The sequence below is a fragment of the Hipposideros armiger genome, unplaced genomic scaffold (assembly GCF_001890085.2).
Source record: "Hipposideros armiger isolate ML-2016 unplaced genomic scaffold, ASM189008v1 scaffold_37, whole genome shotgun sequence".
NCBI classification, from domain to species: Eukaryota; Metazoa; Chordata; class Mammalia; order Chiroptera; family Hipposideridae; genus Hipposideros; species Hipposideros armiger.
The window spans coordinates 3,821,837-3,893,596 of NW_017731387.1; the positions used below are offsets into that span (position 1 = coordinate 3,821,837).

The 71,760-nt window shown below is 49.3% G+C and overlaps 2 protein-coding genes across 3 annotated transcripts in view; both read right to left on the bottom strand.

Moving 5' to 3' along the window:
* Positions 1–23,747: 23,747 nt before the first annotated feature.
* On the bottom strand, positions 23,748–39,970 carry LOC109380469 (uncharacterized). The gene is made up of 10 exons (XM_019638043.1): positions 37,413–39,970; positions 36,900–36,974; positions 30,046–30,170; positions 28,810–28,906; positions 28,590–28,653; positions 28,043–28,097; positions 27,916–27,940; positions 27,698–27,818; positions 27,418–27,603; positions 23,748–27,224 (listed from the first exon to the last, which is right to left on the bottom strand). The coding sequence occupies exons 2-10, from the start codon at positions 36,962–36,964 to the stop codon at positions 26,958–26,960; spliced, it is 1,005 nt and encodes a 334-aa protein (XP_019493588.1). The 5' UTR covers positions 36,965–36,974; positions 37,413–39,970; the 3' UTR covers positions 23,748–26,957.
* Positions 39,971–68,909: 28,939 nt separating this feature from the next.
* Positions 68,910–71,760, bottom strand: part of ZNF281 (zinc finger protein 281) — a 4,305-nt gene continuing 1,454 nt past the window's right edge. For both annotated transcript variants that reach the window (XM_019638038.1, XM_019638037.1), the window contains exon 2: positions 68,910–71,760. This exon is cut by the window's right edge. In XM_019638038.1, the coding sequence (XP_019493583.1) occupies positions 70,073–71,760 (1,688 nt within the window). In that variant the 3' untranslated portion in view covers positions 68,910–70,072.

Sequence of the window (71,760 nt, forward strand, 5' to 3'; positions counted from 1 at the left end):
CCCCTAGGCTATAATAGCCTTTCTTTTCTTACCTCCCTGCACCCGGCAGGTGATCCCTGCTCACAGAATGGCAGGGCCTCTCCCCACGTCTCCAGGCCTTTCAATCCCTTGAACCAGTGGGCACACACCTGTGTGTGCACGCACATGTGTGTGCGTGTGATCCAGTTTAAGGAACCAGACTCGTATTCATATCTCTGCATCTGGTTTTCTCTGTTGAGAACATGTCATGGTACTCTTTCCAGGTTGGCAGGTGAGGCTATAATGCTTTCTTTGTAACCATGTGTAATATTCCACGGTACGAATACTCGACAGGTCATTACCCTTTCCCCTACTGGTGGTCATTAGGTCGTGCTCCGTTTCTGCAACTACAAACAAAGCACATAAATATATGTGCGCGTAAATCCATATGTACAGGTGATTTTATTTCTGTAGGACAGGTTCCTGTGAACATGTATGTACTTTTTACGCACGTTAACAGCATTAGATTACAGGCCACACTCCGCTTCTCACCCTTTCACTGCGTGCTATGTTTTTGGGTCTATCAGTGCTGTCACTCAGGGGCCTAACCTGTTGGTTCTAAGGGCAGCGTGACGCTCATGAGCCGAACTCTCCAGTCACCCGTCACTCTCCAGCTGACTTCACATGGTAACAGCACAACGTTCACGGCCCTTTTTAAATACTACTGAAAAGCTACTGAACTGGGGGGGGGGGAGCACCAAATAGAAAAAAAATTCCAGCTTTTTCCAAACTCTCAACAAAGCCGATTTTGGAAAATTGCTACAACCAACCAGGACCCAGCTGGCTGAGCCATCTCCCATGTGCCAGGCACTTGACAATAATAACCAATAGTCCAGCCAGTCAGCTGCTCCCAGGCACGTGTGCCAGGCAGCAGGAAGCACAAAAAGATGTGGCGTGAGTCAACTCAGGGCGGCCACGCAAGGCCCGGTGGCAGTTTGCCTCGCTGTCTACCCGGGCTCCAAGATCAAAGGGGGCTCTGAGGTCACTCAGGCTGCTCACAGTGGACTGAGACCCAGCCCCGTCTCAGCCGATTTCTGTGTCAGCCTCCTGGGGACACGCAGGCCCAGGTGAGCTGCCTGGCTGCCATCCACAGCGCCGAGCAGGCAGGCACAGCAGAGTGAGCTCCCGAGGACAATGAGAGCAGGAGAGAAAGCAGAGGATCCCAGGGGAGGGAGGCCCCCAAAATTCAAGTCACTGGACACGCATGGGAGAAGCCCCTTCCTAGAGAGCTGGCTCTGCCTCGCGGAGGGCGCGGCATCTGCGGGGGCCTGGAAGGGAAGAAGGCCAGACAACAGACACCTAACAGCCACGGCCGACGACAGGCGTGGCCAGGGCTGATCTTACAGCTCTGGGAGAAGCATCTCATTGACTCTTCACAATCATCTTATGCTTGTGCAGGAAATCTACATTTTACGAGTTACGCGTGAAAAGGTGAGGTTAACTTACTGTAAGCCACAAGTACGGAGTCGAACAGGAAATTGAATCCAGGTCTTTTTTACTCTGAAAATCCTGGGTCCCTCTACTTGCCTGTGTTCAGCACCCCCTCTAATTTCCCCACAAAAAAAGGGGCTGAGGAGCGAAGGCTCAGAGAGATAGATGGCCTTACCAAGGCCTCGGCCCCAGATCCCAGATGGTGGAGCAGACACACGCTGCGCCTGCCTCACCTGTGAACACGTTAAACTTACAACTAAATTATAGAACAATCAGCCTGGAGAACCATCTGAAGCCTGGCTGAACAGAAGTTTTATAACTAAGGGTATAAAGAAGGGACAGCGTTGAAACTGGTACGAGGGGCAGAGACGCGGCACGGGCTGACCCCAAACCTCCAGGTGTGTGGCTGGTGAAAACTGGGAGGGAGTCCCAGAGGTTCCCCCAGAGGAGCCTCTCCAGCCCGGAGCACTGGGGCCGGGAAGAGGCGCCCCACAACATCTGCCCGTGAAAACTCCCACCGTCTGGTGAGGTGGGAGTCGGTGGGAAGCCCAGGCGTCCATGCCCTTCAGCGGCCTGCGCAGACTCGCTCGCTCGCAGGCACTCACCCTGGGCTCCGGCGGAGGGACGGTGACTCAGGGGACGTTGGAGCCACATGGGGGGCAGACTGAGGCTGTGGCTGTGAGGCAAGGGCGGGAGCACAGTCAGCGTTTTCCCTGTGAGTCCTCCTCCTCCCGCGCAACAGGCGCCATCTTTCCTGTGTTGGGCCCGCCCCCTCAGGCCAAGTCTGAATCTGATTGGCCTGGTGCACTCCGGGGCTCCGCCCTGCTGACTCATGGGGACCCGTGGCACCCAGCTCTCGCAAAGCCAGAGGCACTTTCTCCCCGAGCAGCCAGCCCTGCCTGCACTCTTCCTGGAAAACTATCCGAGTCCGTGGGCTCCAGGCGGGCAGCGACTGGGACTTTTGCTGAGTAGCCTCAGGCTCAGCACTGGCACCAAACCAGAATCTACATTAACCTGGTGACCACAGCTCTTCCCACTCTGGTGACTCCCTGAGACCCTGCGTCACTTCACTTGGGTACCACAGAAGGCGTTATCTGCAGCTGAACCTTAAGGGAGCCAGCAGGTGGCTGCAGGCCTCAGAGTGTCCTGGCTTTTTGCGGAGCTACGCCAGGCTCAGTACTGGTGGCAAATGTCCTCATTCACAGCGTGGCCTCTCCCACGCGCCTGCAGGGTTAGCACAGGCAGTGAACACCCACAGATCCCTTTGTAGCTCCTACCAGGTAGCCCCCAGCCGGTCACAGGCAGTGGGTGACCTGGGCCTACTCCTGCAACTACTACAATATTGCATGTCAGCTATATTTTTAATAACAGTCTTTTTCTTTAATGATCCTTAAAAAAATGAAAAGGCTTTACTCCCAAGAAGGGGACTGGACTTCCGATGACGGGCACTAGGGGGTGGTAGAGAAAGGAGGAGAGAAGGGACCTGGGCCAGTGGTGGCAGATGAGGACCCTGCCTGCCCCTTTCCCGATTTAAACAGGGGCCTCCGTCCTGTTTTCATGGATCTCCTTATGGATGCCTTCCTGTCCTGGCAAAGGCTGTATTTATCCACCGGAGTGCTCAGGTGGACTGACGGAGCCAGAGGCCGGACCGGCATGACGGAGAGAAATCATTCAATGACGCGACCAAGAACCCTTCCCCAGAAATACGCTGGAACCCGGGGCAGGCCCGCTCACTTCACCCGGGACCACTTCTTCCACCAGGACGCCACGCCAAGCCATAATTCACATCTAGTGGAAACACCAACCCCTTTTATATATTCATTAAAGATAATGTATTCATCGTTGCTGAATGCTTTTAATTCTTTATTAATTAATAATAAACAGGAATCACCCACAACGAGGGACGTACTCTCAAGAAACAGCCACGAGACTCAGTATTCAAGTACATCTATAGTTTTAAATTACCCAATAAACATCTAAGATATTTATTGTCATTCATCTTCACAATCGGAAAGCTTGATAACGTATTGTAGGCCCATAGCGTCACTGTTCTAGGTGCTACCAGCAGGCACCAGAGCAGAAATGACAGGACTTGCTCCCTAGGCACCCTGCCTCTCAGGCCCAATGAAAACCTAGTGCCATGATAGTCTGCTGCAAAGCTGCTGATACAAAGAGTGCCGAGCCGTGCAAGCTGTGATGCTCTCCAGGGCATCTGGGAGCCGACCCGCCTTCAGGCTGCCCGTGAGATGATCACTCGCAGTCCGACTAAGAAAGTGACTCTTTGCATTTGAAATGAATGGTCTGGGTAACGTCCACCAGGGGCGTCTGGGGCAGGACCTCCGGAACCTCCAAACTCCCTTCAGGGGACTAACTATCCCCTGTAGGCCTGTTATTCCTGAGCTAAAAATACCCTCCACGCTGGACGACAACTATGGCTTCTCAATATTTACCGGCGAGTCCTGTGTCATTCAACTGTCACACTGAACTTGGCTGCTTCCCTAAGAGGCAAAGAAAGGTAGGACACTGCAGAGTGCTTGAGCCAGAAAGACCCCAATACAACTAATATCCAGAACCACCCTGAGATCAGCCATGCACAAATTAAAGAGACAGAGTCAAAGATGGCAAAAAATGTAAACACACTGCCTTAAAGGGTGAGAAACGATACGTCCACACATAGAACCAATTTCATATCAACAATTAATCTATTAATCTCCAATTATTACCAACTAAAACCGAGACTTCCTACTTCATAATCTTTAAAATTGGCAACTCAGCTCTTGGTATGTATTAACTAAGGACTTTTCTAATTTGGACTTTGCCATATTAAACACACACACACACACACACACACACACACACACACACCCCAAAGCTGGAGAATAAACCTGTCCACAAAGCCTTTTCTCTGCGGAAAGCTGCCACCCCCGGCCCCTCGAGCCCCACAACGCCACTCAGTCCCGCAGCTTTTATGTCCTACACCCCATATTCCACCTCCAGGACAGACCATGCATTATGAGACGCACCACTGTCCGTGTGCCTCTAAGGAAGAAAAAGCATAGCCAAATCCAAGCCTCATCACAATTTCCGAGATAAAAATGTGAAACATGAACATTTCAGAACCAACATAATAGGGCCTATACTGGTCCCAGCGTCACCACCTCGCCCAGGCCCCCTTCATCTGTCACCTGGACGGGAGCCGTCAGCCTCTAACTCGCCTCCTTTACCTCTGACCCCTCCAATCCTTCCTCTACTCCACTTCTACAATGCACGTTTGATCATTCTGACCTCCAGCGTTTTCAAAGGCTTCGTAACGCCCTCAGGACAAAGGTCTAGCTCCTCGGGGCCCAGCAGCCCCAGGTCACCTGGCCTCTATCGTCTCTGCAGCCTCATCTCAGTCACCGTCTCACCTCAGAACACAGGCGGCCCTGTCAGTTCTTCAAACTCAAGCCCCACTCGCCTCTCAGCCCCCGCAGGCTCCTTCCTCGGCGAGCTCCTTCTGCGTCTCTCCACCGGGCTCACCACCTGCTCGTCTGTCATGCCCCTTGTCTGTCCCAATCTCCCCGACAGCTCTGCCCAAAGAGCAGACCCCTGCCGCGTGCTCCCCAGGCACTGTGCGCGTTGCCAGCACCGCAGTCTGTGTGCCCAGAATGACTGAGTTATGCTGTTGTCATGGCAGCACTGAGAGTCCCCGGTGTCCAGCACAGGGCCTGGTACACCTTGGGTGCTCCATGTTTGCTGACTGACCAAAAAAAAAAAACAAGTCTTGGATGATGGTTAATGCAGTTCTCTCCAACACTGTTTGCCAGAAATGATGTTTTGCTGGAAAATGCTAATAGGTATTCCAAGGGACAGCTTCTCAACGTGTGGTGCTGGGCACACAATAGGCATTTCCTAAGTGTTAGGTGTGGTGCTGCTGCTGATGATGACGACAACCACAAAGGTGAAAATACTGTAAGAAATAAAATGTTCTATCTACTTATGAGAATTCATTTCTTTAAATATGCCATGACCAAGCTCTCTGTAGTTTTTTTTTTTTACCAATGTCTGAGAGTAACCTCTCATAACTACATTAACTATTGATTCTAAAATCCCAGGACAGAAAAACAACCCTAGGACCCATTTGCAAGGCAAGAACTGACATTGACAACAAACGCTGTCAGTGAAGTATAGTTTCTCCTCGGGTATAAGGATTAAAAAAAAAAAAGTAATAAAATAAACGGATTTGATGTGTCTTTTAAATTCTAAGCCATAGAAAACATAAAGTCTAAGCTACAGCAAAGAAATGACTTTTCTCATTTGCCAACTCAAACGCCATCTGGTCATTTGTAACAGAACAGGTGTTCTCCAGGTAAACATTCCCTGGCACACGGTGTCACCGTTTCGTGTCTGCCAGTCCCCAGCGGGCCGTCGCCTTCCAGCTGCCTCCCCAGAACCCGCAACGCACTTTCCCACGACGCTGGGCTCTGGGCCGCGGCCTCAGGAACTCGCCGATGGGACCGTAGCGCGCTGTGACACGCTGGGGATTAACGGGCTTTCTGGGCTGTGATGTGCTGTGAAACCCTGGATTACACGGGCTTTCTGAGTTCTCAGATCGGGGACACGTTTCCTAACATGGCTTCTCTGAGAAAACGGAGCCCAGGGAAGCCAGAAGCAAGAAAAGGCCGGCCTCCCCTCGCGTCCTCCGCCCTAGGAGGGCAGTGGCAGCCCCCTCGGAGAGGAGCCTGGAGCCCCCCCAGGCACTGTCCACCGCAGACGCCCCTCAGTCCCGCGTGGAGCTGCCGCCCCCCGCAGCCACAGGCCTCGCCGTTCCCGTCACACGCGTCCACAGGAGCATTAATCCAACTGCTCCCCATCGGACCCCTTCACTCTCACCCTCACCTGACCCCGTCCATGACCACCCCCTGACCGCAGGCTTCGAACCCCTTTCCCAGGGGAGCCATCTCCCCAAACCCGCCGTTCGCGCTCCCGCCTCCACAGTCTTGCGCGGGCCGCTCGCTTCTCTGCTGGGCCCTGTCTCAGGAGCAGCACCCATCCAGCCCGCACCTCGGGTCCCACCTGGCTCCCGACACCAGGCAGCACAGGCGGCGGCCAGCTCCTTACCTGCTCGCACCTCGGCCTCCTGTCCGACACTGACCGCCAGTCTTCCCCTCTTTCCTCCTGGAGCTCCCGGAGGACACGCAGGCATTGTGAGCACTGCCCCCAGCGTGCGCGTGCGCACGCATGCACGCGCACGCACATGTGCACGCACACGCATGCGCGCACCAGCTACCAGCAGGAACAACGTGGCGCGTGAGCGCCGTGGGACTCAGTGGTCCCGTGTCTCCCTCCGTCAAAGAGGCCAAAGGACTGAAGCAAGGGCTCTGGAGCCCACTGAAAAAAAAAGGGGAGATAATGTCAACGCCTAGACAAAAGCAAAAGGCTGCGGGAAAATGAATCCGGGCGCCAACAGCAGGATATTCAGACAGAAAGCCAACGGCGGTCTTCTTGGAACCACTAACATTTCGTTACAGAAGAGAAAACGCCCTTTAAAGGTCCGCAGGAAGTGATCGCCGATCCTGGTTTTGCCCTGACTGGGCGCTGTGACTCAGTAAAGCGCTCCCTGTGCCAAGTGCATCACCCACGGCGGTCTCCTAACAACCCTCTTATGGTCCCCGGTTTACATCCGAGGAAACTGAGTCACGGGGCAGCTGACTGATTTGCCCAGGGCCCCGCCATCGGCAGGGCAGACCTTGGATCTGAACCCCATACCACCTCCTCCTGATCCAAACTCGTCTACTGAATGCAGCTATTTACTGCGCTGTCTTTGCAGCATATGGAGGCGGGGGGAGCACATGGCACCGTCCACCCGGGGAGAAAGCAGGGCTCCCACGCATGCGCGGGGCTAACAGCCCCCGAGCCCCCACGGTCCCTGGCTCATGCGAGTTCCTGATGTCTCACAGCAAACCCGGGGGTTGTGCGTCCACCACAACCGGGACAGGTGAGCCGACTGGGTCAGTCACACTGGACCGGGTGTGACGGCCCCTCGGCAGTCAGCCAGCAGGATACGCTCACCTTCCACGGGTGACACCACCCACGCCCCAGGTGGTGGGGACAGTTAGGCCACCTTAGAGAAGGGAGGGCAGTACCGCTGGTCAGCGACAGCTGGCAGGAGACGCACCCGACCCACTGGTAGGCTGGTGCCATTTTTCTTATCACTTACAGCGGGTCAACCTTGTTCCTCTTTAAAACAGAGGGGTTTTTCTTGGGACCTCATGGAAGTCTGCAAAATGCAGAAAAAGAAACACAGTGACATGAAGGAAAAAGACTTCCTTTCTCTCCACTGGTCACCCTTTCCCCCACACACCCTCTCGAAAAATCATGTAATAATACTCAACATGACACCACAATGCAGTACAAATAAAAAGCGGCCCAATCCAACCGAGCGTCCCAGTGCGTCATGGCTACATGACACCTCGGGTTGTTTGCTCGAATCCCAGCTCATTGTTCCCCTGCGGGCGATCTGCAATGCTGCCTGGTCTTCCTGCCAAGGAAACCGCGCAAACCACCGGAGGCTAAAACAACTCGTATTAGATGAACCAGCCCCACGCGCGCTCCCGATCCCAGCCCCGCGCGCGCCCGTGACCCCAGACACGTGCTCCCGGATCGCAGCCCCCGCAGCCCCGCCGAGCAGGGAGCCAGGCAGCTGCAGCACCCGCGGGCGGGCTGGGCAGGTTGGCTCCCCCTGGGGGCCAAGCTCTTGCAAAAGGCGGACCGAACTGGAGCACGAGCTGGTCCAAACCCCTTGCCTGGAAGAATCGCATCCACCGCAAAATCCATCAGGTGCGCAGTCCAGCCGGCACTGCTGTTTACTGCGACCTTTATTCACACATTCAGAGAATTGCTCTCCTGAGAGTGGGACCCGTTGGGAAGGTGACGCTCTCTCCTCTGGAAACTCATCCCCAACAAACCCAGCCCTGCGGATGCAGGTGCTTCTCCAAGGTCATTCTATGCCAGGCAGACGCCCATCACCCGGGGAGCCACAATAGAACTGCAGCTACTTTTGCACCGACCAGTACGGCATTAGTAAGAATGCTCACATTTTAGACACACTTAGGGTTCATGTTTCTTAATCGATGATCTTATTATTGATGCCTATGAATAAGCCCCAAATCAGAGGCCAGCTGGAGCCTCCCAGGCTCCTCCGGCTGGAACCACAGAGCCCTGAACAAGGGACAGTGGCTCTCCTCCAAACACGCAGCCCATGCACAAGCTGCAGCGAGAAGGTGCTGGGTGGGGCTTTGCTCCCTACAAGCCTGGGCTCCCTGACACCTGAGCTGCAGGATGCTCACCAATTACCACTTCCCCACATTTTGTTGCACGCTCCCAGTCTCACGTGAAACAGAGGCCACTGTTCTTTTCAGCACTGTCTGCTACCACAAGAGCCATTTCTCACTCTATAAGAACCTCGCAGGGATTGCCACTAAATGAAACTGCTTGCTCGTTCAAGAGGATGAAGTCTTCCTATCCATCCGCTATTGTTGGCGTGGTTTCCGTCAGTTCACTAGACAGGCCCAAGACTGACCCAGCCTATTCTGGAAATAAAGGTTTTCAGAACATGAATCATGATGGGATCCTTATTTAAATCGTGCCTGAGAAAGTGCATTACTTTAGATGCCTCTCTCTATTTTCACCCGTTTGACATCCCAAACGTACTTTTTTAAAAGTGTCGTAAAATGCATTTTCTCCTAAGATGTTGGTTCACTATCTTAGACCTGCCTGTTGCCTTTCGACCTTAGGTTATTTTGTGATGAATGAAAAATAAAATGTATAATTACAAGAGGTTTTCCAAAACGATACACCATTTCATGCCCATCACCCTTCAAAATACACCCCTTCATGGTCTTTGCCCTCCCCTGTCCACACTTCCTCTGATGGAGGCTTTTCAAACAGGAACGAATCTCTAAACGCCTGCTTCCCGAGGTGAGGTTCTTGGAGCACCTGTCTGGCAAGCTCCTCCATGGGAAAGAAGGGACCCCAGGCACGTGGGATGCAGGTATTTTCTCTACCTCCAATATCTACAAGTCACATTGAGGCTGGTGGTCCAAACCTGCCCAAGCTGGGGGAGCCCAGCACTTCTCAGGTTCGAATATGCATCCTTTTTCCCAACAACACTTGTGACTATGCTGCGGAACTTTTAGTTCTAGGATTTCACTGCGGGAATTAGGGACTTAAGCCATCTAACATATGGAATAATTATAGGTCAAGTAAAACGGAGATCTCAAGAGCCAGCAGGAGGATTTGTTTTAGGGAATGAAGAGGAAGTCGGCCATAATTGTTATTTGTGAATTTCATTAAGCCACTGTGTTTACTGGGGGGGGAAAAATGCTTTAGGTATGTATCTAGGCGAATAGACACTGTGCCAGAACCCTGATGCTACCCAGAATAAGAAGGTTCCAAAAATATCCCTTTTCTCCCATGGGAACTAGAACCCACAGTGTGGGAGAGGCCAGGCTGTGGAGTCAGCCTCTCCATCACCCCACACACCGGGGGTCTTTAAAAACAGTCCCCTAGACAGAGCCCCCTGCAGCGCCCTTGGAAGTGAACTGTGCTCAGGAGAGAGGGCCACCCTTCTAAAACCGATGGACTGCCCCAGCCCCACCTTTGCCCCCCGGAAGAGAACCGTGCACCCCTCCAGGCTCACCGCTGCCAGAAGATGGGTGCGGCTGACAAGCCTGTCATGCACTTTCTTCCCCTTGTGGCAGAACCAACAAAACAAACCACACAAACACCCCCTTGAAAACAAGACCCACACGCTAGCAGCCTAAAGGCTGTTCCAACTGTGTCCCATCTGGACCAATTTTCATTCACTGAAAACATTTTACCAAAGGAACTCCAGCTGTGTCAAGCACCTGGGTGAAGAGGAAGTGGGGGGGGGGGCAAATGAAAAAGCTGCCTTTACTCCTTCCCCATCAGCCAGTCTTCAGAAAGTGAGGGAAGCGTTTCTTCGACAATGCTTAACAGATCGCCCTGAGACACCCCTGCCCATCAGGCTCCCAGTGGGATGCCTTCTCCCCCAGCCACACTCACACATGAAGGCACAGACGGTAATGTGACTAGAACTAAGAAATTATGCATGATATTTGTCTCCTATTCCTCCAACACTTAGCAGAGGACGAGGCAAAAAGTAGATGCTCCATAAAAACTAATCAATTGATGAGTTAATCGATCGATAATGGCCCTTCTAAAGTTACTTATTATCGGAGAGAAGCTGGATGCACACTGCAAATGCTTTGTTCCTTTCTTAGCCCAGACATTATTTTCTGTATCACAGGAGCCTCACAACTCAAACTGGACTATGAAAAATGAACCAAAACAGGGTGGCAAATGTTTCTCAAATTCTATCCCACCCACAAAATTTGCATTACGACTTGTTGATATTTGTCAAATGCCACCAGGCCCCTTCAATCTGTCATTCTCACCCACCAGAATAGCCTGAACTGTGCGTATTTGCTTTCTGTTACCTAATAATGATGAATTTTATGGAAACTTCTCACAGGAATAGCAATGATAGGCAAAATATATTTCATCTATATTTATAGTTCATCTATAAAGCCCCCCAAAGGATTGCTTTTTAAGGCCTGATGCTTGACATGTTTAAAATATAAGCACATGCTTAACTTCATCGCCAAGAGTTATGAGTATCACATAACATATGCCATCCAACGAACAAGTCTATCCCAAGAAATTTCACTGTAATCGGCCATCTGAAGACCCAGAACTGCTATTTAAAATGCTTAGCGTTGGACTGGCTAGATGTGTAAGGTGGAAAAAGTTACCAGGTGTGTCTGATTAAGAGTTCGTAAGCAAAGGTCCACGCATCTTGTACTTTCACAGAAAACGAAAGTGATTCTTAATTATCAGAATAAAAATCCTGTGAATCTACATGTGTGAAACAACTTCCCTTTTTCTGTTATTGTCAGCCCCCCAAGGGGTGGAAGAACTGAAGGAGACCTTTCGGTGTCGACTCAAAGAAACTGAAGTGTTTTTCTGTTCACAAGAAGTACCATCTTAAAGCAGTTTGCATGGTAGTTAAACAATGATACCATGAGGTAAAATAAAGTTCTAATCACAGCCTGGGGACTGATATTCATCTTGTAGGATGTAAGTGCTTTGGCTTCGGCCAGTGGTCAGGCTCTGTGCTTCCCTGGAGTGGAGCTCGACTCCCCAACAAAAAAGAGAATATTTACCAAATGCAGTCTTTCGATTGGCGTGAACAGTCCAGCACTGCTCATTGAGTCTCCCCCTCCTCCCCCAGGAATGGTGTAGGGCGGTTTGAGGGGACACGTACCCACAGTCTACCCAGGCCAAAAAGCAAGGTTACGGAGGGGACCTCACAGCCGTAAACGCTGACATTTTACCCTTGAAAGTTCTCCGGGGTCAGGGAAGTGGGGGCAGCTGCAGGCTGGTGTCTATGCTGCCACCTGTTGGCCACACAAGGAAAGACATCACAGGACAGGCAGGAGAACTCAGCGTGTCATCTTCATGCTGTTTGTGAGGGTCCCTCAATGCTTCTTCAATGGGGGCATAGGGCACACAGACCCTCCCCAGAATATTACGAAAGCCCAGGACCCCTCCCTGGGAAAAAAACACATACACAAAAAATGGTGGTAGACGAGTCTGACCAACCTGAAGCCCAGCCCTGTGCCCCGTCTGGGCCAGACGTGCAGCAGCCTGGCGGCCTTTTTTGTGCTATGCCGAAAATCCTGTAAAAGGGAAGAAAGTGGGCATTCCGGGAGGGTGATTGGCATGCGAGATTCAGAAGAAAAATGTTGACATCCAATGATTTTTAGTTCAAAATCGGTCGTTATCGAAAGCAAGAATAAACAGCTCCCTGAACTTTGCCGCGCAGCCGACAAAGGTGGATTTCGTTTCAACGTTCATCAACGGGGAAGGCTCTCCAGGAATTGGGGGTGGGGGTGGGGGGCATTTCAGCAGAAACGCTGTGTGCTTCTGACCTCCGCTGTTGATGTCTTAGCCCGTCCCACAGCTGAGTTTTGGATGGACAATGAGGTCTAGCAAACGTGGTCCATTTGTTTGGTTCATAGAAACGTCTTGTGTTTCCACGAACATTTTGCATCAAAGGCTGAGGGTAATCAGCTGCCTCTGCGCCATTCTGAACACGCCCCAAAGCTGTGGGATCTGGAGGCCTCCCAGCCTCCAGGGGAAGGGCATGTGAGAATATGCTAGAACTTATCCAGCCATCTTCCGCCCCAAGGAGTGACTGGCAGCCTCCGAAAGAGGGATGGACTGGACCCTGGTACCTGTCAGTGTGGCCGAGGGATGAACCCAGGAAGATCTGGAACCCTAGACACACCCTCCGTGAAACCCCCCTCATCTCTGCCCTGGACACAGGAGGGAAGCTCTTGTCACCTGTGTGGTGACACAACCTGACTGCTGTCTGCCTAGAGAAAGCGTTTCTCCCCTTTCGCTTTTTGTCCTCACAGGTTTATTTCCACCTTTGCTTGGGTCCTCTGACAGCCCTCCTAGAGCGTGCTATTCCGTCAGCAGGCAATGGCTCACCTTGAAAAATAAATGCTCGTTATTTTCTGGGGGGCAGGGCTCCCCCATGCACTACCAGCCAACAGCAGTTTGACAGAGTCCTAACTGAGTGGGGAGCCCTGTCCGTGCTGCCGCCCAGCCCTGCGTCCCTTCGCGAGTTTGCACGCTTCATTGATGTAATAAAACGTAGCTTTGACAGTCACCTGCAGTATGCAATTCCACACGCACACAATGATATTTCCAGGGCGATGCTTGAGTTTCTTTTCCCATTAGTGGAAACTGCATTTTACATTAATCGTGCAAAGACTTAATGATGGCTTGTACAAGTCTGTCCACAAGTCGATGTTTTAGAAGCAATTACACTCGTAGCAGCCCTCTCCTTAGTAACAGGTTTGGTTCCAAAAGGTGATCTTAAATGTGCTTCGTCATACATGTAAAGTGGCGCCGTCTGAGGAAAAAATGAACACGTATAAAACTCCATTTTATGAGAGGACAGTCGATATGGAACATGGCATCAGTTCTCATAAAATTTCATCCAGAGATAATTTACATTTTGACTTTGTTCTCTGCATCACTAAAAATGCTGATAACAGGGACTCCCAACTTGACGTGTCTAGAGCAAAACCACCACAGTCTCCTCTCAGGGTCCCCATCACAGGGGACGGCCCCCAAACCAAAGCCCGGGGGTTAGCCCCATCTCCCTCCTCTCTCCTCCATCACCAGGTTTTGTTGACTTGCCTCCTAATTGTCTCTTGAACGCGTGGATTTCTGCCCACCCCCGCTGTCACACTCTGAGCTCCATCGGCTCTCACCTGGGGCCCCACAATGGTCACATACCCTGTCTTCAGCCAAAGAACTGGAATAGCTGAAATTGGGGTATCTGGTTTACCGAAGGTGAAAAAGCACCTAGAACACTTCCATTGACAAGCAAGGAATGGACGTCACCAGGCTCATGAAATCTGAAGGGAAGAAGGGGTTGACATCTTCACTTCAGCACGGAGAAGGGCAAGAGGAAGCCACCAGCATTTATCAGGCAGGTGCTGTGTGTCAGCCACCACCGAGCACCGTCTAGTAGGTTATTTCATTGAATTCACAATAAGCACAGCCGCCTCACCTCGCCTTATCTTCATTGGACAGGTGAAACCTTGACACAAAGCCAGTTCCCATCTTTTGCTAATGGTACCACAGCAATTAGCGGCCGAGTTGATACCTGAACCCCAGGCTGACGCTCACGTACACGCTTTTTCATAACACGAGATGGCACTGTGACAACTCTGTGCCCTCACCTGTTAGCAGGTGGCTCTCCACAATGGAATGACTTCCAACTCCCTTTCCTATCCCATGCGACAATTATGGTCAGCTTTCTGTCCATACTCACGTCCTCTTTCATCTTCTAAGAGCTAAAATTGACCTCACCTCTACTTGCTGTTACCTTACACACAGCCACCTCTTTCTCTCTTTGGGGAGCTCCACCAGATGCGTTTCCCAGGGTGTGACTGTCCCCAGCCCTCTGGGGACCTGCCACCCACTCTGTGACCCTCCCTAGGAAGTTCAAGGCCCCTTTTGGATCTTGACAATTGACAGGAAAACCATGAATAAAACACACATGTACATTTGGTCTGGATTGTTGATAAGTATATAGTTATTCGAGCCTCACCAATGATGAGGAACGGCAGCGAGGTACTGACCACAGCAATTCACCACCCTACTTAAAGATACTTAGCAAAGTCAAGGTTCAAACAATGAATGAGCCAATTAAGGGGTGACAGAACAGGACCTCCCTTCGATGTGGCCTACCCCTCATCTACTCAGAAACATGGCTATCGTTCATACTCCTCTAAAGTCAAAACAGAAAAACTCTCCTTTGCGACAGCGTTACCATATCTCGGGACAGATTGTTTGAAACCTTACAAACGCTTTTTTTCCAGAACCTTCAGCTGATACAATCTTTACTTTTTCAATTGATGTTGCAAGTTTCTGACTCTGGGAACTTTAAGATTGGGACACCAGAACTGCCTTTTCCACAACTAAAACCAGCCTCATCTCGGTATCTGACCAGTTTGAGCCCCATGCTATCGTGTCACTCACATTCATGAGGGGAAAAGGTCCGTTTCGGGTTTTTTCCCCAGAACTTGGGCTGTGAGCGACTGGGCCCCGCAGGCCAGATCTGTGTGAAGACTGCCCGTCCTGGGTGTCCAGGGCAAGGGGGTGAAAGGAGGGAGTTCACGGAGAGGCCCCCACACGCTCTCTGCAGTCACGCGGCGAGGGAAGGAGCTGGCACTGGTGAGAGCTGCGGCCTCATGGGGGTGATGTGGGATGTTTGCAGACCCCTGGAGGGGCGGTTACAGCACTCAGCCCGCACCCTCGGCTGACCATCCACGCCACTTCTGAGTCCTGAGTTCCTCCGATTAATGTATAACCACAGCGATGGAAGGAGTCACTCCACAATCAGCATGTGGCCTCACGTTCCAAATTCCTTTAGGCAGAAAGCAGGCAGCAGCCAGGCTCTCTGCTCCCTGGCCTGTTTGTTCTTCCTCTTCAGATTGAAGCCATTCCAAAAGGCGAACAGAAACACAGCTGAGGCAGCCTGCCTGTCTCCATTTACATGTTTTACGTACCCCAAAAATACAGAGCTTATTAATGGCAGATTTCCCAACCTCTCCAATAAGCCTTTTATTAGCACGACACCCCGGACTCACAAGTGTCACAGCATCGCACGGGGCCAGTCACCTTTGTGGTGTTTAATATAAAGATAGCACAGTATTTATATCCCCCGCGATAAAGAGAAGGATTGTTTTAAGGTTGCACAGCCTAGATGTGATAAAGAAAGAAGGAGCCTTACAAAATGATAAATATTTTCATTAAAAAACTTTAAAACTAAAAGTTCAAAGATATGTTCTCCTCTCCTATTTCTTGTCAAAACATGACTTAAGACCCAAAACTAATCTACTTTCAATTTTATTCCATATTTCAGCGCTGTCATAGTACTCAGCAGAGAGTATTGGAATACGATCATTTTTTATTTTCTTGATGTTACCGACAGCTTTATTTCACAAAGCAATCTTACATTACGCCTACCAGTGGCAGGGCGCAGAGGTCAAACAGTCCATCCTTACAGGTGGAGAGCTTATTAAACGGCACGTCTATTAAACCCGGTGGACAACATAAAGAAACATCCCAGCAAAATACTTTTAACGGAGTTCAATGAAGGTATGGCTCAAAAGGGTAGTAAATAATGTAAACGGAGACCAATAGGGAATTTGTTATACTTTTCACTAGCATCTTCAAAATTATATTTCAAACAAAGTGCTTAGAATAGAGACAAACACCAAAGCTGCCGAGAAGGGCCGGCGTTCCACGGCCATTGTATGGAGTGTGGCTACTTCACGACAATTCCAGACACGAATAAATCAGTTCAAACGCAGAGCTCATTTAAAATAAACTAAGCATAAACAGGAAGTGATTGTGAATGGAGATAACTGCTTTGTAGAAAGAACCATCCCATTGTTTTTATTACTGTTTTGGCAAACAGTTGATTTTTTTTAATTTTGCGTATAACATTTATTGATGACCAAACTCCACTTCTAAGAGAAACACAGCAGCAGACGAATAGAGTCAAAATAATATGGGAAACATCTGTTGAAATATTACATAATATTTGGTGTGACACTCGCCACGTGATTACAAAGGATTAGACAAAAGCATGTGTTAATGCAGACTTGGGGTTTTCTTTTTTTCTTTTTTTTCTGGTGTCTCTGGTAACTCAAACCTATCACCCTTTCAATCGCAGCGTTTCCTCCTGTACGTGGTTAACCATATTCACAAAAGCTCCAAAAACAAAACGAAAAAACAACAGGAAAAAATGAAATTCACAAACGTGAACCCCCTGTCATAGGCGGGCTGTGGTTTTTCTGACCAAAATAACTGGCTGAATCATTGACTTTTAGTAAGTGCCTCATAAACACCACATCTGTTCATCCTGAACTTGGCCACCTCACCCCTGACCAGGAACAGAAATGACTTGATCAAGGGTTATTAGCAGGCCACCCGGTGGGATAATTAATAAGATACAGAGCATCACCCGGGCTGTTGGACGTTTACAGTTCCCCACCCGCGTGGCCCCGCCCACAGGCTCTGTCCTTGCCTCGGCATGTGATAAATCATCGGCCTAAGTGTATTTGCACCCAATCATTTTTTAAAGTCACAATCTTTGGAGTGTCAACTTGTCAAGGGTCAAAGGGAAGAGGAGACAAGATTCCCAAATCAATCTGCCTGTAGAAACTGTCTCATTTCATTTCAAATTACCTGCTGTGCTTGAAGCAGGCTCCGGACAAACTGCCTTCCTCCATAAACCGTGACAGCCCAGGTCGAGCCTGTGTGATCCTTCATAGGCGGCGGGAGCCATGCCCGTTCTGTCATTAACTACTTTTAAACGGCTGTGCAGGGTTAAGTGATCTTGCAAGGCAGCCGCAGACATAAATACTGTTTGGACAGTTTAATGTCGGGAGACAACTCCTCTGGGATTAAAACTGTGTAACCCAATAGAACAGTTGTCGATGGAAGGATTAAGGTACTTTGGTATTGTTACTTGGAGCCCTGCCTTCCCGCGTGTTTTGTGTAAGGGACCCCCCCACCCGGGGACTCCAAACGTCGTCCGTCTGCATCACGCGACCCCTGGACAGTGTTCTGGGGGGTGAGCGTTCCGGGGTCCCCCTTCCCAGCCGCTTGTCTTTGGGAGGTTGACGGGAAAACGAGAGCACCCTGGTGGTGTGGGCGGGTACCTCGCAGCAGCAGGCCGCGGGCTCCCAGGGTCGTGGTCAGTGGGAATCCCGATGGTCTAAGCTGCCCGTGAAATCAGGCAGTCAGGTGGTCCCCTGTGCACAAGAGAGCCAGCATCTAAGAGCTAAGATAAACAGGATGACCCCATGGCCGCTGTAGAGATCAGGCCTTGAGGCAAGCGCCGTATCCTCTGAAGACACCAATAGCGAATGTTCCCCGGTGGCACTGTGTTAAGTGCCTCCCACGGAGGACCTCACGGAAATGTCACAATGACACACTTAGGCGTCTGGAGAGGGAGAGAGCCCAGAGGACCTCAGTTTTCATAAGCCTGATGTCCTACCACGAGCCACACACTAGAAGCCAGGCTCCCAGGGGCAACCAAACCACCCAACAGACGGTGACGGGAAAACCACAGCCCCTAAGAAAATATACCAGTGGAAATAACCCCGTTGTCTTACACTCATTACGCTGTCACTTAGACACATCAATTGTATGACAACAGAAAACTGCAGTAATGAACTTCAGACGTCAACTAGATATCGAAGTATAAGTTACAACCTTTTTAATGAATGTCTTTGATGACTTTTTTCACAACTCAACCTAGCCAAAAAAATTCATAAACAGCGAAATTAGGAAATGCAGATGAGCAAAACTGAGACGATAAAACTAGCCCGGAATCTTATCACCCAGAGACAACAAAAACAGAATCTCCTTGAACATATTCTTTCGGAAGTCTGATATGAACACTGGCTACTCAGGCTCTGTGCCAACCCTTTTTCTCCAATAAACTCTGCAGATGATCCTTGCCACTTTACTGGGACTGTACAGGGTTAATGCCCCTAAGACGTGCTGTCTCTTCTGACCTTCTAAGTGAGGACTCAGAGGCCCAAGAAGTGACGTGGCCTAAACCCCGCCGAGTGCAGAACCAAGCAGCCGCCAATACAAAAGCAGCAACAGTGAGTGGACGAAGCACGGCCGACACGCATTTTTGGCTGAGACGCCCATGTGAAAACAGTTTCAGGCATCTGATCCCAGTTTGGGAGGCTCAGCTGGCCAAGTGGGCATCTGATATCTGAATCTTTAGAAGAGAAAAAGCCAGGACACTCCAGGCTGGGATGCTCAAAACAGGCTTTCTGGAAAGCGCTGCCAGGGCTCTGACACGCGGGAGCTTAGTTGCTGTGTGAGTGAACACGAGGCAATGGCGGCCTTCTGAAAATTCCCCGTCTGGTGGGGGCCCTGGCAACACACCCACACAGGCTCAGCGAGCAGAGGCCGCAGACTGAGCGGAGCGGAGGACAACGCGAGCCAAACACTCGATGCCCAACAAACAGAACAAAGGGACCGTCGCAGTGAGGAGACGACGTCAGCCACCACGGATTTGTCGGGCGCCTGTGTGCCAGGCAGGGGTCCAGGCTCGGGGGGCACAGCAACGGTCCAAGCCGGGCAGCCTGGGACACGGGACAAGCCTGTGTGAGGGCACTCCTCGCGCGCCTCTCAGCAGCCGGCAAGGCACCTTCTGTCACAGGAGCCTCAGTTCCCCGAATCAGAAGGCGAAGGAAACAGCTAGCCCATGGTATGAAATGAGGTGACACTTGTAAAGCACGTGGCACATAGTGGGAGGCCCACCGATGATACGGGTTGCGGGGGGGACTCCCCTCCACCGCGCTCCAGGCACGGTGCTCGTCCCCTCACTGCCTTAGCGGCCCCCCAACTCATAATTTGGTAGCACCCCACTACTTGATGAAGGACAACGCAGAGGCACGAGCCATTAGGAAAGGAAAGGCAGTTTGTCCCCAGAGCTGGTGCCCAGAAGGACACTGGACCATCCCCCCCTCTCCCGCCATCTCCCGCCGGTTCCTGTCCGGGTCCTGAGGGAGGGGAGGACAGAGGGGTCCGGGCGCCCTAGCCGGCCGGGCGCCCTAGCCGGCCGTCCCCCCTCAGGACCCCCGCATATCCTTGCTGTCACTTGCCTTCCCTCTTGTCCCCCCTTCCGCCTCGTCTGCGGCTTCAAACTCCCTCTCACTTGAATCGCTCGCCTCCTGGCAGAGCTGGAGCCCTGGTCCCGGCAGCGCCTTCGTCAGTGGCCGAGTGCCCCCTGCACGTGCTCGGGGTGGGACAGGCGGCACCGCGCCCGGGGCCCTTTCATTCCGCCGGAACCCCTGCTTGTCCTGCGCGTGGGGTCTCGAGAGGTCACAGAGCCACCCCCGAGCTCCCGGTTCAGGGGACAGGGGGTGGCAGCCTGGCTCCTGGGCAGAGCGGTGTCCGGCCCCGGGCTACAGTGTGGCCGGAGGAGGAACGGCACCGACCGGCTTCACGAGGTCAGAGCCTGGAGGCCACGTCCCCCGGGACCGGCAGGAGACGCGGGCCCTCGGCCGTGGCCACGGGCTGGGAAGGGGGCGCCGCGGACCCCTGCTGCTGTCGCACCCCGAGACCGGCCAGCAGGCCGCGGCCAAGGTGACCCCGTCTGTGGGGGCTGACGGGCGTGTCGCACCGGGCTGGCCGCGGCCAGCTGCCCTGGACGGCCGGATGAAGCGGCGGCCACGCCGGGGGACCCGGGATTCCGGCCCCAACACCGTGTGGGGCTCCCCAGCCCCCGCCAGCGAGGCCCCCACTCCCGCCGGCGGCCCACCGTCCCGCGCAGCTCGGTCACGGTCTGCCTGGAGGTGCCTCAGGCCCCACGGGTTAGGGCTCCGCCCGCGAGACCGTCCCCCACCCCCACCCCCACCCCGCGCGCCCCAGACGCCAATGACAAGCCCAGGTTGTCACCTGCGCTTCCGACGGACCAGCCGAGGACGGGCTGGCGTTTCCGACGGCCCCTCCTCAGGTTCATGAATTTGCTGGAACGGCCGACAGGACCCCGAGAAACGTGTTACTTACCGGGGGACCCTGAACAGCGTGGGGGGTGAGGGGCCGACCTCGCCGCAGCGGTCGAAAGTCCGGCGTCTAACTCTCAACTTCCGGAAAACTTCGCTACCGCGGGCGCTTCACATCCGGGGATTCAGCCAACCGCGGGTCGCGAACAGCGACAGCAATCCGCAGTTGGGAATCTGCGGCTGGGAATGAGAAAATAGTTCTGGGCCGCAGGCTGGGAATGTGAAAATACTGCTTGTGGTAGTCTTTTTATGCAGCAAGAGACAGTAATGCGTCCACCAAAGCCAACACGGCGCTGTGGGTCACACAAACGGGCAAGAGATGCTGTCCCACAATTACAGAGTGCGCGCCGATTGGGTGTTTCCAGTTCAGTTGCCGCCCTCCACAGAGGTTCAATAGCAAAGGATCTGTGTTGTAGGTTATTAGAAAATAAATGCGCTTAACCACTACATGTCACCACCCTTCACATAAAAACGCATGTTAAGGGCCGGCTAAGTGGCGTGGTGGTTATGAGCTGGCTTGGGACACCAGCTCTGAGCAGCAGGGCCCTGGTTCGGATCCCACATGAGGGCCAGTGACACTGCGCCCTCTACAGCTAAGATGCTGAACAACAGCTCGACCTGGAGCTGGGCTGTCGGGAGCCACCGTGAGCAGTCGTCCATGGCTGGCAAGCAACTGCCTCGCCCGGGAAGAGCGCAATGATAATATCAACTTGGGCCAGTGAAGCGACGTCCTCCACAACTAGACTGAAGACCAAAACGACAGCAACTTGTCTGTTCCCCTTCCCCGATCCCCCAATAAAATCTAAAAAAACAACAAAAAAAAAACGCATGTGAAGGGGAAAAGAAGCACCTTAACTATATACAATTTTCAGTTGTCACTGTACCTCAGTAAATCAGGGGGCAAATGTAATCTTTGATTCTGAACCATTCACACCAGCAGAATTCTTACTGCCATCGAGCAATTGTATTTAAAACAGCTGTCGGCATTTCATGTTCTGGTAGGATCAATCAAAACTAAGGAAAATGGAAAAGGAAATAAGTGTAATAAACTTAAAATGAATAACAGTATTCATAACATTTAACAGCAGTCTGTATTAGCAGAGTGCACACTGACTTGTTCAAGTAAATCACACTCTTTCAAGGAATAATACTTTCCATTTTTCCATATAGAGAAGTCACCAATCATATACTTGATGAATTGTTAAGTGTGATGAACTTTTAGAAGTGAAAATACTCATATAACCACTACCTTGCCCAATCGAATGTGATCTCCATAAATACCTCGAAGTAACCAAAGCCTATTGGTGTAGAGGTTTGAGGCATTCAGCCCCCTTCCTCTCTGGCCACTCTGGATATGACCTAGATGTGAATTATTACATATGTCAGCCCAGAAGTAATTTCTCAAGGATGAGAAGATGAGGATTAGAAAAGGAAGGGAAACACATATATATATATATATATATATATGATCTTCTCCCAGTTGGGGCAGCTCTCTGTGTACATAAATGCAAACCCATAGGTACACACACATACACATACACACACACACACACACACACACACACACACACATCAAGAAGAAAATATACCAAACTTGTAACAGTGATTATCTCTCTGGGTAGCAGAGTGGTCTGTTTTTAAGATTTTCCTCCTTATACATGTCTGTATTTTCCAATTATTCCATAACGAACAGTTATTTCTCTTTAAAAGCAGGACAAAGGTGCATCGTTTAAAGGAGGGGATTAAACTGAGTTAGTTCAAAACAAAACACTGTGCTTCCAGGTTAAGCTCCTGGGTTGTGATGGACCCAGAGGTCCTGGCAAGGGTCAGAGGGGACAGCCTGTCACATTCTGCGGGGCACCAAGGAGGGAGTCGGACAAGCTATGAGAGTCAACAGGGAAGGATGGGATCCCAGGGACAGGAAGCGCCCTCAGGAGGTTTCAGTGGCACCTGACCCTGAGTCAGAGGGAGGGACGGGTTTCCCAGCCTAGTCTGGGTCCTACGATCCGATCCACCGGGAGACAGGGAAGCATACAGACCCCGGGGGGCCCCTAAGCCCAAGCTACACTTTCAGGACCATGCTGTCCCCAGGGGAGGGGACAAGCTGGGGCCAAGCAGAGAAGAGAGTATCATTAAAGACATTATTATACAGCCATAAAAATATTCACAATTTAATGTTAAGGAGAAAGTTCCTCGTACAATGTGATGTCTGGGTCCCACACTGCTGTTTGGTAAATTTAAAAGCAGCTAAGCGGGTAAACCCTGAAAGTTCTCATCACAAGGAAAAATCAAGTTTTTTATCTGTACGAGATGATGGTTGTTAACTAAGCTTACTGTGGTGATCATTTCACAACATACGGAGGTCAAGTCAATACGCTGAGCACTTGAAACTCATACAGGGTGTATGTCAGTTACATCTCGATAGAACTGAAAGAAAACAATGTTAAAAAGACAAAGCTGCATAAAGAATATTATCCCATTTTATTACAAGAAATACACACACTGGGAAAATTCTCTCTGTTAACAGTGGTGATCACTGGGAGGTAGGCTGCTGGCTGATTTTTTAGCTTCTTTTGTATTTTCCAAGTTTTCTGCAATGAGCATATATTACCTTTATCCTCTAGAAGACAAGAGAAACGATTAATGCTGCCAACACACACAGACATAACAGGTGGGCCCCCAGATTTCAGCCAGGCTGAGGTTCATGGAGCAAAGCAGGGTGAAGCCCAATCTGCATGATCGCAGGGGCTCAGGACCCCTGGGCAAGGCCTGGGCACAGTGGGCATGAGGTGGCACTGGGCAGCCCAGAAGCCCGGAAGTTCAGAGCCCTGTGGTCAGGAACTTGAGCCCAGAGGCTTGTTTAGGGGCCGGCCAGGTAGCACAGAGCCGCTAACCTCAGACGCAAAGCCACGGGTAAGAGTCCAGCCCTCTGCACCTGTGTCTGAGGACAGGACAGGGGCTGACACAGAAATGGGGAGTCAATGCTGGGAAACTAGGGGGAGCCCCACACCCTCTTACCCCCCGGTAGCTTACCCCATGGCTGCTGGAGAAGACCCTCTTTCCCCATTCCACGGATTTGGCTTCTAACGTCATTTCTAGGCACTGAAAAAACGTCAGCGGTTATTAACCAGGACGGAGACCAAGCGCAACTGGGAGTTTAGAAGAAAACTCTGTGGCCAAGAAAAGCAGAGCAGGGGGTTCCAGGTCACTCAGGAGTCACTAGGCATGGTGGGACCTTCCAAGCTGACACAGGAGAATGGTCAGAACCCTGCCTCCCCTCCTGGGGAAAGCTGTAACTACTTCCTGTAGGAAGACAGGAAGAGAAGACGGCAGGATCGGAGCCCGAAGGTTTCTGGTGAAGGATGGTGGGGAGGAGGAACGTCACCATAGCTCCTGGTAACACAAGCCCTCGCACAGCAGTAGTCACCCTGGCTGTGGAAATACTAAAGTACTTGTGTATCAGTGGGTAAATAGTTGCTACTCTAACACCCCCACCCAGGGCCACTGCCTCTTAACCGCACCCCAGACCCTGAGGCCATCCCATGTTCCAGCAACTACAGCACTGAGCCAGACCCAGGGGAGGAGGAGATTGGGGGTGCTTCCAGAACCTTCTACAGCACCCTGTGGTCCATGACCTCTGTGCAGTCTGACCTGCCCCATATTGATGGTTAAATATTTGGGATCTTAGTCCTGGGTGAGAGCAGGCCTCTCGTGAAAAAGAGCCCCTGAAATCCTGGGAGCACAGAGGATGCTGGGCCATCAGAGAGGTGTTGAGAGCTGGGAGCTGCCTACGTAGCAATCGGCAGGTCCGCGGCAGAGCTCATCATGTCTGGGTCATTCTTCATCATGGCCGCTTTAAGCTGGGACCAGCGTCTCCAGCCAATTTGATGTTGGGAAATTACCAGCATTATCTGTAATATCATCCGTAATCATTTTAGTTCTCTCTTACCCTGCCCTGGGCAACCATGAAATTGAAGCAAAAGTCAACATAAAAAAGATGAGTAACTAACTCGGATTTGCCTTGGATTAATCGGCATTTAACCAAATCACCAAAGAGATTAGAGAGCTTGCATTTGACCCAGAAAAAGTATAAAACCAAAGTAGATAGTGACCGTATAATCTATTTATAACCATCCTCCTAAGAGGTGCTGAATTTTGTAAAAGGTGAAGGTTTTAGGAAGGAGCCAACTACAGAGGAGGCAAATAAATAAGGTAAGTGCCTTGCGCTTCCTCGCTGATTCGGCAGTGTCCTGAATGAATTTTGGCCTCAGAGACACCTCTTAAGGTTTTTAATATGCAGCCTAGAAATGTAACCATTTTTTTTAACCATCCCGTACTTGATTTTAGAATATCAATATTGTGGTGATTTGGGGGCAAGCACTCAGAAAGCAAGAGAAAAAGTGTAGCAGTTTCTCACTAAGCGAAACATAGAATTACCACCTGACCCAGCAGTTCCACTCGGAGGCACAAACCCCAGATAACGGGAAGCAGGTGTTCAGTTAGTAACTTGCACACGACTGTTTGCAGCACATTCTCCACAACAGCCAGAGGTGGAAACACCCCAAATGTCCCCCGATGGATGCGTGGGTAAATGAAGCGTGGCCCATCCACGCAATGGAACACCACGCAGCCATGAAGAGTGAGGCAGGGACACGTCACAGCGGGGAGGGACCCTGACGGCGCTCTGCCGAGGGGAAGAAGCCAACACAAAGGCAACGGCTCCACCTGGATGAAAGGTCCAGAACAGGCAAAGCCAGCGACAGCAAGCAGGGGCTGCAGGAAGGGCAGGGTGGGGGCGCCGCCGCGTCGTGCGCTCGGGGCTTCCTCTCGGGGTGATGGACAGCCTGGAACTGGGTAACGGCACAGCTGTACACAGTGTAACTGTACTCCCTGCCTCAGAGCTCTGCATGGGAAAGTGGTTACATTCAAGAATTTTGCCATATGCGCTATACCAAATTAAAAGAAAAAACAAAGGTAAAAGAAGGCTAGAGCGGGTTGTGGGATCCTGAGAACCTGGTCCCGTGCCCACAGCTCTCGGAAGCCTCCTGTGGCTCCTCTCCCACAGACAGCGTCTCCTCTTCCCTGGCAGGTGGTGTCTCAATAACTCTCAGATTAGGTGTTGCCTCTTCAATATCTAACTTCCTTAATCACACAGAAAAGACTTTTGCAGAGTATTTGTTTTCCTGACCCTTTATGTAAAGGAACTAAGGACAAACTACATGTTACTTATAAAAGTACCGTAAGTCATTGGTCGATCTATCCAGAAACTTTTAGCTCGGTTCTTAAGGGCAGGCTTGTAAGGAGGTACAAGTCAAAGACGCTTCAGGTGAAAAAAAGTTTGTTAGCTACAAAGTCTAACTGTAGGCCGGCTGGGGTGACCAGCTCAGGACAGGGCACTGTGGACGTGCCTGAGGAAGGACGCATTTCTGGACATGGGACCGTCACCAAAATCAACAGCTTATCTGCTTTTAATGTCAGGTGGCCTTCACGTGTGCATGGGGTGAATGAATGAATTCACATCATTATGCACTGCCCCGGATAGAGACAGCTCACTGCTAGTCTGTGGAAAATTCACCAAAAAAAAAAAGAAAGAAAAAGAAAAAAACGTACAATGTTAGATTTCCTATAGATTCCTGAGTAAAAAACAACATCAGAGACTGCTATTTTAAAACCAAATGAGAGAATTTTTTATGACAGGAAACTATCCTAAATGGCACCTTGTTTCCTGAAAACGACAAGCAAACCCCTCAGATGCCACGTTGGCTTTAGAGGCACCCGGGAGCCCCTGCTCCCACATCCTGCTCATGTGAACGGGCCTGCACGTGTCATCTGAAACAAAGCACGCCTGACATTCGGAGATCTGACTCAGTGTTTGAGCAACAGACAAAGGTTGGGATGAGTCAAAAATACAGAGGACATAAAAACTTGAGAAAGGTTTATGCGATCCCAGTTCACTTTGATTTTCCCTGAGACGTCACAGTGGCATAACTGAGAGGCTCTCAGAGAAACGGCAGTCTACTCTGGTACGAGTCACTGCAACAGCTTTTCCCCGCTGTCTGCAACACGCTGCTGTCTCTCTCCCTTCCCGGCCTGGAAGTGGCAGTGAACTGGCAGAAGACACGGGCTTTTCTCCACTCACTAACGTGTTTGGGATTCAGATACTGAAATGGAGAGAAAAGGCAGCGTCCCCCAGAGCCCCCCGCGCACCTGTCCCGTGAGGGGGTCCTTGGCTCATGGCCCAGGTCTGTCATCACTCTGTACACTACCCCCTCCTGGCGGGCACAGAAGTCTGGATGGAGCCAAGGACCCTGCTTCACTTTAACTCAACGCTCCCCAGACTTCCTGGCCACTCCTTTGTCCAGTCGCATGACTAACATTCCAGACACCTGGGGCACTGCTGGCCCGGCCAGGTCTGCCGGCTTGATGGCTCTGGTGCTGTGGACAATCACAGTTTGAGTCAAGAAAACCCTGGGTTGTCGAGGTGCTTTGGGTTTGCGCAGTGATGATACACCCCACACCAGTGGAAAGCACACGTCCGTCTGCTGGTCCTTCATCTCGTTCTGGCCGGTTAGGACTTTCAAGGCCCTTTGGGAGACAGTGGTCAGTCTGAGATGTGAGACATAGGGTCTGACAGCGGCTACCAATTTTCTCTTTGGCATATACCCAAGGGGATCACCAAAAATGCCACGGCCGAAAAGAAAAAAAGCACCCAGATTTTAAGGTTACTAAGGGATCTCTAATGTCATGGGGGAGCAGGTGTGGGGGAGTTCTGACATACTGAGTGTGGGCGTTCATGGAAACCCCGTAGACATGCATGCTGGGTAATGGCTGTGCTGGCTGGAGCTGGGGAGGCAGGTAGAGCTGATGGTGCCGATCTGGGTGATGGGCAGGTGCCACCCAGGGCACCCAGGGCCTCTGGGGCTCTGCTCCTGGGCAAGTAACTGTCCTCGCTGAGGCCCCACCTCTGTGAAATGAAGACAGTCACTGTGTGGCAGAGCTGTGGAGGGGTCCCATGTGACAAGCTTAAACACCATGCTTGGCACACGACGGGCACTCACCACATGATGGCTTACGGTGACTGACAGGCAGAGAATGGATTCGGGAGATGGGGGGCCCAAGAGGGTGGGGGCCTGGGAGCCCCCGCATTTAAGAAACAGGCTAAGGAGCAGACGAAGGACACTGAGAGGAAAGAAAAAAAACAAAGAAAATTAGACAGCAGGTAGAGAAACCTCTAGAAAGCTGCTCAATCTTCTAAAGAAGTTCCTTCCCCACGTACCCATCCTGAGGAAATACGGAGTTTTCTAAAATGAAGGAAAGTATTTGTATAAACTGTTTGCTGAGCCTTAAACCTGCACGTAAACAGAGAACAGCTACCTAAATTGTCTTAAAGTCACAGGACTTACTTTTTAACCAGGGGTAGGGGGTCAGAGCTGGGAGAGTGGTGAGAACAGTCAGAAACTAGAAAAAAAATACACCAATTACTAATAGAGATCAGGTTGTATTTTACGAGAACTTCTGATTTTTGTCACTTCCTTAATTCAGTACAATAAATATCTGTTATCACATATACACACCCTCAAACCCCCACCTGCAAAAAATATATGAAAACAAAATAAAACAATATTTTACTGGGATTTAAAAAAAAAAAAAAGGAATACTCACCTTGTTTTCAATATTACTCATAATATGACCCCTACCTGTCCTTCCTAGGGTTGTTTCTGATGATTCCTCATCATAGAATCTTCCTCCAGCTTGAGTCCCCCCCACACACACACACACACACCACCTTCCGGAGATTAAGACCCCTAACTGGGCAGGCCTGTCTATCAAAACACCACCCCTCCCACCAGCCCCACCCGGATCTTATCTGCAATCTCTTTCTAGTCAGTGACTAGGGCTCTGTGTTTCTTTGAAGGCATTACTATTTCATTTCATGCCAAAAATGCTCACCTTGAGGTCATTCCTACAGGCAAGTTTCAGAGGCGTCCCAGAACACTTGGGAATCGTCGCACACCTGTGTGTGTGCACGCACATAAGTGTATTTCTCTGGGAGAGAGGTCCCACAACTTTCAGCGGATTCTCAAATCTCCCAGGACCCAAAAGAGGGTAAGAAACGCTGTTTCAGTCTCTCATTTATTTGGTGCTTCTGCCCCACCCGCTCCATGATCACCTCCAGGATTGATCCAGAGCGGTGTCTCCTTGGCGCCTGGAGATGAACCTGGCCCAAAAACAGGCTTCCAGCGGTTGGATCCACAGAGATGGTGGTGCTTCCCGAGTGGAAAGGGGAACGTTGTTAAGTGGAAGGAAAAGACACCCTGAACTCGGCCAGTTTCGACTCATCACCACCCAGACAAAAATAAAAGTGAAAGTGAAATGGCTATTGTCTCTGAAACCACAAGCTTGCCAGCAAGGCTAGGGTTAGGGACCCCCTGGGCCTTTGCATCCCTGACTCACTCCTCTCTTGGGTAATAACTCTCTCAAACTGGCTGTCCCTCGCGTCCTATTTATGCAACGTGGGAAACTATGCGTGCCCCTCAGCTACCAGAGGAGGCGGCTGTGAGGAAGCCAGGCGGCACACAGTGTGCTGTCGGGACACTTTCCCTGTTCCTCGCATGTGAGAGTCGGGGTCCCGGGGGCCCCTGGGTGGCAAAGCTTGTTCTGATGTCCTGGGAGCGGCCTGCTTTCAGGTCTGAAGTATTTCCAAACATGCTCACATTTAGCAGGGTCGGTCAACCAAGGGCTGGAATGCACTCCGACCACAGGCCAGGGCCGCCCTTCGCCACAATCTTCAACTCACATTCCCGTGTGATAAGCACAGAGCTATCCCTCCCCTTTTAAAATTCCCTATTATGAAAACAAGGGCTTGTTTTTCCCTCCTTTCAAAGTACACAGTTCTCTTAACAAAGACGACGCAGCAGGAAAAGACCCGTGTGGATGGATCTCAGAGGGGTTATGTTGAGTGAAAGAAACCAGGCCAAAAAGCGTCCCACGGATGTGACGTGTTCTCGCTGCAAACCGTGTACAGGCAGGAACTGCGTGTGAATTATGCATCAAGGAAGCTGTCTTAGAAAATTCTATTGCATCATTGAATTTTTCCAAGGAAATTGTTGCACCCTGTCCACCTGTCCCCATAAACAGGGCTCTAAAAAGTGAGCGACCGGCCACCTCTCTATGTCTGGCTCTTCTCGAGCCTGCAGGACTCGGCAGCACCCCTCATTCCCATGGGGGCCTGGGGATTTACATCCCAGCTCCCTCATCTCTGCTTCTTTCTCCTCCTCACACGTCCTTCCAGGGGCAGCTCAGGGATCTGCAGAAGCCGCCCTGGGCTGAGCGTGGTCCCCTCCTCGGGTTCCTGTGTGGCCCAAGTGTGTTCCCAACTGCCACTCCCCACACCTGGTGACTTCACCTGCTTGGCTTGTATCCCATGAGGCTGCACACCGGAAGGGCTTCTTAACCTTTTTTTGTGCCTCCGTCTCCTCAGGCAGCCTCCTCAGAATACGGTAAAATACACAGGCATATGCAGAAAAGTAACTGTGAAATACAGTTATGAAGCTATTCAAACACATATTGCTGTAATAACCTATGTGCCATTTTATGGACGCAGTAAACGGCCAGATCTAGCGGTGGGTTGAGTGACTACCAGCATTTCATAGCGACACGTATACGCAGCATTTCCGGAGAGCTGCAAATATACGATATGAAAACGCGTGTGATTTCCTGGTGACAGGCGCACAGCAGGTGCTGTATTTCCATCTCCGAAGGAAATACTGCACTGCGGTTAGAGGTCCAAGTGCCATCTTCTCTCCCTCCAGGTGCTCCAGGGCCCTGAATTCCACCCAAGGACAAGGACCCAGCGATGCCTGGATCAAAATGTTATTCAGAGAGACTGTGTACGTACATCTGTGTTTTCAAAGCTCTGAGCACCCACCCAGGGGGATCGCAATTCAAAAACAAAGATAAATAATTTCTCCAGCTAATAACTGTCACCATACTACTGTCCTGACTGCCAAAGCCATCCAAATACATCGTCTCGGGACGATGTCACTCCCTGGCCACCTTGTCACAGGTTCTCCCCCCCACCTCCCCCGCAAAACCCCCTGGAGAGAATGTATGAAGATGGAGGGGACTGGGGCAGAAAGTCAGTTCCCTCACGGTGACCTGTGACCTCACCACACCCTATGTAACCCTCATGTGGGCGGGGCGCTGTGGACACACAAGGAACATTAGCAACTCCCTCTGCTCAACCTCTTCTGCCCATTGCAGCTGCAGATAACGCAAGAGCTTGTGTCCCCACCACACCTCTCTTAATATTACTAAACCCGGCCTTTCTTCTCTTTTTGTTCTGGCCGTTATCGTTGAGAGCATTTCACAAGAATGTAAAAAAAAAAAAAAAACAGGTTCCAGGGAGCAGGACAGCAGCGGAGCACCTGGGACGAGGGTCCTGGTCCCTGCGCGCACTTGCACGACCTCTGGCTTCCTGAGCAGCATGCCCAGGCCTGTCCCCGCTGGGCCGTCGGCTCCTGACCCCCATCCTCACCCATCGCTTCCGTTTCCTCACTTCCAGCACAATTCAAATGAACGAAGGTGAGTAGAACACGCTTCCCGTGAAATCTCCTGGCCGCTCCTGCCCAGGAAATTTGGGAGCTGCTGTTACGCTCACTCAGCCAAGAGCCAACTTCCCCAGACTGGAGCGACCTTTGACCCGCCTACCGCAGCCTGTCCTGTCCCAGCTCTAACCACCTGCAAGGCCAGAAATGCTCCATGCAGAGATAAGCCGCTAGGAATCGGAGCATCTGGAGATGGCGACTCCCTGCCCGAGTGCAGGCCCATGAATTCCTACAGCATGACGGGCTGAGGTCATTCCTGGCTCCCAGGAAGACAAGGAGTCAGAAGGCACCGTGCCCAACGGGGCACCTTGCACACTGCAGGGGGACAGCTGTGTCTCCATTCTCACTCCCAGCTTTTCACCTTTCGTCTACAGACAGGGTCAAACTGATTGCATCTGGAGACGAGTAACCACACCCTTACACCACTCCGGCCGGGCGTTACCACACTGCCCCCCGTTATCTGTGTTCTACTCTAAGACAGCCGTCCGTGGTGATGTCCCCACTTCCCGCCTCTGATCCCCTCCTCCAGCCTCTCTCAGCTGGCTCTGCACTGGCTGCAGGTAATTCATTTGACGGATGGTGCCAGTCAGTGACCTCATCATGGCCAACTGGACCCAATGAATGGCCTGGGTGTTGGGTCCTGGGCGGGCATCTCCCAGGTGTGCGGCCGTCCCCTCCACCTGGAAACAGTCCTCCTGGGTCCTCCTGCTCCTCAGCTTCTCCTGCGTTTTCCTTCAATGCTGGGGTTCCTGATTGTCTAACCTTTCTCCTTAGAGCTAGTCCCCTGGGCTTCAAGCCTTTTGGCTCACGAATCCTCTGAAATAAAAGCTGCATACCCCCTAAGCAATGTCTAACTTGACATCCAAATTTTTTTAACCCACCGTTCAGTATCTGCAAATAATGTATGTGATAGCATTTGGTACATGCACTGTAATAGTCACAACTTTCACACCATTCTTATTTGTCTTAGCCCCTATTTCCAATCTATTTACCCGACAATGTTTTTAACAGATTTTTTGAGCTATAAATCACGTGTCATACAATTCACCCATTTAAAGTATATGACTTAATGTGTTTTAGCAAATCCAGAGATGTGCAACCATCACCACAATCAAGTTGAGAACATTTCATCTCCCCGAAAGAAACCTCAGCCCCACTGGCAGTCCCTCCCCATCCCCCCACCCAGCCCGCACTGGCTCATTGGCTCCCTGTCTGGAGAACGCCCTACTCTGGCCATTTCATACAAACGGGATCGCACCCCAGGCAGCCCCTGGGTCTGCCCTCCCTCAGCCCGGCGTGCTCCAGGTTCAGCCACGTCGTGGCGTGGATCAGGTCTTCGTTCCTCTTTATTGTCCCATAACGTCCCCTTATGTGGGTACACCACTTTTGCTTCTCCACGCATCAGGTGGTAGACATTTGGGCTGTGTCTGTGCTTTGGTTTTTATGAATAACGTGGCCATAAGCCCCCGTGTACGAGTTTCTGTGTTACCCACAGATTTTAAACCTCATTTATTTTTATGCTTCGAAATCTGTGGTGGGTAACCTTTTCCTAAGTCTCATCCACAAACCATGCACGTGAATTAAGATTTAAAACATAAAGTAAAAATGCTTCTGTGACCATAATCCAGCGGCAGTCAATTCCAGTGGATCAAACGGTACGCAGTGGATTGAAGCTTCACAAGCACACTGCACACGGATGATTATTAAACACAGAACGTAACATTTTATGGGAAACACACCCCTTGATGAGACGCACGGGGTTTACTTTCCAGTCATGAGTTCGTGGGTCCGTGGGTGCCTCATGAAACACTGGTGCGATTTTCTCTTTAAGACACGTCACTGAGAAACTGTTCAAACAAGTAAGTGAAGAAATGGAAGTTCTCCGCTCACGGCAAAGTTGCTCTGATCTCTGCAAGCCGTAGCCCCCAAATCACTGTCACCCAGCATCACACAGGACGTGTCCCCTTCAAGCACATGAAAGCCAGCCGCCAGCCACCTGCCTGGAGGAGCACGTGTCCCCGTCCTTCGTCCTTCACTCACTCACACCCGCATGTGTTGAGACTCGCCCCTCATCTGGGCCCGGGAGGGTTTTGTTCACGCCCAAACACACCACAGCGAGATGTGTCTTCTCCTGTGAGATGGGAGATGGACTTACTCTCAGGGGACGCATTGCAGAAACGGCTGCATAAGTATATGGATGACGAGTGTCGGAATTAGCTCCCCACCCAGTCGGGTGGCTTCATTGACGCCACCCCCCAGCTGAGCTCTCACCCAGACAACCCTGTAGCTTGCTCGGCCCTCAAGCATCCCACGTGGAGCTAATCGCCCCAAATCTATCTCCCCCATGTTCCCAGGCACCCACATGCTCCCTGGTCACCACACCCGCCAGATCAACCTGCCCCACAAGCAGAGCCCAAGTCACCGTCCTTCCCAAATGGCCCCTTCCCGCTCCGATCCGTCTGGACCCTTTGGAGCCTCCTGAGAGAGACACAGGGAAGCCAGGTCAGATCCACTCCTGACCGCGACACGAGCTCTCAACCTCTGAGCCTCTGCCACCCCGTGAAAAAGGGACAGACCTCCAGGGCACAGGACAGGTTAGAGGTCACAAGGATGGACTCTGGAATAGGCCATCCTGGGTGAACCCTGAGGGGAACCTTTGACCTCTCTGAGCCAGTCTCGTCACCCACAGAGCAGCACAACACTATCATTCTTACAGGGCAGGTGGAAAGATTACGTAATTCAATGCACCTCAGCAAATCCTAGCCGCCGTCATCATGAAACAAACGAGTCTCCAGCTGAGTGTCCAAGTCCACGTCTCCTGCGTCATGTCCGACCTCTGCCTGCCCCCCCCCACTCCCCCAAGCTCCCCGCCTCCCTCCCAAATCAGGTTTTCAGTCCTCGGGGTCCTTGCACCCCCTCTGCTGCATCTAGAAGTCTTCTGCCTGATGAATGCCACCTCCACAGCGGCCCCAAGCCTCCTCTGCCGACCCCCTCTCTTCTTCCGGAGCTCTCAGTGTTGGGGTGCCACGCAGCTCCGTCCTCTGACCTCTCACCTCCCCTAGCAACGCTCCCTGTATGATCTCTCCTGTCTCCAGGCTCTAAATGTTTACATGCTGATAATTTCCACATGTGTGTCACCAGATCAGACCGCTCTCTCTTTCCACTGTTGGGTATCAAATGGATGTCTCAACATGGACAAAAGGAACCCCTGGTGTTCCCCCCAAATCTGTGCCATCTGCATATCCTCTCCCCTCCCGTGTGTGGCAAACTCCTGGGCCCGGGTGCTCATGCCCCAAACGGCCCAGGTCTAACCCCTGATAAACCCTGGTGGCTCTCCCGTCATCATATACCTGGGCTCTGTCCCTCCCGTCATCAACCCGGGTCTGAGCCACCATCACCCTGGTCTGGGTCACAGCAATGGCTCCTGACTGGCCGCCCTGCTCCCGCGTGCCCCTGAAAGTCCATCCCCAATTCAGCGGTCAGAGTCATCTCTTTAAAGCCCCGACCACACCAGGCCCCCTGCTCTGCCCAACACCCAGCAAAGGCTCCATGTTTCTCTCGCGGTAAAACTCAAGTCCATGGACGCTGCTGAGCAGTCCGACCCCCTTGCCTGTCTGACCTCACCTCCTACCACGTTCCCCCCAACTCACTCTGCCCGCTTGCCCTGACTTCCTTGCTGTTCCAACATCTCACCAGGAGGCAATCTCCTATTTTGCCTGGAAATTCCTCCCACCAGGACCCCCATGTGCTACCTCACTCAGTAACTGCACCTCTGCTCAATGACAGCCACAGCGCCCTGGGCTGGGCGGGGCTCAGACATGCACACCTGGGCCCACGGGGTCCCCCCTCCTCCTGGGCGCCCAGGGTGCTGACGCTGGACTAGTCACGTCGGCCTCTGAGGAAGGGGAACAGGAAACTCACTTTGCTGAGTGTGTCCTCTGGCCCCGAGCTAGGGCCTGTGAAGCAAAGGCACCCTCTTAATTCCACAGGGGCCAAATCCATTGTCCCAGATCACCAGGCTTATACACAACTGGGCCTCAATTCGCTCTGCCTGGCGTCCACACTGCGCCCTGTTCTTAGCCCACTGGGCGGGGGCTGGGGTGTAGGGTCCCGGACCTGCCCCAACCAACACAGGCCCTTCCCTGACCTGGGGCAACTGAGCCCATTCCAGTTCTAACCAGGGGCAGTTGGCTTAGGGCTTTGTTTACTTGTTCTTTTAATGTCAAGTCCTTAGGTTATGTCCATCAATCTAAACCGGAGAGAAAACCACAGCCGACTTCGAATAGGCTTCACATTTCCATCTGTAGGTGTCTGCTGCAGGAAGCGCAAGGCAGAAAAGCGTACTAAGTTACACTCTTTCAGCCCCGCTGGGCTGCTGGGTGCTCACTGCAGCCCTTCTGACCTTTCGCCCCACGCCTGCCCCCTCTGGCCTGCACCATCCAACTCAGGCCATTCTTTCCATATTTAGCGTTACTTGCCAGCGAGGAGTCATTTTCATGAGCTACGAGGCACTCTCCACAGGGTGAAACGCCAGGGCACAGGGTCACTCTGCCCGGGTTCAAATCCCCACGCTGCCCCACTAAGGAGTGAGTGGGAACGGCTTAGCCTCCAGGTGGGGGATAGCCAGCGTTAAGTCATGAAAAAGAATTGCTCCCCCTCACAGGTGATGTCAGCAGGGAACCAGGGGACCCAATGAAAGCGCTTGGCATGGCGGGGGCTGCTGCTTCACAGGGCTGGTCCCCCATGTCCCACCCACAGGCCCACGCCACCCTCGGGAGGCGGATCGGTTTATCTGGGTCTGCAAATGTCCACCTTGTGAAATGACCTTAGGATGTTTGTTCACACTGGTAAACAGAAATGTCTGACTTCCCCCTTGTTGGAGGGACGCCTGCACTCTCTGTAGTTCCAAATACTTACTTTAAAGGGAACCACTTTTGTCTTGTAAAAATAAAACAGCAGTTCTAAATACCAATTACGCCGAGTTTTTACTTCTATCTATAGCCCGCATTCCCATCAAGGGTTCTGTGAACTCTCTGACTCTGGAGGAAACTCGGTCACTTCCTGCCACTTCCCTGTTCATGCAGTTGTAGTAACATCTCCTGGCAAGTCCGCTACATGATCAAAAGAGGAAAACAGACTTCCTAAAAGTTCCACCAACGTTAGCCAGCTTTCAATAGCTGATTCACCACTGTATTTTGGTGGTGGCGTTCATGTTGATTCTTTAAAAGAAAACGAATTCAAGAATCTTAATTATGCAAAACTTCAGAGCCATGGCAAAAACAAATTTTTCTCCTTTTTCCAAACATTGCAAGATAACTGCTTTACTATTTGTGTTCGTTTTCACTTTCTAAGAACAGGAAGAAATAGTTCAAAAGAACTTCATCAACCAATTACTACTACCCAGAAGCAGGACTCACCAGACTGTCAGAAATCTCTCAGAACCAGTTTTCAGGTTAACAAGTTATTAAGTTCGTATGTGTTTATGCACGATCCCCCTCCCACTCTCCTTCCTGGCATTTGAATAACAACACAGCAGCTCACAGTTTGATTTTCTGCAGTGCTTTGCCGAGGTGCACAGCGTTTGACCCTGCAAAGGCTGGGTGACTCAGCACATTCTAGCTGCAGACCTCAGGTTAAGAGGGCGGATGCCTACCTCTCCTCTTGCAAGCGCTGCTGAGATGTCAAGCTGGACCGGTTTGCAAGGTCAAAGAGTCTCATAGGTGCCTCTCTAGACAGCAACACAGAGACAGTGGAGAAAAGCAAAGTTAAAGTGTCATGAAAACAATCCTATCTGATCGCTACAAAGGCTGTTGTACATCATATTAGCATTCAATTGCCCAGTAGGATCCGGGGAAGCTGGTGAAGTTTGCACCTTTGTTCTATTTTTTTTTTTAAGTGAAGCCAGTTTTTCCCACCATCAGGATAAACAGACCCTGGCGAGGTGAACTGGCTCGTGTTGTTTACAAAAAAGGCAAATCCACTACTTTTTTTTTTTTTTTCACTACAAAGACTATGAAGCTGAGGCCAAACTTTTCTAGTGGTTCCCAAACGTGGCAGACGGTGGAGAGCACAGGGGGGCCTTTGTAAATGTAAATTCCCAAGCCCTTCAGGCCCCGGGCTGATTCAGTAGGTGTGGGTGCAGCCCAGGAACCTGGGAACCGCTCACCTGTGATTCCTGGGCCAGGCCAGGCTACAGCACCAGGGGGCATCCAGGCGACTGCACCACACTTCCTGCAGCTCAACTGGAATCGTGAGGGTGAAGAGTCAAAGAATAAAACTTAGGAGGATGCACCTTTGCATGTTAAAGCTGTTACTACAATAAATAGTAGTAACATTCTTAATTGTCTGAACTTTCCAGATTCTCGATGAAGTCCCAACTTTGGGAAGTTACTTTAGGACGTGACCTTGACCTAGACAAATCTCTGTCTGAAATAAAGACCCTGTGCTCGCTAATCCCCTTCCACAGGCAATCTTCACAGCAAACCCTGGGAGGGGCTGCTACTCGCCCATTTCCCAGGTGAGGAAGTAGAGGCTCTGACAAGTCAATTGTTCTAGTGACAAAGCCCAGATCCCCACCTCCCCACCCAGGGCGTCTGCTGGTGCTGGCTGCTGGGGACAGGTGAGGCTTGGATCTGTTCAAATCTTAAAAGAGCCCCAGGTCTGGCATACCCAGCAATCAGGTGCTGGGCGCAGATGCAGGGCACCACCAGCTCCCTGCCCCCCCAGAGGGGGGTGCGGGGGAGACCGACAGGAATGTGCTTTCTGTCCCTTTTTCACCAGGAACACATCTCCACATTTGATTCAGAAACTCAAATCATGGGCACAGGTGCTGAGGTGCACAGCTTTGAAAGGCTGCACAGAGCAGGTGGCTAAGACGAGCTGCAGGCCAAAGGACAAGAGAGTCCACCAGCCAAGAGGACAGAGACTGTCCAGGCCCAGAGTGGCCCGTGCGAACCCGCCTTGTCTATCAGGGGACAGTGGGGCTGCGGTGCAGCTGGGTGAGGTGTGACAAGGGACAGGAGGCTCGGGAAAGGCGCAGAAGGGGCTTTGGGGCTAGAAATTTCAGCTTGAAGGGTTGCAAAGGGGACCGGCAGTGGTTCACACACTGTGGCCCTAGCCCTGGATTGGCATGTGGGGAGGCAATGCTCGCCCCGGGAGGAGAGATCTGTGTAAAAGGCACCGACCGGGTCTGCAGAGGCAGGTGGGAGCCCTTCCAGCCCAGACTAAAGCCTCATCCTGAGGCCGCAGGAGGGGCCTCATGGGAGAGTTGCTGAGGCTCAGGGTGCGAGCTTTGGAGCCAGGTGGCTGACCGGCTGGGGTAACTGAGGACTGAGAGGACAGAGGGTACAGGACAGCTCCAAGGTTTCCAAGCAGACGGGTGACGGCACGTTGTCAGCCAGGCTGAGGACAAGAAAGAGGCCTGAACCAAAGAAAAGGCCGTGAGTTGGTTCTGGGCACACTGAGCCCGCTGGTGGGCCGGGTTTTGTCTGATGGCTAGTGGGTCAGAAATACAGAGCTGGAAGAACACGTCGTGAGTCCAGGATCACAGCTGACGCCCTGGGGATGGAGTTTCAGGGAGCAGCATAATAGAAACCATTCTGTGCCAAACGGAAGCTCTAGCTCAGGCCTATCCGAAGAAGCGAGCCACTCAACAAAAAAGCCAAGCGCCAACGACACGCCAGGCTCTGCCCGGAGCCTGAGACTCGGCAAGCCGATCAGCCCATGGAGCTCAGGCTGTCGTGGGGCAGAGAAGCCAGTGGGCTGATGGGCAGTGGGGACCGCACCGAGGAGCGATGCGAGGGCCTGGGGAGGGTCAGCTAAGGCCTGCCGAGTGGGCGACGTCTGAGCTGAGACCAGAGATGTCACACACGTTGCCCGAGGGCTCCCTCAACGCCAGGCTCCTTCCGATGCCCACGGTAACGAGCACGGAGCCACGGAGGACGAGTCGTGGCCCACACGCTGGGCGGCGGCGGAGGCGACCTTGACCCAGGCGGCCCGGCTGCGGACAGAGTCCGCGCGCTGACGGAGGACAGGCCCGTTGAGCAGCGGGCGCGACCCACGGAGCACCGCCGCGGTGAAGAGCACGCAGGGGCCTGAGTGGCTGGCGAGGGCTTGCTGCGCTCTGCTCGGCAGCGCGGCCGCGGCACACGGAAGCCCCAGGCGCCAACGCCGGCTCTCCAGCCACCAATTCTGCAACCGGGGGACCAGCGCGCACCCCCGTGACGCTCAGTTCTGTTCATCAGGAAGCAGCTCTCACGCGCGACTCACACGTGATGCTGAAGACACGGGGACATGCCCACGTGAAGGCCCACGTCGGCGTCTAGCCCGTGTGCTCGCTCGGCAGCTGGGGCCGTCTCCATCCGCTCGGAGGGGCCCGCACGCAGCGCAGGGCGCTGACCCAACAGCTGTTCTGAGAGAAATCCTGGGGCGCCGGGCGCCAGCCTGGGAACGCTCCCCGGGGCCACCCGTCACTCGGGAACATTCCGCGCGCCTCAGCTTGGATCCACTCAAGGGAAGTCCACCCCACTGAACTCAGTTCCTCCCAGAGCGACCCTCGGGACAGACAGGCTGCTCCTGCGCTGCACCTGTGTCCCCACTGTCCTCCTTCTGTCCCTTGAGAGGCAGAAACAAAGCAGTGGCATGAAAGCACATTAGCTCACGGAAAGAACGGACGCCGAGACCCCAAAGTGCGACGTCAAGTGACCACGGCTGGTGGTAAGTAGGCTTCGGTCCCTCCCCCCATCCCTCACGAGTCCCCACCGGCACCCCCCACGGTGCCCGCCACGCCTGGCCGCGGCCACCCAGCCAGCAGGGCCGTGGGCAGCTCCACTCGCCCCGGCCAGAGGCCCTGCCAGCCTCCCTGGGCGCTTGCGCCGGGCTACCACCTGCTCATGCCACACCCGCCACCCAAAGTCACACTAACCTTCCGCTTGACTGCCTGTAGGGTGCCCACACCTATGAAACACGACCTTGTTCGCTGCTCTACTGGTTTCCTTTCCACCCACCCCCGCGAAAACTGTGAGCGCCACGCGTGCCGAGAGCTCGTCTTTCTTGTTCGCCCTGACAGTCTCAGCACCTGGCAGGAAGCGAAGAACTCAACAAATATTTATTGAATCAATAAAGTTAACGCCAGAGAGTCCGATCCAGTTGCAGAGGAGGAAAAGTGGGCGCTGGGGCTGAGACAGCTGTGAGCAGCGGTCATGGGCGAGGAGGCTGGATGCCAGGCCAGGGCCCCTGAAGGGCCTGAGCAGAGAGAGAGCTGTCCTGGGAAGGGCTGTGAACACACGGGAATGGATGACATGAAGCCGGAAAACCCAAGAGGAAACCATTTGTTACCCCTACAGTCCACAAAAGTCAGGAGGTCTGCCAGGGGCGTCGCCTACAGCATGCGGCTCCAGTTAACAAGACCCTACTGTATGTCTGCAGGTTACTGAGAGAGTAGACCTTAAAAGCTCTCATCACAAGAAAAAAAAATTTTTAACAAATTAAAAAATATAAGTCTGACAAGTGTTGGAGAGTCTTTGGGGAAACAGTTTTCAAACAGTTGAAAATCAGTTTGGGAATATCTCTTAAAAGTGAATCAGGCATGTTCAGAATGTAGCAATTCGTCATCGAGGTGTCTGGCCTAAGAAATCATTCCCTACATGCCACACAGGGGGAAAAAACACACAAGCACTATTTATGTTAGTGAAAAACTCTAAACAATCCATATATCCACTAATGGACTGGTTAATAAAATGTGGTATTAGTCATACCATGAAATACCAGACAGCAATTAAAAACAATGACATGTATATATAATATGCATAGGATATTTATAGATACAAAAGCATGGATAGATCTCAAAAACAATGCTCGGTGAAAGTGAGAACGAATAGCATATAGGGAACCATTCATGTATATTTAAACCCATGAATCAACAGTACATATTAATTATGGGTGCATGTAAATACATATGAAGTATTTTAAAAGCACATATCAAACTGAACATGGGCTCTGTGAGGTGAGGCGAGGAGGAAGGGCTGGAACTGAAATTAGTGTTTATAGGGAAGTTGACCTAATTTTGTTTTGTTTCATTAAAAAAAAACGGAAACAGATATGACAAAAATGACAGTTAATTTTGGATGATGGGACTATACAATAGTACAGTTTTTACTGGAAATCAGAAAAGGATGACAGACGTAGATAGAAAAACTCAGAGGCTCTCAGGACTGGCCGGAGTAGTAGAGTATAAACAGTGCTGAAAGAATAGAGTTACAATTACACTTTTTTATGTTAGTGATGAAAAGCTGGCCACGCTGTTAAAAGAAGACGGTGCATCCCGTTTTAGAAAGGTGTGCTGTATCAGGGAGTTACCCAGGTGGTGTCCAGCAAGAGGTCAGAATTCAAAACCAAAGCTGGTGCTGAATCCCTGTCCTGGGAGAGTGAAGAATGAAATGGTTCCTCAATCAATTTCCTTAAAAATAAAAACAAAAACAAAACAGTTTTTCAGGTCCCCAGAGAATTCACTTGTGTATGTGGTTTGTGTATAACACATATAGAAACCTAAGCACAATGCCCTGTATGCAAAGGATGTTAGTCTCCCTCTTTGAAAGTCAGGTTACTAAATGTTAATACACATTTCTAGAACGCCTGGGGATCTGATCTCTGACAATCAATCAATTAAGCACTCCAGTAAGGCAATGTGTCAACAGTTTCCTCTTGGTAAGTAACATAGATTAATAGAGCAAACAATGACTTAAATTCACTGATCAATTTTTAAAAACTCAAATATAAAACTCTATTTTGAAATCAAACTCCCCCATTCTTAAAGATGATAAACTTCCAATTATCCAAAGAATGCACTTGCCTTGATTACAATGCACCCCTCTGATACCTTCCATCCACATGTTTGCACAGTGCCTTCCCATTCTTTTTCAGTGTGTTGCAACCCCTGAAAAAGTCAATAGTCTCTAGCTCTTCTCTAAAGAGGGAAACGCAAGACAGTGGGTGACTGGTCAGGGTGACTCACGGGCAGTCGATATTGGAACTCAGAGCCCTGAGTCCAGTTCCTAAAACCGTGAGGCTCCCGCTGACCCAGCAGAACTGACGCCTTCCTTCAGCAGCCTGTTTCTTCGAGGTCCCGGGGACAACCAGAATGTCAGTTTCCAAAGCTTTCTCCTTCAAAAGTAGCCACAGTCAGAAACAAAAACTTGGCCTGCAAGTTTTTTAAAGTTTCAGAACATCTGAATCTAAAAGATTCCATGCTCTAACGTTGGCTTTTTAACAAGGCGTGGCTGAGCTCCGCTGCTACAACTTAACACCCTCCATAACCAATGTAGCTTTGCTGGTGAGGTGTTCTAGTGGCCTCTGCTCAGGCTGGGTTACATTCAAAATCAATCGGTGCTGTTTACACGGCTTGCTGTTTGCTAGAGTTAGTGCTATCTGGGACAAGCTGAGCTCCTGACAGCCAGACTGGGCTGCCGGGATGCACCTTACCAAGCCAAGCTAGGGGCTGGGCGCATATAGGATTTAGGAGGGTATTTTACCAGAATGAAGTTAAAATGTAGCCATCTAGCACATAGTTTCTTTCCATTAACAACTTCAAGAGCTCATCAGCACCTGAAATTAAATGACAGCTTAAAAAATAAACAAATAGACTACAATGTAGGTTTACTGACAGGATCAGATATTTTCAGGGGAAAAAACCAACCTGACAGTGGTGTCTGATGGTGCCTTTCCTGTGCAACTTTAAAACGCTTCACAAATATTTTTTTCACTACCACTTATTTCTCATTCCAGTTTTACAATTAAAAAAAAGATGAAAGAGTTAAATAACTTACCAAAAGTCACACAGCCGGTTCATAGCAGAAATCAAATAAGAGCACAAATTTAATTTAGCAATTAAGAATCTGATACAAAAAAAAAGAATCTGATACAATGTGTCCTTTTCGCTAGGATGTATTGCCTCATTTTATTTCCCTTAAAAAATAATTGTTTACATCTCAATTAAAGTGGTCACCCCGAAATAGAAAAGCCAGTTCTGTCCTGAAGCAACAAAAACCATCAAGTTTGTGCTCAAAAATAAGCTATATAAATAATGCTGTATCTTAATAATTCTACCTACAGGTTTAAGCCTTCATTACATTCATTCATTAATATACCATAAATCTTCCTTTCCTATTGCTGAGAGTCTTAAACTGGCCGACAAAGCACCACAACGCACATCAGCCACAACACACACAAATCTATCACTCAAGCTCGGTCCAATAGCCTTGCCAAGGTCAGTATCGAGTATTCCTGAAATTTTCACTTGTAGAATGAATAGATGTTTTGTACGGATTATCTATTCAGGCAGAAAAAGGGGGGGAGGGGATGAAAACAAGAAACAATTAGCTATTCAGCTGGCACTGAGCACATTCCAAGTATAAAATCCTTTGTTTGTTTTATTTTGTTTTTTGTTTTTCTTACCTACCTCGGGACTCCAGTCCATGAAAAAAAAAAAGAAAAAAAAAAGAAGTCCATCTCATGAGATTTTTCTAGAGCCTTTCCACAGACCTCCGTGGAGACCGTGATGTCAGCTTTGGCTTTTAGTCTATAGCCAGGGGACTGGAACCCAGAACCATCTATTTGCATTTCAACACCCTTCTTTTGTTTTCTGACCTGTCAGAGGCTCAACCAGATCAAACAGCAGGTAGGGCAGTTGGATCGGTCCAACCACCCCAGAAAACTCAAGAGGAGAAAACTCATGCAAACAATGCGGGTATTTTAGCTAAAAGCTGCCACTGACTTCATCAGTCAAGCTACAAAGCCCAAGCTAGACCATCGTGTTAAAAATTTACCTTTCATTGTTCTTAATTCTCTCTCTGCCGCAGACAGGGTGGGGGGTGGAGCGGGGAGGGGGGCAGTGCTGCCTCCTGGAATCTCTCCTGAATAAATATTGGCAAACTACTCAAATGTGCACAGGAATTACAGGTCCCAACGTCGCACTGATTCTGAAAGTGGCAGGCTCTATCATTTCTCTGAAGGAGCTCCCCCACGCAGCGCTAAGAAAAGTCAAAGAGAGAAACGCTCGTGAGGTAGAGAGCGCTGCAGAGGGCGGGGAAAGTCCAGCCTGCCCAGGAACTTCAGGCCACCTGGCCCCCACGCTGCCAGTGCAGGATTCCTGTCACACCCATTCACATGACCCCATGACACGGTCAAGATTCCCCTGGGTGACCCAGAAGGCAGCTTCCCAAGAGTTTAATATTCCAACAGGTATCAGCAGAGAGGTCATTGCAAATTTTCAATAGGCAAATCCCTCGGAGTCAGTCTTGAAGGTCAGTGTTTGGGGAAGCCGACACGGAGGCCACCGAGGCCCAGATGACAGATGGAAGGGACCATGACGGCCACTTCCGCAAGGTCCATTGTCACACAGACAGTGTGTGACGGCCCGAGACTGCGGGGTAGGCCTGTGGGCTCTCAGCCCCGAGCTCTCGGTCCCCAAACCTGCCTCGCTGGGCTCCACGGGGAGACTGTCACATGGAACTCTGGGCTCAGCAAGCCAGCCTCCCACCAAGATAGGTCTGCACAGTTTCAGAGGCCTGGCCTGTCATTACCACCTGCGGAGTTACTGACAAGCTTTCGGCCCCTTGACAAGCATCTCTTTCCAGCTCCCATGATCTACAACTGCGACTGTCTGTATAAATGTGGCTTGATCCCTCTGCTTCCTCCCAACTCGGCAGCCGTCTGCTCTCCACGTGCTCCATGCAGGTTGCTTCCCGTCATTCTTGACAATCAGCCCGTGAACTCCCCTCCGCTCAGTATTTCCTGCAGACCCACCTGGCGAAACAGCATTTCCTCTCCCCTTCCCTGTGGATGAGCAGTCCCTCTGCTGGAGACGAAAGGGGAGATGGGCTCTCGGTCACCCACTCCCGCTGGCCCAGCGGTGCTGGCTCACAGGTATCATACTTTGTTTTTCTTTTAAACTCGCTTCCCGACAACTGTTTGGAACCTAGTCCACCCTAAACTCCCATCACACCTGTCTCCCTTTGCCTCTTCAGCTTGTGCTGTTCAGGTGAGGGCTCCCTGGCCCCCCTCTTCCGGCCCCGGCCCCACCTGCCTCCTGGTGCCTGGTGGGTGGGCCCCTGCCCTGCCTCCTCTCCCCTCATCACTGTCTGCTCAACTCACTATCAGCTCACAGAAAAGCCTATTGTTTCCGCGTCCAAAATATATTCCAAGTCCAACCATTTCTCATCGGCACCGGCGCGCCCCCCTCATCCCCGCGGAGCCGGTGAATGGCTTCCCAGCCTCCGCCCGCCCGGGCCGGCTCTCCACACAGCAGCCCAAGTGACCTTCTGAAATCATACCGCGAGGGAGTCCGCCTCACTCTCCACTGACTGAGTCAAAGCCGATGCCCCCACAAAGGCCTCCAGACGCCGTCGGCCCATCTGACCGAACGTTCTGGGACGATGGACATGATCTGTACCTCACTGTCCAGCACCGCGGCCACTGGCTGACGGCTACGGAGCGCCTGCGTGTGGGGCGTGTGACCAAGGCCGTGAACTGTTCTCTCTGCAATTCATTTAAATGGACCTTCATAACTACTCCTCTGCTCAAAAACCTCAATGGCTTCCTATCTTCTCAAAATAAAAGCCAAAGACCATCCTCACCTCCACTTACGGGCCTTATGGGATGTGGCCACCCCACCCATGTCTCTGGCCTTGGTCCCTGTGTCCCTGGGTCCCTGTGTCCCTGTGTCCCTGTGTCCCTGGATCTCTGTGTTCCTGTGTCCCTACCCCAGCTTCTGCCTTGTTCACCCAGCCCGCTGTTCCCTGGGGCCACTGCTCACACGGTTGCCCAGTCTGGGCCGTTGTCCCCCAGTGTTCCCACCACAAGCCGAGGGCTCTCTTCCCTACTTCAGGAGCTGCTCCAACGCACGCTCATCGGATGTCACGTGACCCAAAAGCCTTCCCCAAACCCCAGCCGTCCCCCTCACTCTGTCCCCACACCCTGCTTTCTGTTACAGCTCAGCCTCCACCTGATAAATCAGATCTGTTTACTTATTTATTGTCTGTCTCCCCCACCAGAGCAGGGTCTCTGCTGTGTTCATAGCAGCACCCCGAACACCAAAACAGGGCCTGGCTCATAATAGGCACTCAAAAAAATAAAAACATGCTGAATTTGATGAAAGAGTGTGGATGCTTTCAGATGCTGAGAACTAGTTCCAACGTCTCCCCCTCAGGCCTGGGATCAAGCACCCCCCACAACTGTTCCCTGGGGAGAGGGAGAGACCTGGGCTCCCCTCTAGAGTACCCCGCTGGCAAGAGGGCGCCAGGTGCCCTCGGTGTGTTGGCTCTAATCCATGCACAGCCCAGTTAGCTGCACAGACAGAGAGGAGAAGTGCACGCACAAGCCCAGCCGGCGTGCCCTTCACCTTGCTCCCAGGGTGCAAAGCCCTTCTGCAGGCAGCTACGAAGGTGCGCACGGAAGTGACCACACACCTCCGCGACAGGACCTCTCGCCGGATTCCTGCCTTCACAGGAGCCAACGAGACCGACTGCTTTCCAAACGCTGAATAAAATATTGCTGGCCTTCACTCGTGTTTGAAGACGTCGCTGCTGACGGTGCTCTCTTTTATGCTAAAATGTTTCTGGTCAGCAACTAAAGTGAGGGTCAGTAAATTCAAGTCCAGCTCCACAGACCGACCAACTTCCTCTCAGCCTGCTGGACGAGTGTGAATGCTGCTTTCCGCTCCTGGCGTTATGTTTAACATGTGAGCGAGGTGCCCAGATGGCCTAAGTAAATTCAAGCCACAGGAAGTTACAATAGTTTAGCCATTAGTTCTAAGTCTCTATGCCCAAAACCCTTCCGGGGGACATCGTCGGTTTGTGTTCCCCACGCTGCTTCCTTCCAGGGCTGCCTGCAAGACTCACCCATGGGTGCGGAAATTAGATCTCTGGCTACAAAAAGCAAAATACAACGGGAGTCCCCGCCTGTCAGAGAGCCTGAAAACTGGGAGGGACTTTGGGACTCCCGTTCCTCACACCCCGGCTGGCCAGAGGGGGAAACCCACGTCCAGAGTTTGGTGCAAAGCAGTCGCTGTGACCAAGATGCCCACTTCCTGCGGGTGTGTGTGTGTGTGTGTGTGTGTGTGTGTGTGTGTGTGTGTGTGTCACCAAAACCTAATGATGACCCTCCAGTTGGTGGGGGGTGAGGGGGTGGGGGGGAGAATTTCCACAGAAGAACTGCATGTGGCTCTTCTGATGTGGTTCAGTTATGAATTGCAAATTACTTTTCAAAATTACTTCTCTCAAAATACCCAGACACCTGGCCGACCCGATGCTAAAACAGGCACCTTGATCAGCTCGCCCTGTGACTTCCACCGTTTGGCTCATTCAAGCACAGAGACAGAGCTCTCTGCCAAAAGAAATATGAACAACTCTGGGAACTGATTACAAAACTGGGACGGGTCCAGGCTTTTCAGAAGTGATGGCTCTGCCGTCTGGAATGTCTCGCGGCCTCTGGATATTTCTCTCAGCAAGTTCAGCTCTATGTAATGAAAGCAATTACACACAATTCAGATGTGCACAGAACCCTCTCTGCCTAATATGGGAATAATAATTAACCGCTCGAGAATGCAAGCACTGGCTAGAGCTGATGATTCACCTTTAAAATGCAAAGAAAAAGGTCAAACCGTTTGTAAAGCAATGCAGCCACGTGACTCCAGTCATAAAAATGTCTATTCCCTTTGACACAGGAATCTTATTGCTGGAAAGAAAAAAAGATGCTCACTACCAAATCTGAATCAGCCTCAACGCCCAACAGGAAAAATGCCGATTATGGTCCATCCCCCTAATGAAATATTACACAGCCATTAAAAGTGAGCTATGAAGGGGCAGCCGGTTGGCTCAGGTGGTTAGAGCGCAGGCTCATAACACCAAGGTTGCCGGTTTGAATCCCACATGGGCCCATGAGCTGAGCCCTCCAGAACTAGATTGAAACCAATGACTTGACTTGGAGCTGATGGGTCCTGGAAAACCACTCTGTTCCCCAATAAAGTTTAAAAAAAAGAAAAAAGCGAGCTATTAAAACTGTCACACTATGGAAAAAGCGCTGAGGACAATGTTAAATTCAAAAGCAGAATACCAGTTCTATCTGCATGACGACTGCAACCACATCCAAATATATTTTCACGTAGAAAAAACGGAAGGCAGGATTATGGGTGACTTTTTCCCCCCCTTTCCTCTTAACTTTTTGTGATGTTGATCTACTGTTTTCCTAGTTTTCAAAAGGAAAAGGGGTTACGTACAATGCTTCAGACTTTGCTCTGTGTAAGTAAATCATACATACTTCTTAAGATATCAACAGCTCATTTCAAATATTTTCCTTTAAAAATTGGGGTCCGGGCGCTTGCCCAACATCTGGCAGCTGGCAGAATCTTCACGTGGCTCTGCCTCGAGCCCTCCGACGGCTCTGCAGTGACCCAGGGTACAGTCAGACACAGGCTGGGGACTCCGCCTGGGGACCCCTGGCCCCCATCGTCTCCTGAAGAACCTTGTCGTGGGGATCTGTGTCCCAAGCCCCGCCCACACCCAGAGAGAACAGGTCTGTGCAAACCTCTGGGTCCTGCCCCTGCAGCCACTGCTGCCCTGGGGGACAGGCAAGCCCTTTCTGGCCTGGACTTCGGATCCTGGACCCAAAGGAAGGAGAGTCCACAGCTTGGAGACCTCTGGTTTGATGCGTGTCACGCCCAGAGCCCCTGGCAGCAGGTCTCTCCTGGAAACACCTACAGCTCTCCCAGGGCAGGTGAGGAGGTGGGGCTGCCCCGCCCACGCTCCCAGCTGGTACCCAAACGAGAGGATCACCCCACAAACGGCACAGGAAATGAGCCTGCGCTGGACGACACAGGATGCCATCACACAGATACTGGTCACTCAACTTTACACAGGAAAGGACGTGGAGCTTTAGTGTGTTATTAAAGCATTAAGAAGGAAAACATCTACTCGAGTCCATAGGAATCTGTCCAAAGCATCGCTATTTTTGCTATTGCTAAGCGAATGCTTCATGAACTCAGTCATTTTGGTGTGTCGGTAAATAATAAGAAATGAAAACAGGCCCCGCTTTCATTACTGATCTGTATGAATTCCACTGTTTCAGATGAATGCTCTTGTGAATAATTCTTCAAAGGGAAAAATTTTAATTCCACGAGACCTGTTTCTATCTCTCAAGTGCTTTCTAAAGCATCACACCTACGTTGCTCAAAAATTGTTGAGACCTTGGGTCAAGGAGACGCTGGTGTTGGCTTTCACCAGAAAATGTGCTTCTCGCCACTAAAATGCCACTTAAGCAAGAATGTGGGGATGATTTATGTCACCGTGCTTCACGCTGGGCCTTCACTCCAGCTATGTCACGACTGCACAATCAGTCAGGGACAAGTGGTTATATGCTCCCCACAAAGAACAGCCCTCTAATGGCCCAAAGAGTTGAGTGTGTAACATACCGAAATTACCTTAATAAAAGTTAAATTGCCCACATCCCCAAGAATAAAAACCGCTGACAATAATAACGGTTAAGCGTTAGGAACAGCAGGACATATCACAGATCTATTTATATCACGTAAAGGCTGTCTTCCGGACGCGATGTGACGTTAAGCAGTGATGCTGACAGCATGTTAGCACCAAGTCAGAAAGAACAGGGACAGAGGTGGCATCACCAGCAACGCGGACGACTCGAGAGCAGGGGAGGCTGTGTATGCTGTTCACTGCTGTGGCTCCAGGACCTAGTAAGCTCTCGATAAATATTTCTTGAATAAATGAATGCATACAAAGGCACAGAGCTCATCAAAATAAAAAAGCGCGTTGTAATGTGAAATTATAGAGGCATGCATCCATGACTAACACGTCAGAAAAGAGACTGCCCAAAAAGGAGTATGTTTGGTACATACGATGTTTGAAAACTGGGTGTTAAAATTTAGGCATAGACCCTACGTTTAAAAGATGGTGAGAATATCAACAATCGAATGGGGCCACCCCACAAGACGGTCTCTGCAGGCTCAGCCATGCTGGTTCCAGGAGAGGTTGGTCAGACTGACCAGAATGGGTGCTGAGCACCGTGTCCCCCACACCTGTACCGCCTCCACCCCCCCCACGTCACTTTGTCTGTGGACTGAGGCTCAGAGGCTGCCCCACAAGTGTTAGGAGGGGAGATACGGGCCAAGCCTCGCCCAGCTCCTCCTGGAGGTGTGCTCCAAAGGGCACCCCAGCTCCCCGCTTCTCCGCACCAGCCTGTGTGCTCCCTGGCAGCACTTGCCACGATGCAGTCACCTCGTCCGCTGTCCTGTCTGCCTGCTCCCACCAGAAAGCCATCTCCAGGAGAGCAAGAACCTTAACGGTCTCCGCTGATCACGTGTCCCCAGCTGACACAGTGCCTGGCGCCCAGCAGATATGCAAATCTTAGGGACGAATGAACGTGTGGCTAAAGGAGTCCTAGATCCGAGGTCAACAGCTCATCGCTGGCTCCAGAAAGGCCTAAGGAAAATGTCCTCAGACTGCCACCCCAGGCTGCTATATGACAATATGGGGCTGTTTTAAAATAAGGTTTGGGAAACGGCTTTCTAAGAAACTGACATACGGCCCACGAATGAATGAGCTAAGCCTTCCCATTCCAGGTAGAGCCTAACGAAGAGCTCAAAGGTCAAGCCGCTCTCAAATTTAAGGGATGGGCTGCATCCCCACCGTCATTTTTTTTTTTAAATGAAGGTATTAAAACCTGCAAGATCCCAGCTACAGCGTCAGCTGCAAGCGCACGCGACTGAACAAGAACGAGAAGCCTCCTGTCACCCTTCTTACTGTCACCCGCACAGTGAAAATACTCGATTCACTAACTCAAGAGTGAATCTGTGGAAACTCAGTCAGGGACGTTTTCATTTCTTCGCTTTGCCTTAACCAGGCGGGTTTAGGATGCTCGACTGTTCCAGCATATCTGGGTTCTCAGGAAAAGAGCTTGCTTAACGGGACCTTGCTCATCAGCAGGAAGTATAAAATTGGATCAAGGCCTCTCGAACTTGACCGCTGCTCAATTCCTGCCCAGCTAATGGCAGTGCATTTCCTCTGTACTCCCCCGAATTACTGTCCCATCAGGTTCCCGGGGTGCGCTGGCTATAGTACAGCTCCACCCTGAGTAAGCCTGAGGATCAAAGGGGGTGCTGCTATAGATCCACACAATTTGATGACTAGGGGACCCCAACGACCTAGAGGAGCCACACCGGCCCCACTCAGGCATGATTCACATTGACTCATGGTGTCATCGGGTGATTCAGAGCCTTGCTAAACATGAAAGCACAAAAATATGACGTTTGTTTTCAGCTTTTTAGCTTGCTTTCACCACCCTCTCCATACACTGGGTTCGATGTAACAGGGAAGATTTTTGCCCACATCAATAAACAGTCCAAAACCAAGCGGAGCATAATATAGTCACTCAACTGCTTTGGTTTTTCTACAAATATTATAGCGACGTTAATGAAATCAGTGTAAAGAAAGAAAAACAGTACAATGGCATGATACTGCCATTGCACCAAACCAAATACTTCATTCCTCATCCACCAGGAACACACTTTCAGCTGCATTCTTAGCATACATGGTGTGGGGGTTTTGTCATTTCTGCTTTCTAAAGGCCACGTGGCCAGACACTTCACATTTGTGATTTTCAGTGGATAAATGTGCCATCAGATAAATTCCATCATTTTTTCAACGCTCCTCCAGTGGGACATTAGGCATTTCTCCTGTTTTGGTTTTTTTTTTGGCTGGGGATGGGCACCAAAAAGAACTGTAGACATGTCTTACTAGAGTCTAAAACAAACCTTAGACTGCGATTACCAAGTCAAGGAATGTGAACATGTTCACATCTTGATCACATTTCAACCAGATTTAAAAGTCTGTTCTCAGAAGCATGAGTAATCTAGATGTTCCAGGAAATACATACTGAATATTAAAAGGGTTTTTGTTTACGTCAAGCAAGGCATTGCAGAGGCAGGAAAAGAGTCACAGCCAGTGACTGGTCTGTGCAGCCCGGGGCTTTACGGGAAGTGGGGGGCCCCTGTAGCTGCAGGGTTGTATCCCCAAAACATCGGAGTTTTCCTCCGCACCGTCCTGGAGTCATTACCCATGAAATTGTCTAAACACACATCCATCCAGAAGCAGCTTTGACAATGTCTGATACGCGGGTGGCAGGAACGCTACCTGTTCAGTTCTCAGCGTCGCACCTGGACCCCACACAGGGCAGGCGGGCAGGTGTTAGGGGCTCCTTGCTGCATTGATCTGTTTGATGACTGCTGAGAGAGTGAAGAAGTCTGAACTCACTACGTCTGTCTAATCTGGGCCGAATCCTGTCTTTTCCACTCAAGGGACTGTAGCTTACTTACTGACCTGCATGTCACCTGACAAATCTCTCGGTCAGAACCCACCTCACAGAAAAAAGAGAAGACCACCAAGTAGTGAGTCCGTTAGGGAAGGTAGGTCGGGTTCAAATCTGAACTCCCCTCTGAGGTCCAGCCAGTCCAGCCACACTGACCTAGATAAGGTCTGTCCCACGCAGCCCGACACCTTGAGACAGGTCCACACTCTTTCATGGATGTTTTATATTTTTCTTTTCCCTAAAGGACCAACCTCTATACAAGGAGAGTAGATCAATTTACTAGGGAGCGATAGTGTGAGAAACACGGTGGTGAAAATCCTAGCTAGCGCTCGCTCTTTCAAGGAAACTGATGGAGGGAATCGCAGAATGAAAAGTCCAAACCACAAATCTCTGAGGAGACCAAGCGGACCTTTGGCAGACCTTCCCACCTAGACGTCAGAGCCCAGTGTGGCTCTTCAAAAGGTCCACGCAGCCCTCCAGGGGACCATGGAATCAGAACGAGGAGTGGGGGAGGAAGAGAGAGCGCCGCGGAGGGACTACACAGAGACAGGGTCTTTACCCAGCCGCCTCCCAATCTGCTTGTGGCTCCCAGTTACCAGGAGCTAATCCAGAGTGGCCGCGGAGCCCAGCGGCAGCCGGCTCGAAAACCATGCGCTGAGATTCCCCACAGGCTGCTAACCCAAGGCTCCTTAAGGATTTAAGCAAACATTACGCTTTTCGTTACGCTTGCCTCGACGCCATGGAGACCTGTGCCCAGTTACATCTCGCCAAGTACCTGACAGGAGCCTCTCCTAAGGCCGCCTGGGTCTCTGCGCACATCAGCGTGGCCTTTGGTAACTGACGAATGCTCAGAGCTGCATCCAGGTGAGTGAGTGTGGCGCTGTGGCTTCAGCAATGACAAAAACTAGAGTAAAATTCCCAATGCGCTGATCACCTAGAGCTACAGGGTAATGGAGGGAACAATTGTCCTCGAGGACGACAGGAAAGCCAGGAGCTTTAGACCGCGAGAGACCACGCCGGTTAAAGGCACAGGTGATACAGAACTGAATTTCTACCCCATTCCTGAACAGTCACGGTTCAAGAGACAACCCATTTCAGTCTCTCTTTAAAACTCAATTCTCCTTCAAAAAGAAGAGGTGCAGGACTGACTGCCAAACGCAGAACACCCTTGCACCATTCTGGAGCTCGGAGAAGCCACAAACATATCGCAGTGACACACGTGTCTGCTCTGCACAGACGGCCACAGCACCGATGACTCACAGTGCGAGTCACTCTGGGCTAAGAAGTTTTCATATTAGCGTACAAACCAAAACTCTATCAGTAATCATGAAAGCGCACTTCAGTTTCACAGTAACTTAGAATGGAGCAAACAATATTCCAATTAAATGAGGAGAGTGAACTTGAAGACACTTTACATTAGCTCACACCTTTTGCTTCTGATAACACTGACAACTTCATGAAAACGAGGCCACCTCATTTTGGTTGCTTTCTGCAGAACTTGACTTTTTAGACATACGTGTATCACTGTAGACAAACTGGAATATACAAATGAGCAAAGGCAGAAAAAACCTACCCACAATCCCATCGCCTGGACGTAACACATCGTTCACCTTCCTTCCCATGCAGACATCCTTATAAGAAGAAAACAGGAACCACCCCATACTTTATTTTACAACTTCTACAGAAATAGAACGGTTAGTCAACTTGTCTGGACATTTAGAAAGTCTCCATTGTTCACCATTATCAACGGTGCTGGGATGGCCACCGCTGTGCATCTTGGTCCATATCCCACAATATTCCCCAGAAAACGTCCTGAGAACTGTTAACTGGTGGCTCAAATGCACCATGCACATTTTAAGGCTTTTGATGTAAAGGGGGGCTGTACGGATTTAAACTACCAACGGGCCGTGTATGAAAATTCAGTCCACTTCAAAGGGGGGGTAACATTAACGGCACGTTTAATGTAAATGATCTTAATCACAAGAGAGGCAGCATCAATTAACAAAAGGAAAATGGCCAACAGACCTAAGAAAATGACTTTCAAAATCATCACAAAAATGCAAATTAAGGTGAGTGCACCTTCCCTCTATCCAGAGGCAATATTGCTTAGAAAGAATTATGCAGAGTTGGGGGAGTGGGTTGTTCCACACACTGCAGGTGTGTGAACAGGCCTCGTATGGGGGTGAATCCACAGTACAAAAGCCTGAAAAATTTTCAGACCTTTGACTAGCAGAATCTGCTAACAGGCTTTTCCTACCATTAATAAAATACTCAGAGACAGGTACATGAATTCTACAGGAGGCATGCAGATTGTCACATATTTCACATCCTAACAGTGAACATTTACCAACAACCAGTAACAGGGCACCCAGGAATTACACTCGCATTTAAAAATACACAGAAAAATAATAAATAGGGCAAAAATGTTATGTGCCTAGGGAAAACTGAAAGGAAATATAAGAAAATGGTAATGAAATGGTTGCCAGAGTGCTGGACGCTTGTTCTTTCTGTATCTTCCAGGCTCTGAACGATGAACATCGCACTCTCGATAATCAGAGACAATAAAAGAAACACCAAAGTGTTCACGGTCATGGAACCTTATTTCTTTGGGTGAAGCAAACATGCTCCTCCTCCAGTGCTGGGGTTTCGTGTTCAGCATCCAAGCTCACTCTGGTCACCCAAAGGACTAGGACCAACTATTTTTATTCTAAATGTTCCCCATAATTTTGGGATACGCCATGAAAGGGTGTAAAATTTGCCTTTCTTAGGATACTTGACTCATAAATGAGCTTTTACCAGCACCGCGACCTGCCCGCTGAAGACCTACCTACAGCACACGTGACAATGAGAGACGGTCCCCTCAGATACCGTCGACTAAGGGACAGGAGGTGGGTAAAGGAAAAGAGCTTGTCGCTGGTTCTCCGTTTCATTCTCTGTGCCACAGAAACCGGAAACAGAGCAAGGAAAAGGAAACGGGACAGAGGCCTTTCTAATTCTTTACTCGCTCACAGGGTTCACAGCGTGGCATAAATACAGATGCAGGAACTACAGGCACAGACAGAAACTCGCCCCTTCTCTTCCCACCTGTCTCCCTCATTCCTGGACAAGGGATAAAACCGAGACAGGTAGAAGCTACTCGATCGTATCAGCGTTTCTCCAGTTACAGGTGGCGTCTTAGTGGGCCCCATCCAGCACTTTTTAATGAATGAAAGAATAAAACAGGTCAGAGGGCAATAATAAAGAGATTCTGTGCGAAAACTTTACATCTATTATGCTTTCTGTCTTTGACTGTGGGCTCCTGGAAAGAAGTTTGAAAGCTTCTATTCTGATGTGATGGAGAAACAAGAAAATCAACAATCAACTCCTCTGCCCCACCCCTAATCGAAAATCAAATCCCCAAAGCAGGTATTCCTGGAAAGTAAGAAAAAATGCCGGGAGGCAGAAGGGCTCCATAGTTACACTAACCCATACCTTCACCCTTCTGAAGTTCCAGTTGCCCGAAACCACCAGAAGAGTGTGGGCAGCTTGGCCACATTAGTCCTGGTGCACATCTCGGTCCTCAGTTTACCTGCTGTACCGTCATTACACGGCCTGTGACTACCACCAACCCCAGCCCGGGGCCTCCAGTCTCCTGGCCCCGCGCCCCCGTTTAAGGCCTTCCCTGTGTCCGCTGAACTCACACCCCATCACTACCCTCCCTGAACCTCAGCCCCGGCATTCAGTGATACCCCTGTCCCAGCCCTCTAGGGAGGACGCGTTCTTTCCCTCATGTGACAAGGACTACAGCAGTGGAGGGTGACAGGCGTGGGGCCCTGCGTTTGTGGCTCCCAGATCCGGAGCGCGGGTGCAACCTGAGAAAGGCTGGCAGCAGTGACCTGCAGGGCCTCGCAGGAAGTTCGGATTTTGTCTGAAGAGCAGGAGGAAACCGTCGGGGTGTTTGAAGCAGAGGAGTGACTTTATCTGAGTATTCTAGAGGAAGTGGATTACCTGACGGGAAAACAGTACAAGGGAGGTTAGGACATGCACACGGTCTGAACAGGGACACTGGCGGCTGGCGCCGGGTGGTGGCAGTGGAAACAGTGCAGGCTGAGGAGACAGAGGCTCTGGAAGTCAGTCAGGAGGCTCTGCCTGCAGCCAGAACGGAGAGGAGGCAGACAGCAGGGTTTGGGGCTGGGCAGGGCCGCTCTCCTCCCCACTCCACATACCTTTGTTTTACCTCCTGCAAAACGAGTTTCCTTGAGCCTCATGACACTGGGCTATGTCCCCGTCCACCCTTCTCTTGGCTGACATCTGTAACCGCCTGGCCATCTCCTCCCAGGCCCACCATCTTTCTGAGTATCCTCCACGCCCCGGCGAACCAGCAGCCATCAGGCTGCCCTCACTCTCCGCCACCCTTCGGCCCTGTGCCACTTCAGTCATGTCCCTCACAGCGGCCCCCGGGACCTCGTCAGGCCCAGACCTGCTCCACCTCGGAGACACATTCCTCTCTGACCCAGCCTCCCCGTCTAATTCCCACAGCTGTTTTCTAGCCCCCCGGGGAGGGCGCTTTCCTTCCCCATCTGTCCCTTTGCATCCAGCTGGGATGCCACCCCACGCAGCGCCATTTCCGTCGCTGTCCTGCCCCGCTGCCTGGTCATTCCAGTCCCAGTCGGTTGTCCTCAGACATGGCTCTGTCTCCTGCCACGCTCTGCCGCTCAGCACGCCTGACCGCGCGCGTGTCCGTGACTCCTGAACCAGGAGACCTGCCCTGCACACGGCCATCAGGGCCTCACTTCCTCCTCCCCTTCTGCCCCGCGTCAGGCCCTTCTCCGGCTCTTGCTCGGCTTGGAGCGTGAGAGGAAGGACCACGCCTGGTTCTGAACTCTGCTGACAGCATCTCCGAGTGCCTGGCACACTACAAACACTGCCATGCTGTGACGTCCCATTTTAAAAACATTATGAGGGGAGTGATTTTGGACCTGAAAAGTGAAGTCCTATCGTCAGGTCCCTCACCAAACTCACTCGGTCTGCAATCCTTTGTATGGAAAGGAAACGCTGTCCCTCTAGGAAAGCGGACAGAGCTGGCTCGTCACAGGCAACCACCAAGTTCACGGTTCTCAACTCTTTGACGCCCTGTGACCAGTGGGTGAGCCTGCCACACATCTGGCTGCTGCAGGACCCACCCAGCAGCATGGCGTGTCCACACACGGACTCGTATAGATGCTCGTGCATTTATTCCTATCTGGCAACATTTTATTTAAAGAAAGCACCTCTTAAAAGTTTTATGGCATTAAACCCGCAGCAAAGGACCAATTAGCGTATGTCAGCATGTTAAAATGTGAGGCCTCGACAAAGAAGCAAGTCTGTTACACATAACTAAGGTGTCACTAGTCTTCTCGGGTGTCTCTTAGAGCTTTTTTCCCTAAAAATCACTATGTGTACCAGTCGAGTGAAATCCTTGCAAAGTATGAATGGCATCTTTGAGATGACAGCAAAACACTGGTCTGCATTCAGAGGTGTCTCCTACATTATGTCTTATGCCTAACATTTGTGTACTTAGAATGCTGGAGTCAAATCCCAAATACAAACAAGTTCTGTTTTCCTTTCTACCTATTTTTTCTAGAAAAGTTTAAATGGACTCTCTGGCTAAGTAATCAGGGCCCCGGAAAAGCCACTCATTGGATCAGAAACTCCGGCAAGGATTTGTCTATGGGAAGGCGGCCTCGAGGGGCTCGGTGTCCTTGGCATCCGGCAGCTCACAAGCTCTGGACTTGCCCCAGGGCGCAAACCCCTGCCCCCCCCCCCCCGTTACACGGGCACACGGTGCAGGCTGGACGCTGGGCACCGTGGAGGGTGCGGGCTCTGAAGCGTTCTCGCTGCACGTCTTCCGGTGTCTCTCTGGTGGAGTGCCCTGAGCCAGTCTGCTCACCTGTAACATGAGACTAATACCATCCTGCCTTTCAAGCTTGTCAGGAGTTGAATGAGGCGAAGCACGCAAAGTCGCCGGCACAAAGTAGACGCTCAACGAATGAGACTCGCCAAGTGGCACACGTGGCCCCTGGAACTTCCATCGGCAACCCTGGGATCTCCGGGGTGACCCTGCATGCTGGCAGACCCCACCCCAGGATTACAGGCACACAGCCATTGGGGCTCCTGTGGTTTGTTCATGCAGCTCCTGCGACCCACGCACTAGAGTTTCAAGTCCCATACAAACCACTACCCCTAACAGCATAACATTCCTCCTCCTCCTCCTCCTCCTCCTCCTCCTCCACGGGCACCAGGAAACCTGCTGGTCTGAAGCAGGAACTGGCACTCGGTCCCTCTGCCACCTTTCACGTCGCGTTCAGGTACTATTCAGGTGATGCACACACATGAGACTGTCTTTAAGCAAGGAGATTTCTTTTTTAAAGAAAAGACAAAGTCTTGGAATAAAAGAAAGATTAGATCTCTCTTCCTTGGCTACTGTCTTTTTAAAATGTTAACTATAAACATGAAATTAATATAAATAGGAAGTTTTAAATAACTGCAAATAATTTACTCTATTATAGAAATTAGGCTGATCCTAAATTCTAAATGCCACATAATAATCCGAAATCGCTCATCACTGTGAGCCAGAAATTGTCCAGAATACAACACCAGAATGATTAGAGCTTTGAGTGCAACCTACAGATGGCTCTAGGATTCTGTCAGCGATTTGAATTTCGATTTCAGAAGCAGTAAATTCCTTCAGCTAACCACTACAGTCATCAGGTAAAGCAATGATCAGAAATGAATGGCTTTAAAATTGGCTTAAGAACTAAATAACTGAATGAGGTAGGCCCAAGGAGTTTTTCTAGGAAAGTATCTCAGTAAAAATTGCCCATTTTTAACCACACCTGAGCCCTGGACTCATTCCTGAAATGGTGATGGGTCAGGCTGTCTTGAGGATCCAGAAGCTCTCACCATCTGCTCCCCGATGACCCCCAAGGCGGCGGTTTCCCCACCAGGGGGCTACTCACATCCTGTGCTGGGTGTTCTCTGAGGTGGGGGCTGTCCTGGGCTCTGAGGGATGCTTAGCAACATCCCCCATCTCTTCCCACTTGAAGCCAGGAGCACACCACCTGGCTCCAAGATGTGACGACCACAACAGTCTCCAGATAACCCCCCTGGGGACAGAAGTGCTCCCCGCTGAGAAGCGCTCATGTGCTCCTTACTCTGCAGTCCCCACTCCGACGCACCCTTGTGATGGGCACGCGCACCCACAGGGAGCACTGGTCTACCAGAAACTGCTGACACCTCCGAACAGCAGAGGCCCCCGGCCCCGTGTGGTGGGTGCTAGGAGCCCCCCTTCACAGATGAGGAAGGCGGGGTCACTTCACCCCGCGCAGCAGCCCAGCTTTAAATCAGGTCTCTCTAGAAAGCTTTCCCTGTGCTCCTTCCATAAGCACAAGTCCTCTGGAGAGAGAAGACAGTAACACAGAGGAGTTGAAAACAAAGCAAGATTTAGGTCCTGAAGGGGTTTCACCAGTAAGTCCACCATCGCTGTAGCCATAGGAGAGAGCAGGTCACGCGGCTGCCTGGGTCTGTCAGTCACCAGTGCTCCGAACAGCCCGCCCCCCACAGCACACAGCGGACACGCGCAGGACAACAGCCAGGTAATTATGATCAGCGGGCCCAGCTCCCTCACCTCACATGCCCTCCTGGGGACCAGTTCCAACATCTATCTCCCTTCCAGCCGGCCCCCGCTTCTCTCCCCAGCCCCACCCCGCCCCACATCCTAGGATGCATTTGCTCACCCAGCCTCCCCGCCAGGACTGAAGGGGACTTGATGCCATTCTTTTCACCTCTGGTGCCTGGACCGGGCTCCCACGTATATGCTCAGCGGACTGGTTTTTAAAAACTGAACCAGCGGGAGTAACTATGCGTGGTGACGGGTGACAGCTAGGCTTACTGTGGTGGTTGCTTCGCAATATGGACACATCTCAAATCATTATGGTGTACACCCCAACCTAATACCACGTTACCTGTCAGTTCTAGCCCAATAATAAAAAGCAAAACTAAACCGGGGGAACGTGAAGACCTGTGGGAGTCAGAAAGGAGAGCCCAGGAGAGGGGCAGGGGCCCTGGTGAGTTTTAGGACACTGCCTTCCAAACTGTCACGTACCTGAAGGACCGTGCTAACATGCAGGTTCTGACCCTGCAGGCAGGGTGCTGACATTCTGCGCCCCGTGACGCCACGCGGCCGGTCCACCAGAGACGGCACTCGAGAAGGATCTAGAAGTCTACACACAGGAGACGTGGGGCTGCAGAGGACTGGCGTGGGGAGCAGTGTGCTAGTGACAGTACACGTCGCGTTTCTCAGGGCTGCTTTCCTTTCAGCCTCTACGGCCGACGAGACGCATGGACGCTTTCCGGAAAGAATGGCCTGTATGTCCCAGGGCTGAGGAACCTACTTCTGCGGCAGCTTCTTCACAAAGCAGCGGACACCTAGGTACATTCTGGTCTTGCCTGGGAATTTGCTGAAATGTTTAATAATGGAAATATATTTAGCTTAATTTCTGACTACCATCTAAGCAAAAAATACGAAATACTCATGACGGGTGTATCTGACGTCAATATATTGATCAACAAAAGCTTTCTTTTCCCCAATCACCTGCTTCAATGTCACTTAATACTTAATGCAAAACACACACACAACCTCTGAGCTTAGCAGTTGCTGGATTATGAGCCGCTGAAAATTGTGAGATTAAAGGGAGGAGGGAATAGGTTCCAAGTTCAAGACCAGGCAGCGGTCCCTCCTGCTTCAGTTTGGGTAATAACACAATTGGGCCCCAAATCGAGAGCATCACTGAGCATTGGCACTTCCCACTTACACACCGTTGTGTCCTTAGGGGCCTCTGGGGACAGAAGATGCGCAGCTCACTGCTGTTACAACAGGCGGCTTGACGTCAAATCTGCAGCAAAGTGCAACTACAGAATTATCAGAGCACCTCTCTGTACCGATTCCTCACTTAAAATCAAGTCAGGCTGTATTTATAGAAAAGGAAAAAACACGACTTAAACTTAGATGAGTCATCAATTAATAAATAGGTTCCAGCGAGCCGAATGGTTTCAGAGAACAAACGATGGGAGGGAAGAGCTGAGTTTTTAAGATGTCCATCTCCAGAGAATAAACTAAGCTGACGGTTTCTGTGTTCTAGTCTATTCGAATACACTGGTGATCATTTTTAAGGGATTTTTCAAGTCACATGTTCACAGCGCAAATACTTAATAACTCAATATCTTTATTTTTCACCTTTCAACAGACCTTTCTAGAAATGCATTATAATTTTACCACGTGAAAAATTTCATTTTTTTCAAAGAAAGATTGTTGACTTATATTTTATTATAACCCCAAACGAGTGCTGCTGCCCACACAGGAAAGCCTCCTAAAGATGTGAAGTGGCCGCTCCTGACACTGGGAAAAACTGCACGCACCTTAAACCTTTGTGAACAAAGGATGCTGAAAAGAGTCCCTGTTCTGTGAAGCTCAATTTTCTAGGCATGTTTATCAGAAAGGAGCTTTCTCAAAACCCACGTCAAGTCAGGTTCAGGCAGAGGTTTCTTGCTATCGACAGGCTAAACTTTTCTCCTTTCTCTCCACAACCTTAGTAGCGCGACACACATTAATCTTATTTATTGCTGAGCAAGGTCCCCACCATCTGCTATGGCGAGTATGCCATCTGAAAATATAATTCTTTTTTATTTATTCAGCCTCAGTAATTTGTGTTCCAAATATTTTATTACAAGGCAAGTAGATGGGGGACGGAGGTAGTGAGAATAAATTTGATCATCTAAATAATTATTTATACGTGGCTTCTAAACAAAATCACTAACTGAATTCTGAAAGGCAAGTCCACAAATATTTTGAATTTCTGCTCCCACACTTCAGCTGCCAAAATGCCAACCGATATTTCAGTACCAGACATTTTTAACAAACAGTACTTTCAGCCGGTTCAAAATGTTTTTATATTTTAGTTCCAGATGGAGCACTGGTTCAGTTGGGTGAGTGACTGAATATAATCCAGAGTGATCATTTTTTATTAAATTATAAAATGCATATTATTTATTTCAGGTTTGGAAATCAGAAAGATAATTTCCATCATTAAATACCAAGGGAAGCCTTGGAATTATTTCATAATTTAACATCCAACCCTATAAAATTTTACTTGTATGTTGTATCAGGTTTCAATTACATACACAGATGAACTCACAGGATTTAAAAGCAAAAGATATTTCCTGTTATAATTTTTTCTTTACTACTTGATATTTAGTTAAGAACGAAAATGTTCTTTTACCTTGTATTACAAATTAGTTGCAATCGTATTGTTTTTTCCCAATTAAGATGTTCACCCATACTGAATTACAGTACTTCAAAACCTCAACAGTTTGAAGAGAGAAAATTTAAATGTTCATATTAGAAACACACTACTATGCAAAGGGTTCTTTTTCTCCCATCTTTTCCTAAATACTATCTTTTCTCCTTTTTATAAGTCATATATAGTAGCATTAGCAGCAAGAATATCATCATGTCATTCATTCATATTCTTTTTCTCTCCTTGCCAAATATCAATTTTAGAGGTTTAATAAAATCAAAGAGTAATCAAAACAAAACCCTGTAGTTTTCTATTCATTCTACCAGTCTTCTCTACAAATCTCCCCAAATCACATTTTCGTTTTGCCTTCATATCACATTCCTGGGACTCACCAGCAGTGACCCATTGAGCTCCCTCAGTCTACCACGACTGCCCGCCTCCCAGATGCATCTCCTCCAATCGTCAAGGTCTTTTAACTCTGACCGTGGTACACACGTCCAGTGATATAATCTCCTCACCTCCCTTGTCTCTTTCCTTCCTTCCCTTTCAAAGGCAAATCTGTCACAACAGTTTTACTGTTTTGTTTTTTACATTATGTTCAACATTCATAAGATTGTTTTTTACATTCAAATACACTCTACACAAACTGTGAAGTCTAGTCACAACCTAATTTTTTCCTTACTAAAAATGAGGCAATTTAAAAAGTTAAGAGTGTAATGGTTTCAGATTACTCTTGCAAATTTTCTAAATTAAACCTTCACGAGATCAGCTAACCGACATAAACCCTCATAAAAAAAAGCACAGCCAGCTCTCCCAAATGTGACTGAGCATAGAAACATGTGTATCTTAACGGACTTAATTTTAAAATTTTTTTTAAACTTTTGGAACTTTTGCAGCATTGTCTCCCAAATCCAAAGGAGTAAAATTCCACAGCAATTTACCTTACAAACAACATAATCTGTAACAGTATTCACACTAATTTTAAGATGTTTGTTGAAAGGTTACTTGTAACGGAAGTGAAAAGTGATACAATATCAATTTTTTAAGCTGTTTTAAGGCACTTAGACAGTGCTAGGACCTGACCGCTACATTTTCTAATGCTGTGACTATGGATGAGGAAACTATATACCGGGTGTATTAAATGCAAACATTTTCCTAATAATTTTCATTCCTTTACCTTATCCATTTGCAGGACGAAAACCGCAGGTCCCAACTCAGTCTGCTCTCTAATCTCTATCTACCACGCACCTTGTTGTTTGGGCCACTAAGGGAGAAGCTGCAGCCTCAGGGAGGGTTTCCAGTGCCACCACTACGCTGATCTGATAGAGGCCATGGAGACCCACAATGACACCCATTTCCAGTTCTCATTATCCTCCGAAAAGAAGGAACTCTCTTTCGAATGTTTGCACTTGGCTTCCTTATAGGAAGAGCCTAATTTGTGCGCAACCCAACATAAAATAGTTATATTGCTGATCTTGTCGTTCAATTTTGCAATCTGCTCAACAATCTAAAAATGTCACCTCCAGACTTAAACAGCTGTACCTATCCCAAAACTCAAGATTAAAACTTTAGCTCCCAACTAAACCTTTAACTTTCCTATTGATAATGCTTATAAAAACAAGGTTCTTATTCAAGTAGAATGAACGAGTCACAAGTTAAAATTAAACAACACTTTTCAAAGCAAAACTTAAAACAATAATTATTAATCAGGGAGTTTCCAACTTTTTACCATCACTCACACTTTTCCTTCATCATCACACGATATGCCTTTATACACCACAGTTGTGAATGTCTTTTTTGGTGGGCTGGGGATGGAGATTCAGAGCTTTTGGCTTAACTCCTAAATTCTGTGCATATTCACTTAATCACATAACAATAATTTTGACTGCAATTGTGTTGGATTAGAAAAGTTATTTAAAATTCTCACCAACCACTGGAAGCAGAAGAGATTTAATATCTAAACACAAAGATTAGCCATCTTCTTCCTGGGTTGGGAATGTAAACAGAAGTTGACCAGTTGTCTGTGGAGAGTTATTTATTAATTGTCCCACAATAGTACTAAAGTCCACACCAAACCAAAGGACCCAAAGAAAGCTGAACTGAGAGAGTGACAAAATAAGGAGTTTTCCAATCAAAGACCTTTGGCCTCCTAGTCACTTAACTTCTCCAGGATCCATCGATACTGGAGTAAATTTTATATTCTCTATTTTCCTTTTCTTCCCCATTCTAAGCGATCCTTACCTCTTAACACACAGCCTCTGCCCACTGGTTTTACTCCCTACAAACACAGAGAAAGGATTTTTCCCCCTTTGCAATGTAAGGTCCAAATCATTACATTTTCCTCCAGCTGTTTATCTGCATTCCCCAAGAGATACCGATTTCAACATCCATACAGCATGCTGTTCCAGGCTTATCTCGCCATTTCAACCGAGCCAGTGGAGCTCAGGCTCCACCAATGCCAGTCTTCACGTTAAGAACTCAGGGTGTCCTCCTAGGTAGAGGTGTGCGTTGCTTGTGGGCTCTGATTTTTATCAAAATACTTATGAGAGAAGCTTCCTCCACACACCTAAAGGACCACAGTAATTGACCACAATCATATGCTGTGAACATATTTCTTTGTTGATGGGAAATGCTGAACTATTGTCAAGTCCGCCATCTGTATGGTGCTTATTATCAGATGAGAAACTGTGCAAGCAACTGTAGGTTCTATCCAGCTCCTTATTTGACCAGTTTATCACACAACTCTATGGCTTTATGTAACCTAAATGTATTCCATAAATGCTAAGTAATTAAATTGCAGTGAAGGACATTTTAAAGTACCCTTAGTATTTGATGCTTTTTTAGTTCAGGTATTGACTTCCTAATTCATTTGTACAATAAAATTTCAATATTTAGACAGTCTTCTAAGGCAAAGATTCTTAACCTGGGGTTCACAGGTTAAGAAATTTGTATGGGGTTAGGGGAAGGGTTCTGTGAGCATACAGACTGACTTCAAATTTTCATGTGCAAATATATTTCTAATGTACGGGGGTGGGGAGACCAGTTCCATTATCAGCTGCCCAGAGAGTCCATGACCCGAACCTAGAGTGAGTTAAAGCATCATCAAGAACTCACACAGAATCTACTTTAGTTGGCCACAGTCAATACTTTTTTAAAAAAACAAGACAGGTATAAAGAAAGCAGAAATTATTTATATATTGTCTATGCCCTCTTTATGGTAATCATCTTTTAAACTATCATCTCCCAGGGGATTTTAGATTGTTTGATCAGGAGGAAGACAACAGAATTCCCAGCTGTCTTCATGTGAATGTTCGTTTTCAGTAATAAGGATGCTAGAAATCCAGGCAGTGGAACTAGCACCATTTTCCCTCAAAATCAGGACTCTGTCATCTCAGAGGGAAGTACAGGCTGGCACACCAGCAGCTCTCCTCTTAATTACCAGGAAGGATCCCGTAACAAAAACATTTGTGGGACACTGCTGCCATAGCCTCCTGCAACGTGACGCATGGTCATATCACAGCACTAACAGGAGGCTTGCATCACATTTTTAAAATGAAACACTGTCATGTGTCACAGAAAGCCTGAAGACCAGAAAGCTGAGAAAATTATTCTTCAGTCGTACTTTACAAACAGGACTTCAACACTCAGAAGCTAATTTTTTTTGAGGGAAGGTTTTCAGTTTAACAGGAACCTATGAAGGATTGTGCATGTCCTCCAGAGGCCATATTGCTCAAACTGTCACCCAATACAGCTTAAATGCTACAACTGGCAACTAACTACGAAATGCCAGACACCAGGAAAGAACAGCTCATCCAAGTACTGTGATATAGAAAATTAAATGTGAGGAAGAAATGCTTGTATCCCTGTCTGCAATTTTTTAAAAACTTAAAATTTTTAAGTACAGGGTTTTTTCCCTGTTTTTCTGTTCTCAATACTGAATGACCTTACAAATGACTGACCAGCAACTGCTAGATCACGGCTGTCCTCATCCTGAAATGACAGCAGCACGACAGAAACCCCAAAGCAGCTTCCTGCGTCCTATTCCAAGTCTGAAATGAAAAGTAAAAACCTTAAAACTGATCGTATTCAGACAGAGACATTCCACAGAAGGAATAAAAAGCGAGTGGGTGGGGTAAAAAGACTAATATTAGGGTCAATCTAGAACCCAGAAACAAATCCCTGTGCAGAGAAACCAGAGGTGGATTTCAATGCAGAATCAGTGAGATTCTGAGCACTCCTGGTCAAGAAAATGACCCAATCTAGTGCATGAACACCAACCTTGGCAAAGGAAAAACTGATTTTATTTTCCTAATCATATGGGCCTACAAGCAGATATTTCCCTACAGGGAAATCCATGTTTATGCTTCATATAACTTATCATTTCCCCACCATAGTATCATACAAGACGTATTCTGCTCTACCCTTTAAGATCTTTACTAAGGCAACACCGGTAGCACTAAATTTCAAAGCACAATTTCTCATTGTACATAGCCATCTACAATTTTTTTCTCCTTCACCTTTAAAAGTGAACTTATGTACTAACTTATAAATACCTAGTCTGCACTCCAATATTTAAGTCTTAGCTCTTTCCCTCTAATAGCTGTTCTTTCAACCTTTTAAAACATTGTTAGAGCTATGATTTAACAATAGATTTTTCTTACTAAAAATGCTCAAGACCATTTTTATTTGTGTCATACTCTTATTTTATTACAACCTTTTTGAGGCAAAAAGGATGTGCTTAGAACCAAGATACTGGAGTCTGGTTTAAAATGAAGCCTCAATAAACAATCTCTCTGCAATCATATTTAAGATGGCTAATCCAATCTCAGTAAAACACGTTCCAATTTACATGTTAAATTTCTATGCTTCCACACAGTGAGCCTCAAACACAAGGAAAGTATTCAACCGATTTTCAAATAAACCAACAAACATGAAATGTAATTTAAAAGTTTTAAAAAAACACACGATAAAAATACCAGCCCCCAAACTGCACGTTATACCATGAATATTTTTACGAAATGTTAATAGAAAAAGCTGAGCGCTGTGACTGGATAGTAAGTGACAGCTCCTTTCTTCAATTTTGTGATTAACAGGTCTTTTTATTGGTAGTAAACTAGAGCAAACAATCAGAATAATAATACATATGCAGTATTCAGTACACACAATAAAAGTTAAAGAAATTCAAAACCTGTATAAAACAAAACACTGGAGAAAAATACAGCTTAAGAGATACAGTGGCAAAGATCCTCTCCATCCTCGGATTACAGCTTGTACTCTGTACCCAAAAAAACTTAACTGCACTTACCGAAATAAGAAATACAGACTTTTTAGAATTGAGCATATTTAAGAGGATTGAACACATTTTCTAAGGATCTTGCAATAACAAATAGGTGACCCTTTAGCTGATAAAAGACTTAAGGGAGGAAAGTTGGGGAGAAGAAATGAGGATTTTGTAACCATTTTTAATAATTTCTTATTTTCCAAACACTGCTTTCATAACAGAAGTGTTTTACACTTGCACAATATTAATTACTTTATTATACATGGAAGCCTGTGGTAGGCTGATTACACAATAAGACTGCAAACAACCAGTGGTACTTTTCTGACGTCAGAAGAGTACATAAGACTGAAACATCACCAAAAGTACATAAAAAACTCATCAGCATAAACACCAAAGTACATTAAAAAATATAATCAGGAAAAAAATACAATTGCTAAGAAGTGGTTTAGAGCAGAGCCACTATCAGCAGCTGCAAATGGCAATTAGCATCGATAGCAAGTTCTGATGACTTTACAAGACCCCTGTACAATACTGACTAACGCACCCTTTCACTGTACATCAAAGGCTGCGATTTCACAGAGGCTCTGGTGTCCTAACTAAACGAGACACTCTTATCCCTCACATTAGCTGTGTCACCAGTTGGAATTACACCCTTATTAGTATCTATAGCTCCAAGTATGTGGGGCTTTATTATACATGAAAATCTGGGGGGGGGGGTGTTTTTATTGTTTAGTATCTGGATGCCATAGGCATGTAAAATGCATAATGAATTACCTATGCAATGTAAATCATCCTAAAATCGAAACTGTCAAGACAGAAAGAGGAACAAGCAAGGTCCAGAACTCTTAGAAAGATGGATTAGAAACAAAAGAAAAACCCAGAAGTGTGGGTGACATTTAATAATACAGACAAGAGGACGGTGTCTTTAGGCCATGTATAATAATGCATACCCCAAATTTCAAAGAACGTTGTAATTCCAACTGGGGTTCTAATACTGGAACCAACCACTTGGGCTTCAACACTGTTCTAGATGTCAGCGGACTCCTAATGGAATTATAGCCTTACTACAGTTGGGATAAGGAGAGGGTGCTTTTTTTTTTTCTTTCTTCTTCTTTTATTAAAGCTATCATTCCAGGCTTTGATCAAAGATCCAAGAATATTTGTTCTACCAGGCTGGAATGAATGTGGTAAGTTCAGAGTACATTTAAAAGCTGCAACAAAATATAGGTAGCAAACATCTCAGAATTTTGGATCAGCCCAGATGGAGACAGCAATTTGAAATGTTTTCGATCCCTCACTTAAAATGATGAAATGTATATCTATCAGCCAAGATAGAGCAATTTGAAATGTTCTCGATCCCTTACTTAAATGATGAAATGTGTATCATACTATCTGTAAATTGGATATTCCATTACAGTGATACGTACAGAATTCCCATGCGTTATTACACTTTCCTGAGAGTGAAGCAATTAGAATAACCTTAATCCTAGCAACAAAGTTTTTTTGTGTTTTTTTTGTTTTGTTTTTTTGTAGGGTTTTTTTTTGTTGTTTTTTTTGTTTTTTATTTTTTTGCATTTAAAACTTTTGGGCTATTCCCTGACGATCTATACATGTAAATTTGATTGCTAGACATTGTCACTTTGAATGGCAAACTATTTTTAATCTATTGATTTTGATTAAAAATCATAATACAAACAGAGCTAAAATCACGCTAACAAAATAAACTAAATATGAAAAGTTGCATTGAAAGGGCATTACATTATTCTTAATAGGATCGTGTAGAAACATTCCAATGGCAGTGTTCTCAAAATAAAACAAAATTACATTAGAAGACCTCCAGCCCGGGCCCTGCTGGGGACCTTACCGGTAACTCTGGCTGGTGGGTGTCTTTACTCTCGTGCTACATGGCTCACTTACATCAGACATCATGTTTGTATACCCTGAGAAATCTGACACTGAAGTCCTTCCTCTATGGTCCACTTCTCCATTAGAGTTACTGATAAAGGTCATTGGCACCCTGCTGCCCGACTTGAACTGAGAACCAAACGCTTGTGCAAAGTTCTCAATCTGGTACGTCGTTCTAGGCTCTGTGTCTTTCTGAGGATCTATCTGGCTAGCTAACTCCTGAGATGGAATCTGAAAGCTGGCTGAGGACTCTAAGTTTTTCTGTTGTTCCTTCTGGCTGGTCAGTTTCTGAGATGAGGACTGAAAGGCTGATGAGGTCTCCAGATTCTTCTGAGAATCTATCAGATCATCCAGCTCCTGGGAAGGTGTCAACTGCTGATGGGTGGCATCCAAAGCAGACAGGTAAAGACCTGGTTGAGATCCAAACAACATCCCAAAAGGAGGCTTTGGCAATGAAGATGGCAACACTGAGGTAACAGACTGGCCGAAACCACACTCCAAAGGAGACGTAGTGTATATCTGCTTTTCTGGAAATAAGGTGTGGTTGTGGAGAGGCGAAGACAAGCTGACAAACTGGAAACCGTGTCCAAGCGCAAAGCCCGCATTCGTGGATTTTTCAAAAGCCTGCTGGAGGTACTTGGAGTATTCTTGCAACACGCTGGCCTTCTCACTTGAAGGGGTCTGGGTGCCTGGGCTCAAATTCTCTTCTTGAACCAACTCTGAGTGTTCTCCTGAGGTGTGTAAGTCCACTCGTGGTTCTGTTATGTTGAAGGGATCCTCTTTCTGGCTTTCTGACTTGCCGGAGTACTGATCCAGAATACTCTGCAAAACCTCATCCGGAATTCCAGACTTGTCATGACAAGACTTAATTTCAGTATTTAGGGCTGAGGAGTCAATAAGTGACAATGGGGCCTCGCTGTCCAAAACACTGACCCCTGCAGACTGAATGACAGACTGCTGGGAGACCATGTGTCCCACGTTTATAGAGAAGGCACTGTTGCTGCTGGCAGTTGGTAAGTATCTTCTTTTCTTTGAAAACTGCATGGCATCATCGTAATTACTGTTCATCTGGCCTTGCTTGCCACCTGTACCCTGGAGAAGACTAATGGTCTCCACACCAGTACTCGATGCTATGCCAAGTGCGCCACCTGGTTTCCCAGACAAAGGCTTCTGTCCTACTATGTCTGGTAACGGTGACACAAAGTTAAGGTAGTTTTTGTCGGTACTCTTCCTGCTTCCTTTCTTGAAGATCAGTTTTGGCACCCTTTTCTGCAGTTCATCCACACCAGGGCCAATGATGCCTCCGCCGGAAGACATGGCAGGCATCTCCACCGAGTAACTCTGCACGCTCAGGCTGTTGGAAATTGGCGATTCGCTCGCTTTAGCAGTCTTTTGCTCCTTATTTTCGACAGCTACGCTTTTTGACTTGGTTTTCCTCCTTGAAGAACTTGTGTTTCCCTGAGACAACACAGCCAGGTGACCCATACTGTTGGGGTTCGATGACCCAGGTTCTGCGCTCGCGGCTCCTTTCGCTATGGCTTCACCACACGTGCGTCTGTGCTTCAACAGCCGATCAGTCCTCGAGAAATACTGTTGGCAGGTGTCGCACTTATATGGCTTTTCTCCGCTATGTGTCCTCTTGT

Coding starts and splice junctions, on each gene's coding strand:
- LOC109380469 (XM_019638043.1), bottom strand. CDS start 36,964: ATGAGACTCTTTGACCTTGCAAACCGGTCCAGCTTGACATCTCAGCAG. Junction 30,171..36,899: donor CAGCGCTTGCAAGAGGAGAG/GTAGGCATCCGC, acceptor TGTATTTCACAG/TTACTTTTCTGCATATGCCT. Junction 28,907..30,045: donor ATGGGATACAAGCCAAGCAG/GTGAAGTCACCA, acceptor CCACTCGGGAAG/CACCACCATCTCTGTGGATC.